We start from the raw sequence: 72,089 nt of genomic DNA on the forward strand, positions 1-72,089 counted from the left end.
TATATATAAAGATACTTTTGCTCCCTCACCAACATTTTTTTTTTTAATTTAGAGGACTTAATAAATTTAAATGTAGTAACATCATCAAAAACTGCTTCTAAATCTTTAAGTTACTTTGTTGGAAGAAACACGTATTAGGGAAGGAGTGAGTTTCAGTGGAAATCTTAAACTTTGGCAGAAAATAGGAGAGGGTGGGTGGTTATTTCTGTTTCACACGTTGGCAAAATAAAGAAATAGATAAGTATTCTTGCAAAACATATGTAAGTTCGTGGGATTTATTCATCTACAATTTTGAAGATGTTGGTAATTAATGCAGTCAATAATTGGTTAAAGGCCGTCTTATTCTGTAGTTGACTACAACCAACCACATATTTATTAGGTATTTATCAGTTCCTATCTGCTTGAAGAGTCAAGGCTAGCATGTCTGAAACAACACTAAAAGGACAAGGCAGTAGCTGATTAGGCCTAAATTACATCATCCTTGAAATACTATGCACTCTTGGAAATCTCATCTCTTGTGACTTTATCTAGTAACTATGTAGGTCACTGTTTCTCAGGCTTGAGTAATGCGGGAATGGACATTTTCTTAACATGGAATGAAAATATTCTTTTCATTTTACCTAACCATGTGCCAGTCTAAAAATAGGCTTAATTGTTTAGCCCTATGAGTCTTAATCAACTATACAAAAATTTGCAAGTTAAATACAGAAAAGCTATGCAATCAACAAAACTTAAATTAATTTAGTGCCTTGAATGATGTTTTATGGAAACAAAAGTCACCACGCAAGCCTGGAACATGGCTCTGCCTGCTAAGACGCATGCAGGTTCGTGTGTGTTCAGCAGGCCTTTCTGTGTGAGTCATGCAATGACTCAGCTCTCATCACTTCTTTCAAAGTACTGTGAAACTATCCTTTATGCATTTCCAGTGGGATCTGTTTTCCTGTGATTTGCACAAACATATCATGTATGTATTCACTCTGCTTGTGATAGTTTCTCAATATTCAGCAACAATTAATACAGTACTGTGGATGGTTAATCTGAACTACAAATAAAAAGGTGAGAAATAAGCCCATGGGAGATATTTGATACAAGGAAGCCATCTAGACGGTTCCAAATTTTCTTTCATCGCTTTTTAAAGACTGTCATGGACTCAAAGACCTGAAATCCTCATTAAAAACAGAGGGCATTTGGGGTGGACACAGCTGTGCCTCCCAGCCCCCCTGCAAGGAAGCATGTGTAGCCCCACCTCTCAGTGAACAGTCTCAACTCTCAGTTCCTTTAGGGCTTGCTTAGCTGCAAGGAGCTGCCCATTTTAAGAGCTTATTCTTGCCCAAGTGCCCACATTCAGTGGCCGATTGCAGCAGCAGTATTAAAACCTGGTTCTTTCGATAAGCACGGCTCTGATGTACCCAAAGTGCTCCAGACTCCCTGTGTGGGCTGCAGACTGAGACCTCATCTCAGCTGCCTACATTGCAACTCAAGCCCTCCCTCCCGGGCCTCTTTCCCTCCTTCTCTTCCTACTAAATATCCTGCACGACAAACTCTGAGAGTTTGCCTCCAAAGAACCCAGTCAACAAGAACTTCCAACAATCCCTCCGAGGACCCCCAGGGGAAAGAGAATGCCTCTCTGTAGCCCTGATCCTCCTTGAAGCTTCTATATTCACAAAAGTTCGCTTCTGACTGTAAATTCCTGCCAACACTTCAAATTCAACAGGTCCAAATCTGATGCATAACCTATCTCTTAGGCTCATGTCTGAAAACAATTTGTGTGCTTTTTTCCCTTTGTTATCTTTTATTTAATGGCGCTACCCATTGCAGTCCCATGGCATGCAGAGCTGGGAGGTAATTCTGATTCCTCACACACCTTGCTCTGTGCATCTAGTCTATTATTCATACTTCTTAACTTGGAGGAGACTGCTCATTTCTCCAGGGATCTACTTCGTGCTGAACAAGGAACCTTATGGAAATTATAATAGACAGCTTCTCTTTGCTCTTGAGATATCTATTCTTTTTAATAGCTTTAGTTTCCCGTCCGTTCAATTCTAAGAAATAAAAGGTGAAAAAAAAAAAAACAACAAAAACAAAAAAACAACCTTTAAATGACACACAAAATCGCAAGTCACTGTCACCTACTTATTTTGAAACACAATAGGCTGGCTCATATATTAAATAAAAGAATGGTGCTTTGAGGGGATAGTAGCAGATGCTAAAAGCTAAGCTCTTGCCTCTTCAATTAGCTTTAGTGTAGAACAGTCCTTAGAACAAAACATTTATTTTGTCCTAGTTTAATAGGAATACATTCAATTGCATTTTTTTCTTTACCTTTTATATTGCACTAAAGAATAAAGAAAACCAAGTCTTGATAAATGCCAAAGTGATAATTTTAAAATATAAATAACATATGAATATTATGATATAGTTTAGAAGTCTGAGAAAAATACATGTTTTTTTAAAGCAGTCAACTCACTGAAAGATACTGATATTTAAAACTGGAAGCCGTGTTGTCATTTGCAAATGAGAATCTGAGAGATTTGTGAGGGAGAAATTGTCAGGAAAGCAGTAGAACATTTCATGCCCATGGGTGCAGTCTTGCGAATTTGTGACAGCCATTGTGAATCCGAAAACCATGACCACAGCACCAAGGGGAAGCATGACACAGGCCATAATCTTATCTGAGTGTGTCCTTGGTTCTTCAGACAGCTTCAGATAACAGGCTGATGGAATGATAAAAATTAAGGGAGCCGCACAGAGCACACCCTGTATGTTGAAAACAAGAAACAAGGTCATATTACCTGGTGGAAGCATTCTTTGGACAGTTTCGCAAACATTTACAAAATATTTTTTATTGTATATGTTACAAATCTGATAGGTCCCATTCAAACAAAGGAAACAAAAGAATTCCAAGAAAGTCTTAGAAATAGGCTTTCCTTCATTAATAGACTATTTTCAAATGATGAGTTAAACAGTATAAATATACATTAGACTTAAGAAAAGGATAATTACAAAATAATATTAAATATAGAGCAGCAAGATTGACTCCTGGCAAACTACTGAAATTTCCCATATTTTTAGTTACATCTTTTACCTTATATTCTTCATGTAAAATTACTGTGTAGCTACTATGTCCTTCAACTCCAAGTGGTCTCATTTGCCATTTGTATACAGTGGAGACTTTTGGAATATTGTATGAAGAATATTGTTTTTCCTCTTTACCTGAGCTTGCATGGAAGGAATGTCTGTCTGTGAGAAAGGGAAACTATAACCCTAAGGGCACTTCACATGAAATAGTATTTCTAAATCCTCTTTCAAGTAAAACTAAACACAATAATTGCCCTAGAAAATTAACAGCAGAGCTAAAGGATTGTAACTTTTCCATCCTCCCCCACATTAGCCAGGGATAAATCCAGCCTAAGGGGGAATGTCAGATTGAAAATAATAAGTAGTAGAGTTATCTATAATGAAAATACCAAGAGTTACTGGCTTCAGAAGAAAAGAGAACTTCCCCTTGAATAGGCCTAATTTGCACTAGAAATTTTGTAAGTTATGCATCAAAAGTGGATACATTCTAAGTAACACATTTTTCTAATTATGTTAAATTTTAATTATAGTGAAAATGAAATAAGGTAAAGCATAATATTAAAATAATTTAAAATTCTGACATTCTCTTAATAAAATGTATTAAAAATGAATTTCATTGTGTATGTTAGAAGCTTATGTCATTATACTACAGTATACAAATAGACAGTAAAACAGTCACAACAATGAACTAAATATGTCATTTCACAGTTACTTTTTTAATAAGAGCAGTGAAAATCTACTTACTTAACAGAAATCCGAAATACAATTGTATTAGTATTCGACTAATGCCATGTAGTCCTCATGTTGTGCATCAGAGCTCTGGACCTGTTCACCCTGCATATCTGCCTCTCTGTAGTCTGTGATTTTCATTTGTCTGTTTCCTCCCTACCCCACTTCATCTTCCCATTGCTCTGAAACCTGGAATCTCAGTTTTAGTTATTTTGGAAATTTGATTTTTAAAACCAATTCTGTATATAAGACCATACAATATAATCTTTCTGTGTTTGGCTTATTTCACATAGATTAATGTCCTCCATATCCATCCACGTTGGAACAATTGACAAGATCTTCTATTATAAGGCTGAATAATATTCTATTACATTTGAGGGTACTTTAAAAATGGAATGAAATTGAATGAATATGTTCATGACATTTTTGAAGTGTATATGTATATATATGTATATATGTATATGTATATATATATATGTATATATATATATATGGCATATTGTCTTTATCCACTTGTCTGTCAATGAGCACTTCAGTTGCTTCCATGTCTTGGCTATTGTGAATAATGCTGCAATGAACATGAGAGTGAAGATTTTTTTTAAAGCTTTTATTTAATGAATATAAATTTCCAAAGTACAGCTTATGGATTACAATGGCTTCCCCCCCGCCCCCACAATATACTCCCTCCCACCCGCAACCCTCCCCTTTCCCGCTCTCTCTCTCCTAGTGAAGATATTTTTACAACACGGTGATTTTGTTTCCTTTGGGTATATACCCAGGATAGGGATTTCTGGGTCATTTGGTAGTTTTACTTTAATTTTATTAGGACAATCCATATGGTTTGCCATAATGCTTGTACCCATTTGCATTCCCACCAACATTATCTTTGGGTTCCCTTTTTTCCAGACTCCCATCAACATTTGTTACCTCTCATCTTTTTATAATAGCCAGGAATAGATGAAATGATGTTTCCTAATGATGATGATTAGTGATATGGAGAATCTTCCGATATATATATCCCTGCTGGCCACTTTTACATATTCTTTGAACAACTGTATGTTTAGGTCCACAGCCCATTTTTTTTTTAAAGATTTATTTGTTTGAGAGGCAGAGTTACAAAGAAAGAGGGAGAGACAAAGAGATTTTCATCACTTGTTCACTCCCCAAATGGCTGCGATGGCCTGGGTTTGGCCAGGCCAAAGCCAGGAGGTAGAAATTTCATCTAGGTTTCTCACATAGGTTCAGGGTTTCAAACACATTTGGGCCATCTTCTGCTGCTTTCTCAGGAGCATTAGCAGGGTGCTGGATTGGAAGTGGAGCAGCTGGGATTCGAACCAATGTCCATGTGGGATGCCAGCATTGCAGTCGAGAGCTTAACCTACTATGCCATAACGCTGGTCCCCACAGCCCATTTCAAAATTGGGTTATTTTTCTGCAATTGAGTTGTAAGAGTTCTTTATAAATTTTGGATATTAAGTCTTAGTCAGATGTGTGATTCACAAATCTTTTTTTGTAGTAGGTAGGTTGCCTTTTCATTTTGTTGATCGTTTCCTTGACTGTGCAGAGGGGTTTTCATTTATTATAGTCCAATTTATTAATTTTTGCTTTTGTAGCCTGAGATTTTGGTGTGATATAAAAAATTGGCAAGGCTTACCAAGGAAGTTTACCTTTATATTCTTTTCTAGGAGTTTCATGGTTTCAGATCTTACATTTAGCTCATTTATCTATTTTGAAACTTTTTTTTTTGAGCATGGTGTAACGAAAGGGTTCCATTTCATTATTTTCAATGTGGAAACACATATTTTCCAGCAATATTTACTAAAAAGTCTATCCTTTTGTGTCCTTTTAGTTGACCCTATATGCTTGGGACTTGTTTCTGCACTCTGCATTGTGTTTCATTGGTTTATGCTTCTTTTATGCCTGTACTGTGCTATTTTGATTACTATAGCTTTGTAATATAATTTTATAAAGCAGGAAGTGTGATGCCTCCAACTTTCTTTTGTTTCTCAGTATTCCTTTGGATTTTCACTTTTTTTGGTTCCATACCAATTTTAGGATTGTTTTTCATATTTCTTTGAAGACTCTGACTGAAATTTTGATAGGGATTGGGTTGAATCTGTGTTTGCTTTAGATAGTGTGGGCATCTTAACAATATTAAGCCTTCTGATCTGCAAACACAGGATCTCTTTCCATTTGTGTCTTCAATTTTATTCATCAGTGTTTCATAATTTTAAGTGAACAGAACTTTCAGTTCATTGGTTACATTTATATCTAAGTATTTTATTTTCTTATGCTATTGTTAATGGGATTGTTTTCTTGATTTACTTTTTGGCTAGCTTGATATTTATTCATGGAAATTCTATAGGATTTTGTATGTTGATTTTGACACATTACTGAATTAATTTACTCTAACAGTGTCATTTTTTGCCAAATCTTGGGGGTTATCTACATGTAGGATTATTTCATTTGCCAGTAGAGAGAACTCTACTTCTTCCTTTCTGATTTAGACGCCTCTTCTTTCTCTTCTCTTCTCTTCTCTTCTCTTCTCTTCTCTTCTCTTCTCTTCTCTTTCCTCTTCTCCTCTTATCTTTCCTTCCTTCCTTCTCTCTCTCTCTCTCTCTCTCTCTCACACACACACACACACACACACACATCAAGTTACTTTTGCTAGCAATTCTGTACTCTGTTGAAAAGAAGTGGCTATAGTGGAGTGGCTATAGTGGGTATCACTGCCTTGTACTGCATCTCAGTGGAAAGCTTTCAGTTGTCCACTGATTATGATGTTAGCTATGTGTTTTTTATGAATGTTGAGGAACATCCTTCTGTGAAAAAAATGTAAGTTTTTTTTTTTTTTCTAATTGAGAAGCAGAAACACAGAGAGAGGACTCTTATCTACTGGTTCACTTCTCAGATGCCCACATCTTCCCCTGGCTAGGGGGGAAACCAAGAACCCGGAACCAAATCCAAGTTTCCCTTGTGGGTAGCAGGAACACAATTAGTTGAGCCATCACTGCTGCCTCCCAGGGTCTGCATTAGCAAGGAAGTAGAGGACCCAAATACTTTGATTTGGGATGCAGATGTCTTACCTGGAGTCTCAACTACCAGGCTAAATATCCACTCCATTAACTGTTTTCATTAAGAAAGAATGCTAAACTTTGTGAATATGTTTTCTGGATTAATTGAGAGGACCACGTGCTCTTTATCTTGTACTCTGTTAATATGATGTATCACAAGTTTTATGCTCTTAAACCATACACATAAGCTTTTTAAACATAGAGTTAGAGGTGAGCATTTGGCACAGCAGTTAAGATGTGAGTTGGGACATCCACATCCCATACCAGGGTGCCTAGGTTTGAGTCCTAACTCACTTCCATTGCAGCTTACTTTTCCTCCCTCCCTTCCTTCCTTCCTTCCTTCCTTCCTTCCTTCCTTCCTTCCTTCCCTCCCTCCCTTCCTCCCTTCCTCCCTTCCTTCCTCAGGTTCGTTCCTCAAATGGCCATAACAACCAGAACTGGCCTAGGTTGAAGCCTAGGTTTGAGTCCTAACTCACTTCCATTGCAGCTTACTTTTCCTCCCTCCCTCCCTCCTTCTTTCTTTCTTTCTTTCTTTCTTTCTTTCTTTCTTTCTTTCTTTCTTTCTTTCTTTCTCTCTCTCTCTCTCTCTCTCTCTCTCTCTCTCTCTCCCTCCCCCCTTCCCTTCCCTTCCCTTCCCTTTCCCCTTTCCCCTTTCCCCTTTCCCCTTTCCCCTTTCCCCTTCCTTCCTTCCTTCTTTCCTTCCTCCCTCCCTTCCTCAGGTTGGTTCCTCAAATGGCCATAACAACCAGAACTGGTCTAGGTTGAAGCCAGGAGCCTGGAAACTCCATCCTGAGTGGCAGGGGCCCAAGTACTTGGAAATCTTCTGTTGCCTTTTCAGGTGCATTAGCAGGAAGCTGGATCAGAAGCAGAGCAGCCAGGACTCAAACATATATATGGGATACTGGCATTGCAGGTAAAACCACTGCATAAGAATGCCGGCCCCTGCTGCCTTCTGTTAACATGCACCCTGGGAAGAAGCAGGTGATGGTTCAAATAATTGGGTCTCTGCCCCCAGTTTGGTAGATCAAGGCTGAACTCCTGACTTCTAGCTTGATCCTGGCCTATCCCTAGCTGTTGTGGGCATTTAGAGAGTGAACCAGCCATTGGGAGATTCACCTCTCTTTTTCTCACATACTCTCTCTCTCTGCCTTTCAAATAAACAAATAAAAACTTAAAAAAATAAACATAGTCAATAGCAATTGTGACAGAGATTTATAATTAAATGCAAATTTTCCATAAAATATGTTTTCTATGTTTTAAAAAGTTATTATTACATAAATTTTTAAAGGTACATGAAAGCAGAAATAACTGTATAATGAAATCCTACATGCTGATCCCCTATGGCTTAGAAATTTTTTGACACATTACTTTGGTAGATTTTCCCTGGGAAAAATTATAGACAACTGAATTTTTATTACATAAGATAAAAGATTACACTTGTAAAATAATTATTTTTTCAATATTACTATTTAATAAATTTCAAGTACCATCTCCATAACTAAAATATTACAACTATAATTCCCATAATATAACTTATGTTTTATAAAAGTAAAAAATCCATAGAAATGGCAATTAAAGGTCACCTACTCTGAAATCAGCTGACCAGGTGCCATCCAAAAGTATGGGGAAGAATGGTAGGGAATACACTGAGTGGTAAGATTTTCCACAGTAAGAAATATAAGATAGAGAAAATTCTAAGACAAACCAGAATATATTGCCATTCATAGCACCTGAATACAAATGAATACCTATAAAAGTACACACAAACAAGAAAATATTACTTATCATATAGCTGAAATTGAATGTATTATGGATAACACTCTATTAGACTCTCTCATGATACTTGGAATTAACAATGTATTTTATGTTACAGAAAATACTGTAGAACTCAGTCAATGTTTAAAAGAAAAAAATATCCTCTGATTGCTTTGCAATAAGAATTTATGAAAAAAAACAAAAAAGTAATTCAGATACAAATAAATATATATATATATATATATATATATATATATTTGAGCTTGTACTTTCTTCACTGTGCAGGAATAAATATATGAGGCTCATTCATCTGGAGCTGCAGAATGTGAAGGTGCTATCAGGATGACAGTTGCTGGGCAGTGCGAAGCAATGGTGTTCTCTTTGTGTTCTAATTCTTAAGACACTAGCAGTGAGAATAACAACATGGCTGACAGTTGTACTGGAAGCGGTCTCGTTGATTATCTTGTCTAGATAGCGGATACTTTCTTGATATTTGAAAGCTCTGCTTTATCTGCAGCTGTTGCTAGGACTCAAGATCATCAGCAAAAGGACAGGGCTGTTTCACCTGATGTATTCTCTATAAATGTGTGCAGCTTATTTGATCTACCTAATGTAGACCTGCTTGAGGGCAAACCGCTGGTTTTGAAGTAATTTTTGAAATTGCTTGACAGGACACGAAACTGTAATTACTTGTTAAGGAAACAATAAAATAAGCTTCCTTTATAAAGGCAGGACAGCACCATCCATTGACAACAACAGTTTTGGTGCCAGGGTGTTTTGCTGCTTGCAGTATGGGAAGAACAGAAGGTGTTGAAGATTTGAATAGAAATCTTTTAAATTATCCAAGGAAGCTGAAAACTAGCAAAATAATGCTTATACATCCTTTAAACTTCTACTCCATAATCAATTTGGATTAATGAAATTTATTCCTATCCCTTAAATGAAACTCTCCCTAGCTCATTATGTCTCTGTCTACTTCAACTATGGAGCGCTCAAGTCCTTGCTTCCTGTCACCCACACTGGGGACCTGAAAGCAGTTCCTAGCTCCAGGCTTCAGCCTGGCTCAGTCCAGTCTATTGAGGGTGGTGAACCATCTGAGGAGTGAACCAATGGAGTAAAGATCTCTCTGTGTCTCTGTCTCTGTCTCTCTCTCTGTCAAATAAACAAACTTTAAAAAGAAAATTGAGGGTGTATTTACTTTGGAAAAATATTTCATTGTTGTCTACTGACATGAAACCAAAAATAAATAAGGAAGCAAAGTTCTAAATGGGTTTTGTTTCTATTGAATCGCTACTATAACACTAAATAATTTATCCTGTATTATTTAATTATACAAAATAACATAATTTCCTTAATTTACCAAGATCTGACTCTAATGCACATCCATTGTTCTACTTAGTTATGATTCAGAAGCTATAGCAAAAGAGTTCCTAAACTAAAAATATGATGAAATATAACAAATGAAAACTGTTAACTGAATTCCTAAAGTACTATAATTATTGACTAAGATAAAAGCTATTAACTAAAAATAATTAAGAAAAAAAGCCTTTAGTTCAAATTTATCTTCTGGTATTAATTTTAATCCATTTTAAAGTTTATTAGTAAATATTGTGGGTTACTCTTCACCCTACTCATAAAGCCATTGCATAGATTTTTAACGTAAAACATGGACAGACAAATGAGCGTAATTATTTTACATAATTTAATACTTAGGAAATCTAAGACTAATGCAATGTTTAAAAATGTAGGCAACTGCAGGGCCAGCACTGTGGCATAGTGGGTAAAGCTGCTGCCTGCAGTGCCAGCATCCCCTATGGGTGCCAGTTCAAGTCCCAGCTGCTCCACTTCTGATCCAGCTCTCTGCTATGACTTGGGAAAGCAGTGGAAGATGGCCCAAGTCCTTGAGCCCCTCACATGTGTGGAAGACCTGGAAGAAGCTCCTGGCTCCTTGCTCCTGGCTTCGGATAGCCCAGCTCTGGCCGTTGTGACCTTTTGGGGAGTAAACCAGTGGATAGAAGAGTTTCTCTTTCCCTCTCTGCCTCTGCCTATCAATAACCCTGTCTTTCAAATAAATAGATAAATATGTTTTTTGAAAAAATGTAGACAATTGGGTTTAAATTTCCATATTGAAATCTTGATTCTGCCATTTACATATAATGTGTCCTCAAACTATTTAATTGCTCTATGCTTATTTCTCTATAAAGTTAATACAGATCAAGGAAGATAATGCATACAAAACACATTTGGCACAGTGTAAGAAACACTTGTTAACTCACATTAGGACCATTAAGTGAACCATAGCATGCAATAGTTACTCTAATGTATTGCAGGTTCCAGGATAAGTTATTGACAGAAATGACACCTGACTCTGTGTATTTGGTATGGTTAAGTATCTACACAAAGTGAGGTGAAGAATGATCTGACCATGCTACTATATGCCCCAAGCAACATTTATTGATGGGAAAAACACATATTCTTAGGTGGTCTGGCAGAACATGTAAATTCTGGATTTCATTAATTCCTACAATATGCTTTAAAACTAGTGTGATTATCTTGGCTAAATTAGATCAATAATAAAATTTAGCACTCTTCCTTGTTTTTATATATGTCTATATAAGTAAGTTCTTAAAAATCTAAGGCTCTATAATCACGCTTTGCTTTTTAAAAATATTGCACATCTGGCCTAGATCTTGCCTTTATATATAATAACTACTCATATAGATTTTTTTCTCTGACTACTGTATAATACCAAGATAATGCCTTAACCACAAACAATTTTAATGTAAGTACAACAGAGAATATTTCATATGATTAAGTACTTACAATTTTTCTGTGTATGCATCAAAGAGATTAGCAATTAAATTTATGGAAAATAATGGTTAAATTTACAAAAATATATCATATGATATATATGTGTATGCTTACTTAACCGAAAGGCATGTTAGTCTATTAAGACATAATAAATGCTCAGGCAGTTGATAAATCTATTTTTCCTTTTAACAAAATCCTACAACATTAAAAAACAAACAAGCAAATAAATAAAGTTGTGACCTAAAAAGAGAAATTTCATAAGAAGAAACACATTGAGAGTCAATATGTTGATCAACTTCGCAGCATAGCTGACTGATTACTACTAGCCAGGCAATAAATTGAGCCATTTGTTCTTAGTCCTGTGCAAAATACCATGGAGGATAGAAATGGTGATTAAATATTCCTATCTGCAAAGAGCTTACAATTTGGTAAGGTCAGTTTATGAACAGTTCAAACAGCACATGATGTGAGATAATAAGTAAGTCAAAGTGCATTAAAGTAGCAGCAATCAATTTAAACAAATCAAAGTTGGTAGAGAAAATGACTCTGGATTGACCTACTAGCGTTGGACTATGCAAAGAGAAGTACTATTTGTGGAAAAGACATTTCCCCAGCCCACTGAGATTTTGGAAAGCAGCCCATTCCTCATTTCCCATTTATTCCCAGTAGTATGTTCCTGACTAGATCTCCAATTGCTTTTGTCTGGAACTTCAAATCAGAAGGGTATCTGCAGTTGATAATGACTAAAGCACTGGCAATAATACTTTCAGCTATGATTCAACACTCAGTGGAATAAGTAAATGATGACTTTGGGTACTATCTGTAAAAATTCTTTCCTGTCTGCAGTATAAGAGTCAGAAATGACAAATGGTGTGTGATTCTAATTAGAAATTCTATAAGGACTGTAGAAGGGCAAAATTAATGACTTTACTGTGATAAATCCACTGCCATTCCTATCTCACCAAATGGCATCGTTATGCTAGTTTGACAAAACAGAATGAAGGAGTCATTAATGTGTCCCTCTAACTCTCTGTTCTTCCAATTGAATCTGTTACCAATTCTGTCATTTTTTTTTAACATATCATTTGGAAGTCCATCCACTTTCCTCTGTCTCCTTCATTGCCTAATGGTAGTTGAACTTAAAGTTCATTTGCCAAAAAGGCACAGATTTTTAATATTTCTTTTGATCATTATATTTCTATTGTGCACACATAGTGATTATTCAGTAAATATATATTCAGCAAATGTATGAAGACTTTGAAGTCTTTTTAAGATCTGGACAGTATCAAAGGGAAAATAATCATCAGAGGAAAGAAAAGCAGATAAGACAAAATATACAAGAAACAATTGATAGGACTTATTCACAGGCCCAAAATAAAACTGCCTTGACCTGAAGGTACACTTAAACAAGTAAGTGGGAAATAACTTTCCATAGAAGGCATGGGGTCAGATTATAAATGCAACAGCATTTATGGTTGCTCTGGCAGGAAAGTGGATTCGTTTGAACAGGGTGCTGACAAATTGAATGCAGGACAGAAATATTTGCTAAATAAAGCAAAAGATCCTGGATTAGTTCAACTATGTGATGATAAGGACCCAAATTGTGGTAGTAGTAGCAGAAACTACAAAAGAAAGGTCTAGCAGGGATACAGAACTTTTTTCTTCCAAGGGTCATTTGTACATTTATAACATCATTCACAGGCCATACAAAACTATCAACTTAAAAGCTAACCTGCTATAGATGTACTGAATTTTAAGTTCCACCTGCAGTTGCCTTGGCAGGGTCAGACCAAATGATTCTGTAGGCCATAGATGGCCCATGGTTCAGACATTCCCCATTGCTAAGAGAAAGAAATATTGTTAAAGAAGAGACTGGGCTATGGTAAGTGAATGTGTAACAGCTATATAACGCTTTCCTTCCATTTTTGATGACTCAGCAAAGAAAATTCCAGTTATATTCGATTTGTAATTATTTCTTAAAATATCTATTATAGCAATGAGATATGCAAGTGTTCTAACCAAGGTTTCTCAACCTCAGCACTATTGACATTGTAGTTCAGATACTACTTTATTGTGCAGGGACTACCCTGTGCACTGTGGAATATTTGGTAGTAGCCTTGGCTTCTACACACAGGAGGCAAATAGAACTACCCACTTGGTTGAAACAACCCAAAAAGTCTTCAGACATTGCTGAACTCCCCTGGGGGAGGAAGAATAAAACTATATTTGAGAACCAGTGCTTTAAAACTACAAAAGCCTACAAAGGGCATAGCATCAACACTAAATATTTACCATTATATGAATATTTTCACTCTACTTCAGAAAGTTGTACTTTTGTAATACACAATTTTTAAAGGGATTTTCAGAATTGAGGGAGTAAATCTTTAAATATATACTTACATTTAGTTCTAAAACGATTCCAAGGCAGTCAATCAGCAATGATACCAGCATGGCTACCATAATGATGACCACTGTTACAGCAATGTGGAAAACTGATGAGAGAGTCCCACCAAAAAACACATTGGCAATTACCTGCCAAAACAAAATATTATTTTGAGAGGGGCTCTCAGAGACATGCAAGAGTTAGTGAGAAAGTATTTCATAATAGCATTTAGGATTGTGTGAAATACTACCAAAAAGACTATTACTCAAATCTTATCACTATGAATGTTCTTTTTCCTAAGTATTTACAATAGATACACATATCAACAGACAGATATGCTTTGTTGAGTTATCAGATACCTTGGATCATATTACATTCTGACTATATGGCATCCCAGGGTCTGAATGCATACATTTCTCAAGTATTAGAAAGCTCTTGGGAAGTCACCACAACCTTTTTCTTTGTACCCAACAAACTGCAGATGCTATTAAAATTATTTGAAAGGCTTTTAAGGAAGAAGTTACCACCTTTCCTTTAATCATACTAGATGTGCAATATCCTTTACTAACACGAAATTAATTCTATACAAACAAAATCAATTTTTTTTACCTTAAATGGTAAAAATGTACTTAAATGTACATTTTTTTCTTGTGTTTCTGCAATAAAAAGTGCAGGAAGGTTTATCACCATTTACCATTAGTACTCAATCAGGAAATCAATGAACAGTTAACTGTTTCATGTATCTCACACTGTGATATGATTTGCAAATAGAAAATGTCTAGGAGATGAAGATTTCTATTCTCAGGAATTGACACCCTAATCAGAGAAACGCAATCAATTCAAAGAGAGAGAGATCAGCTTATGACAGGACGAAAAGGGACCAGAAAGAATGTAGAACTAGAAGGATCTTTAATTATTTAGGTCTGCCTCCCTTACAGTAATCTCCTTTATAGCATTCCTGAAACGTGTTTGACCAATCTTGCCTTGAGGTGGGACTTAAAAAACAGATAAGATCTGAATCAGAATTACAGCATGAGGCAATAGAGGGAAAAAGAACTAAGAAGGAAGAACAAGAATAGTATCTATGGAAGGAAAAGGAGACAGTCTGGATAGTGTGGTAACGCTGTGTAAAAGAATAGTGAGGCAGGAGCTGGAAATAGTAGGATTGAGATAGACGCTGGGACATGCTAAAGAAGTTAGCTTTCTAAGCTGTGTTACCCAGGTGGACAACACTCCCCATATATTAGATACTGCTGTGATCCACTAATAATTCAATGAGGATACTAATAACTATAAGTAATTATAACTTGTTTATTATTTCTAATAGATATCTCTAATAGGTATGATTATGAGAGTGAAAAGTCACTTCATGAAGCAGGCTAGTGAGGGATATTTGTTAGTGGTAGACAGCCTTTTGACACCCTCATATGTGACTCGCTACTTTATCTTTGAATAAAAACAATATTGACTATGTTTATGTCAACTGCATATTTGTGTGTGTGTATGTATGTGTGTGTGGAAAGAAGCAAAAGAGCAGAGAAGTGAATGGGTGAGGCAGATACAACACTGCTCCACTCAGTATTGCTACCGTGGTAGAGCTCTTGATGAGTTCCGTCTTCCTGTCGTGGCAGACACAAAGGAAACTCTAGTTCCAAGTATTACAGACAGAAGTTGGCGCAGGTGAAGTGACTCAGACGGCCCATAGGCAATTTACCAGAAACCACATGAGAATGTACCATCTGTTCTTGCTGATCTAGAGATCCCTTTTGAACCTAAAGTACTAGGCAGAAGTTAAAACCATTTCCTGCCTCTGAAGGGTTCTTAAATAAAAAAAATAATAATCTTCCTACAATACTCTTAGTTCAGTCTACATCTCCCTACAGTCAGGACAAAGTCTTGTACATCTGTTAAGCCAGCGGCTCTCATACGTCCGTGAGCCAGCAGAAGTGCTGACTGTAAAGGACTCACATGGAGCTGAACATTTCCCTGTGCAGTTCCTTTTCCTCCATGCTGGCAGAAGGTAAGCATGGGCCTGCCTTGAAGAGCCCACGGTTTCGTACTGCATTTCATGCTCACTAGATGTTTCACTTCACACATTAGCCTCATTCACTTGGTGCACTGTGTAAACAGCCCAAGGAATAGATCCTGAGACTAAGCCCTTTTCAGCGTGTTTCCTGAAAGAACCACTGTGAAGCAGGATCCTGTTTTACTGCTAACGGGTACGGAGGATTTTCAGCTGATGGTATAAGAGAATCTTGACAAGCCATGTTATCCAATTTTGTACAGAAAGAAGGTAACTCACTTTCAGCTAATCTTTCTCCACAAATCCAGCTGGACTATATAACACAATTTGAAATTGACCTTATAAAGAAAATATATCTACATATATAATAAACTATAGATTTATATCATTAATTATATTATTTTGTTATATACAAGTATTAATGTAATTTTAAAATTATATTTATGTAAATTATATAAATGATATAGAGAAATGAATAAATTATATAAATGAAATATATATAAATTATATAAATGAAATAGAACAAAAATAAAGGTATAAATTTTATTTTGATTCTTGATGGAATACAAGATATTTTCACTTAAAAAAATAAAAAAAAATTATAGTCTGACCTTTAATGAATATTGACTTATAAAACAGCAAAAAGGCAATTTTTCAAAACAGATCTTAAGCCCAGATTCTTAATTTCTTTTTAAAATCTTCAGCATCCTTAGTTTGGCTCTGTTGATGGCTGACATTCACTCAGGAATGCAGTTGTATAAATATGTGTGCTTATGCTAGTATAAACCACAAAATATAATTTCCAAATCCAACTTTTGAAAAATAATCTTGTAACACGAATATAAACTCATCTTTAAGCTGACATTTTATAGTTAAAAGGAAAATTTCATGAATCGTATCACTTTTAATGTATTTACACACTTGTAGAATTCAATTTTTATAAATCTTGCTATGTTAAACTTAGTAGAGCAAATACTTATGTAAAGTATGGCTTACCTCTCTAGTCACAAAGCATTCAATTGGGTATGTCAAAATGACAGTGACACCATAACAAAACCTTCCAAATGTTACCAAGTCATCACTTCTGCAATAATTTTCAAATAAGTCTCCTAGAGAACAACATAAAATAAATTTCTTTACTAGATATTGGATGCTTGGGATAACTGTCTAATTAATGAGCTGTTATATATTTATCATACAAGTGAAGCACCACAAACTTCCTTTCATTTAATTTAGAAAACAGATACCAGATCCAAATATAAATTCTTGCTTTCAATAACTATGTAGCTATTCACTGGTACTAAAACCAATGAATGTTCCACTTGAAGATAAATTCATCATTAATCATTTTTTGTATTTTCATTGTTTGTGCTTGGTAGGTTTGTCTCAAATTTGTGCCAGCTTCTGAAAAATACTTCACCCACTATCTTCTTACATCAGAATCAACTCCTTACGTTATTGTATACTGGCTTTGTAAATTTGCTTCTGGTCTTTGTTTCTGTGACTTCATTAGTAGAAAAAAAAGTCTGTTAAAATAAACAGATTTCCTTTTGAAATACTATTCTTAGATCAAGAACAATCCGGAAAGGAAGAGTTGACCAGTACATCTGGGAGCTAGATTTCCTGTATATCATGCTATAGGGGCTAATTCATGGACCACACCAAGGAATTCTAAACATACATTGTCTTTGATGTCATCTGGGAGTGCAAGTGTAGAGGCACTGTTTGAGAACTGTGAATATACTGCTAATTCCCAGAAAGAATGTTAACCAACTAAATAATGGACTATGTAAATTGGACAATTCTTATCCAGATATTGTATTTCTGATGTCTATGAAGAAACACAGGAATCTAATGAGGGCACAGAGTTCAAATAAGTAAAAACATCATGGATGAAACAGTATCTGAGCCTGTTTATTTCCTGAATGTAACATGCTTAAATTTTAAAATTGCAGTCACTGTTTTTCAATAAAACTGAATAGAAAATTAGATCAAAGGTACACTACTACAGTTTATGAAGAAACAAAACAATACCTTTGTACTTTTCTTCATTAAAAAGCTAAATATCTTAAATGACCTTCATCATTTCCCCTCCTCCAATCAATGAGAACAAATTTACACTACATTTTTGGCATGAAGAGATTAAACTTCAAAGCAGTAGAGACAGAGAGCTGCCTCAAAGTTGGTTGGAAAGCTTCTACCCTGAGAGAAAAAAAGGACAGAAGAGCCCCATTCATGAACCTCCACTAAAATGAACCTTGCATATTTTCAAAAATCACTGGCATTGTGTAGAAAAATCTAGAATTCCTACTGCCTTTTAAACTGGAATTTACTGTAACAGGGAAGAAAACAAACGCCTGGCTTGCACAACCAGGATCAGATCTGCATAACGAGAAATGACCTGCAAACACAATGTCAGCTTATTCCATCTTGAATCTGAGTGTTTATTAGGAATGATGAAAAACATCACCATGAAACACCTACCTGTCAACTTTGCTATATAAAGCTTTAATTATATCTGAGCAATTACCACTGATAAAAACACCAAGAAGGTGAGACAGGCAAAAAACATGGTTTATATCTACAGAAAAAGCATTTAAGACCATGGTCCTTATGGACTAGAGCCTGTAGGACATTCATCTTGGCAAGCTATGTTGCAATAGTGATATGAGGCAAAGTTTTCAAACACAATTCTTATCATACCACTCAGGGTCACTTTGTTACTGTCCTCTCATGGCACACAGTTGTATTATCTTTTTGACTGCCGTGGGTTTATGTTAACCATTATTTTGTGAATTCATCTTTCATCATTTTTGCAGAAATAACTGGCTACAATCACAGTGAACTGTGAACTCTACTCAAAACGAGGCAGGCATCCTCCCAAGAGCACCCCAGTGTCACAGAAAACTAAGCCAAGAGGAGCTGAAGGCTAAGAGATGGCTTTCAGTGGGTTGTGGTTAAACAAATAGAAAAAGCAGAACCAGGAGGGAAAGGAAATTTGTTTTCTAATTTGTTGCCAGCCAGCGTGAGCCAGTTACTTTACCTCTTCAAGTTTTGAACAGGCGGAAAACTAGTTATTCCACTTACTTTCAGAGGGTGGTTTGAAGGTCAAGTAGGGTACTAGGTTTGCAAACCCTGTGAAATATATGAATCATAGCATTTACACAGCTGTCAGACTACCCTATGACTACACAGATGACTGAATGCAATGTTAAAGGAAGTAGAAGAGGGGACTCCCAGTCGCTGAACCCAGGAGGGTACAAGGAAAGATGTTACATTTGAGGGAGAGACCCATAGGGCTGGTTTTGTGGGACAGATGTTTTGTGATTAAGGCAAGAATGGGGCAGGTAAGTGGAAATGAAATGACTTACAAGTAACAAGCTGGAAATCAGAAGAAAGGAATGGCCTAAAATCAAAGTAATGAAAGCGTCCAGATAATTTGCTAAGAAAATGGCCAGGCAACTTGTCTGAGCTAATTATCCAGGTGGGCTGGGGAGTTAAGAGTCTCCAGAGATAAAAGAAAGAAAAAAATAGTTTTAATGGAGAGAAAGAATAATAATGATAATGTAGTAGGGGTCTTTCCTGTAAGGGCATAAAGTTGGAGAAAAAAAAAAAAGTACAACCTGTACTGCTGAGTGACTCAGAGCCGCTCGGGAGAACCAGAACCAAGCAGGTTGTTTGAAGATGGGGAGGCGATTGGTACCTTTGCAAGTGAAGCTGAATGGAGGAAAAGGGAGCAAAGCTAGAATTTGCGTGCTCAGATGTGGAAGCATAGAAGGAGAGAATATGGACCACGTAACTGACGTTAGCAGTTTAAGATGGAAAAAATGAGTACACACAGCAGAGGGGCAGGAGCGTAGAGGAGAGAATGGGTGGACGTGTGATCCTTTGAAATACAATACTGGGCACACTTATAGCAAAAATGAGCAGAATATTGAATATACTTATATCAATTCGCATGAACACCAAAATATGATGTGATTGAGTTCCCCCATTACCTTGAGTGAAGCCAGTAAATGTTAAGTATCCACACGTAGCAAAGAGCATACAGATAAATACAGAAACCAAGACAGACACATGGATGATGCGGGACCACTTAGCTACTGTGGGTTCTTCCAAAGAACCATAAACTAAGAAACAGTTATGATGGCAAATAAATGCTGTAAGAACAAAAAAAAAGAGGGGCAAACAATCATTGTTAAAGCAAGGACCAGCATTTTATTTTATAGTCCTGAAAATTAAGAGATGCATGTTACTTTAGAACGTCAATTAACTTGAGTTTCAACATATTAATTTACTAATGTATCAGAAAACAATTTTTCTAGAAGTTTTAGGGATGAGAACTTTAATCATATATTTATGTCATTCTCTTTTTTTTTTTTTTTAATTTCTTAAAGGTCTTCCTTTGGTTCACCCCCCAAATGGCTGCCACGACACGCCAATGGCTGCACTGATCCGTAGCCAGGAGCCAGGTACTTCCTCCTGGTCTCCCATGTGGGTGCAGGGCCCAAGGACCTGGGCCATCCTCTACTGCCTTCCCGGGGCACAACAGAGAGCTGGACTGGAAGAGGAGAAACCAGGACAGAATACAGCACCCCAACCGGGACTAGAACACCGGGTGCCGGCGCCGCAGGCGGAGGATTAGCCTAGTGAGCTGCAGCGCCAGCCTATGTCACTCTTGATATAAGTCAGATCTATCCAATCTTCTCTCACAATTTCTTCTTCCGAATGACACTTCCCATCATAAGGAAAATAAAAGCAACACCATAATTTTTGGTACACAACTTGTTTTACCATCTGAGACACAGAGTAACTTTAGACATCTGGTTAATCCATAATACTTTGTGTGCAAGGCTTTTAAAAAGACTAAAACACTTGCAAGGCTTCCAACTTAAGAAATAAGATGCATGTAATGAGCTCTCTACATGAGAAACAGATTTCTCCAAGTCAAAGCAAATTTCAGTGATGAGTGAGAAAACTTTTGAGCCTAATTTTATACTGTACAGACTAGTTCACATGCTGCTAATAGAAAGTCTAAAACTTAGGACATCTGCTATCGAACCATAAATTTTCAAACTGTACTCACCAAAAGACATAACCCCAATGGCTTGAATGGCATTGGGCTTTGCAAATACCCAGGCATCTTCTGTTTTGGGTCTAGAAGAGAATTCATTTATTTGATAAATTATTAAACAAATATAAGCAAAACAGAATATGACATAGCATTACAAATATAAATTGAGTACCTTTAAGCTAGGAATTAATAAGGGTCCCCTTAATCTTATTTAATCATAAAACTACTTCCTGAGAACATATATGCTATTCTTTAACCCCAGTCCTCTGAAATGCATATCTAATACTTATTCAGGTTCTATTTTTGTATATGTAAAATATCCATTGACTATGCAATTTTGTGAATTTATTATTTGCTAATTAATTTCACAGGAAACATTTATTACCCATTCACCAGGTGAGGTACTCAATGGAGGTGCAACAACTAATAATGCCCAAATGCTGCCCATTACTCCCCTCATCCGTGTTTTTCCACATTCTACCTTCCCAAGGAAAGTGTAGTTGGCACTACAGTTCACCTGGCGGAGGAAGACATGAACTCACACAGAGGAGGTCCTGACTATGTTGTGGGAACTCTGTTGCATCACCTCACTCAATTTTCACAACATCCAAGTGTTGTTATCACCATTTAATGCATGAGGAAAGCCCAACTCTGAGTAATAATATAATGTACTAAGCCTCCTCTGATAAAGTTGAGATTTATCATCTTGGTCTTTTCATTCCAATAACCTTTCCATGCTTGATTGTCATTGGTCTCGAATTCCCATCTGTGTACACACTTCTCAGAGTTTTGGAAAATAACACTTTAATTGGCTTTAAAAAATCCAATCCTAACAGAATTAAACTATTCAGTATTGGCAGGGATTAGAATACCCCCTTAACACACCCATGAGTAAGGATGAACAGCACAGGCTCCAAAATCAGGTAGCCTGTGTTTTTTTCTGGCCTTTTCACTTGTTAGCTACATGATCTTAGGCAACTTATTTGCCCTGAGTTTCAACTTCTACATCTAAAAATGAAGATAACAGTAGAATCTAATCCACTGAGTTATTATGCAAATTAAATAAGAAAAATATGTAAACTTTCTGGAAGAGAGTCTATCACATAGCACATGTTCAATAAAAAGCTGTTATTTTAGCAGTATTATTAAAATCTGCTGTTATTTAATGAAAGGAAGCAAAAGGTTTAGAAGTATTTGCAACAGCTGTAGAAAGGAAAGGCATGAGTGAATACAGAAAGACTGCATGAAGACAGAAGGTACAGTAGGGTCTTAGAAAAGCATGAGGATATTGACATGTTCCAAATAGAAGGGATGGGGGGGGTGGGTTTGGAAGATGAAAACCAATCCATTTCATCATGTTTGTTTCTCAGCCTCTTTGTAAAAAATATATGTACCCCCACAAACACATAGAGCCATTACGTCATCTTTCTTTCCATATATGAAATGAACAGTTACAGACACAAAGGAACTTTACAGACAGGCTGGCTTGCAAGGAAGGCCTCTGTTGTGTGATTTATTCCTATTCCTAGGGTTTTGAGTGGGAACTGCTGCCACCTGCTGCCTCCACTACTCTTACTGCAGTTGATGTGAAAAGCTACAACATAACCTGTTATATTCCAATGCGAATGTGAAAACCTATATATTTGTCTATGATCCCTAGAAAATTATTTAGATCAAGCAGCACTGGCAGTTGTGGAAACTTGAAGATTGCCTACCTTTCTAATGTGTTTTAAATTATGTGCGTTTTTGCACATGAGAAATACTCATTTCTTCCCCTCAGTATAGATTGTGACAGTGTCTTACTTTTTAAATCCTTTCTCAATTATTAAATTGTAGGATTTTTATTTTATTTTTCTTCTTCTATATGAGTTGTTCTCTGGTCCACATGGTTTCTCGAGTGTATTCCTGGAGTGTGAAAGAATACCTAGAGATGATTTTGGATTTTCTCTGTTCATCTTAATGATGGTAATTTTATAAGGTAGAAAACACCAGAAAAGATGGTGAACATAGGAAACACATGTGTCCAAATCTACGGAAAGAGAAAGGAAGAGATACTGAAACTTATTTTCTTTTTGTAAAATAGCCTAGGAAGAACTTTCAGAAATGACCAGTTCCACAGAGAAAAAAAAGAAAATTTGGTGGTGTATTTTGAGGTTACTGAAACCTTGACAATGAACTTACATGAAAAAGAAAAATGAAGATACAGACCCTTCTGACTTTAGACAATAAGTGCGCAAATATAAAATGAAACACTATCAACTGCAGTGAAGTAATTTAAAAGATGGAAAGTCATGACTAAAGAATATTTCCAATAAATGTTAAAGTAGTTTAATGACATTAAAATCTATTAATATTGACATAATTTAACACATTAACAGATTAGTGGAGAAAAATGCTTGACTATTATAAAAGATTGGAAACTATATGCTAAACATACTAAGCAAGCTACTCCATAAAAGGGAATTGCCCTGCCCTGAAAAGGAATATCTATTAAAACCTACAGCAAATGACATGTTAATGAGTGAAGTTGGAAATACTATAATTAAAGGCTGAAATCAGGTAAAGATGTTCTATACTTCTGTTTCCAAAGTATAAAAGAATGGTACTTCAAAAATTTTGTGGAAAAATGAGTTAAAAGATGTTCATCTCGGTCCAAAAATTGTTGAACATCTGCACATTTTTTTCATAATACATACTTTCCTGAACTTTTTGAAAATCCCTTGCATTCATGGATTTCAATTTTTTTCACAACAAACTTAATTCCAATTTTTCAGGAACTTTTTGAGGTACCCACATATCTTTGACATTCCTATTTAATTCAATAAAGCATATAAGATGTATTATCACTAAAAAGAGCTAAATTATTTGTACACAATTCAGTACAAAGATAATTCAGGCAAACCTATTGATAAGCTAGTGGAGATAGTAAGTGCATTCATCCAGTTAGCTTACTGGACAAAAGTTCGATACCCAATAACTCAAAGGGATTTACTTACACAAGTGATAGGCAGTTAAAATGTTTTTAAAATGGCATGAAAAAAAAAACCACTAAATATAATAAAAGATATATATGATCTTAATTTTATGTCATATTATTAAAAGACACAAAGGGAGAGACATTCCCTGTCTATATACATGAATGGGAAGATTCTATATTATGTAATGTCAGCTATCCCCACTTTAAAATTTAAATTCAAAGCATAAAATATTATATTTGAAGAGGAATGATCTGAAACATTCAAGAAAACAAAACCATAAAGGTAAAGATTGATAAATGATAAAAAATGAAAGGTACATAGAAAATATCTATATAATAAAATCAAAATAAAAAATAAGATAGAATTGGGATATGAGATTGAGCATGCATATAATCAACAAAGGGTTATTATCGTTATTATCCAGTGAATATTAAACGATCTTGCACAATAATAAGAAAAGTAAAATTTAATGAACAATGGAAAGTGGATGGCAACAATTGATAGAAGAGGAATAGCTAATCAATAAGTACGAAACTGCTCATGCTTTTTAGTAATTTGAGAGATTTAAATGAAAAACACAAAATTATTTCACACCTAATTCAACAAAATCAATAAAGATAGATTTCTAGAAAAGGACAATAAGAAATCATTCACAGGGGAATTATAGGTAGTAAAACATTTTGGAGAAGAATTTGATAGTAACTAATAAAGATCAAGTTCAACAGGCTTGTTAGTGAATGAGTACATCTGTAGATACTTAGGCTAGAGAAATGCACATGTGCACATGGTAGAATGTATCAAAGGTGTTCACTACTGCATTGTTTATATTAATCATATGTTGAAAACAACCTCATTGTCAGGCCACAGAGTTGATACATAAATTAAAAGGAAAAATATGCTATAATAATACAGCTGTAAGCCATAGAACAATTAACTGTTAAATATTAATGTGTTAGAATAAAAATACATGAATAAAATACTGATGGAGAACAGCAAGTTACAGTAGAAAATGTAACTTTTTTGACATAGCAATAATTTACAATAGTTTATAAACATTGCTCAATACTACATTTTGCTGTCAACAAAAAAATGCTTAGTAAAAGTATAAAGGCATGAACAGGATGATTCAAGCTGACTTAAACATAATAATTCCCTTTGGGATAATAAAACAGTTTTTGAATATGATAGTTATTAATCAAATTGGAAGTAAACATAAAAAAAATTTCAAAAAGTGAAGTAAAATTTTCTTCTTTGGGATTTTTATTTAATTATGCAATGTTTTCTACATAAAACCTCTCTCATATCTGAGCCTAATTTTTAGCCTTGAATTTTCCTAAACAGTCTAGAACTGAAACTGGATCTTTCTTGCTTTCTAATCACTTAATTTATTCAGTTTTTAATAAATATTTGTTGACCACAATGTAACTCACTGTAATATTCACTGAACATACAGCATAGAAAAAGACAGAGGTCAATGATGTTAATGTAAATTCCATATCATAGTCTAGAATGCCTATGTAACAGTATTTTTTTTAGACAACATTTTCACTTTATTTTTTCATCTGAAAATCAGAAATTTGTGTGAAAATATGCCTTCAAGTCATGCTGAGTTGTGTAAACTGATATGTAACTTTCAAGAACACATATCATAGAATGTTAGAGTTAGAAGGGACCTCAAACTATTGCTATCATCCTTCTCCTCTTCGTCCTCATCCTCACTATTGTTACTTTAAAATTTTTCTTTTACTGTGGTAAAAACAGTTAACATGGTATCTAATATCTTAAGGTTTTTAAAAGTCTCAAATTGTTAAATGTAGGGACAATGTTGCATAGTAATCCTTTACAGAAATGTTCTTTATCTGTGCTGTGCCATTTGACTGCCACTAGCCAGTTGATGACGGCTGAGCATTTGAAATCATGAGGAATTAATTTCTAGTTTTGTCTAATTTTAATTTAAACAATCAACAGTGGCTAGTATTGGGTAAAACTGATATAAGAAGAAGTATGTAGATAATTCTTGTTTCAGGAAAGCCTAATTATCTTCTAATGGCTTAAAAGTGTTTAAGAAATTGACTAAAGAGGTTTCATATTTCCTATCGCGCAGTTTACGTTGTAAGTTTCAGCTTACTATTTACCACTTGGACTTTCTTATTTATTATTTCTTTCTTACTTTTCTAAGATTAGAACACAAATGTCCACAGCTGTTCCCTTTATCTGGTCTGCCCAGCTTTTGGTCCTGACCCTGATGCCTCAGCATTCCAAGGCTGTGACCTAAAAAATTGCCTTGGTCTATGCCACAGTACAGATGGTCCCAGGACAAATGTCCACTCCTCTACCACCTCCCCCCACACAGCTGCTCCCTGACCGGGCAGCTATTCTCCAAAGCCTCGTTCTGATCCCTCAGTGCACGACCTGGCATTTCTGGCAGCCTGTGGAATCACACTGATTTTAACCGCAGTCTCCAGCTGTACCTGAGGACTGTCTTTTCCTGACATGTTGCAGATCAGTTAGAGCAGAATGGCAACCATCAAGGAAAATTGTCATCTCGGCTCCCTTTTGACCAGAGCTGCTATGTGGAAGCGGCTGCAGCTTTGATAAGGGCCACCACACCTTAAACTTTCAAAAGAAACAGCCAAATGCAAATTACTTTCCAATTTGTTTTTGTTTTAGATCTCTTGTTGAAGTCTATTTTCCTGAAGAACTGAAACCAATAGCATCTATTGGCATGTGTGTCTGGCGGGTGTACTTGGGAGCTGTGCACCTGATTTTAGCCCACTGAAATCAGTCTCGTCTCTTCTGTGAGTATTGATGTCACGTGCTGATGAACAGAGCACCTACTTAGCCCCATTTCTCCTCCACTCTCTTTTTTCATTCAACGTGAGTATTTGCTAATAATGGTTAACATCATCAAGTGACAAGTAGAACAATAACGGAATTAATTTTTTAATATCAAGGACAATCTTTCTCATGATTATGAAATCCCATATGGAATATAGCATGCTAGAATGGAGAGAAGAATATGGGCTTGGCATCAGATAGACTTGGATTTAAACCTTAACTTTATGATTTACTAGCTGGATGACTTTGACAGATTAATCAATGATACCAGCCCTTTTGTCTTCTGGAGTCCAGAGACAACATTTATAATTCTGTTTTACATATCTGTCACAGGGTTAAATGAGAAAACAAATGAAAAGGTGTATAATGGATAGCCAAAATAGATGAGACCTCCTTCCAGTCTTTCTCCATTTCCCACGTTATCATAAAAGTAACAAGACATGTTTTAATCTGATGTGAGGATCTACAAAGTCACAAAATGAAAACTTCATGTTATTCATAATCTTTTTCTGAGGAATAAAGGACCATGAATGAAGCAAGATAATTTATCTAAAGTAAATAAATGAAAGAATCTGCGCAGGTGGTAGAGTAGAATGCACTAGGAATTTGTCTTCCCACCTAGACAACAATTGTATTGGCAAAATCTGTCTGATGTAACTATATATCACACTGAAGCCTATTGAAGGCTGCAACTCCCAGAGAAAGAAATAGATGGTAAACTGATGTTAATTTTTGTCTATTTCAGCTCTTGGTGCAGTTCAGCAGCCCGGCCCACCACCCCAACCCCATGGCAGATAGCCATGCACGTGTTTCAGGAGGAGCATAGCGCTTGTGAGAACCAGGTTGGGTAAAAAGTGTCATGTTCTCCAGCTCTCAGAGACCTATGCTCATATTGCTGCTTCTGATCCCACAGTTGTAGACATCAAGGTGAGCTGACCCGTATTTGTTGTACCACTCTCCGTTGCTATAACCTGCTATCCTTCTGACTTCCAAGGGATTTAAAAATCCAGCAATGCTCCCTTCTGGTCATATTTCTCTTTTTCCCTTTTGAGAGACAGAATTAAAGACTATGAATTCAGGGTAGGACATTGTGGCTCAGTGGCTTAAGCAGCCTTTTTCAGATACCCACATCCCATATCAGAGTGCCTGGGATGGAGTCTTGCCTCTGCTTCTAATCCAGTTACTTGCTAATGCATACCCTGGAAATTAATAGATGATGTACTAAGTGCTTGGTCTCTTGCAACTCAAATAGAAGACAAGGATAGAGTTCCAGGCTTCTGGCTTCAGCCTGGTCCAACACTAGCTATTGTGGGTATTTGGGGAGTGGGGAGTGATCTAGTGGATGGAAGATGGATGGCTCTCTCTTTCTCTCTCTCTTCCACTTTGCCTTTAAAATAAATAAATAAATAAAAATAAAAACTTTAAAAAAAGAATATGGCATTCAAATATTAACTGTATATGTAAGAAAAATCAGAAAGTCATCATATATGTCCATAGAGAAGGATGAGGTCAGAAAACTCCTAAAGAGACCCTAAGTTTACCGCTTGGGCTGATCCTTAACACAGAGACTGCCTACTACAATATAAATAAATAAATAAGCAAAAGCAATAATAAGAAGCAATCCCCAGAAGATAGTTATAAACTGATTTCCAGCATTACTACATTATTAGATTCAAATATCGAGTCTTCAAGAAAAAAACAAAATAATACAGCATACAAAGAAACAAGACAGTATGGCCCATTCAAAAGGAAAAATAAATCAACCATCCTTGAAAAAGCTCTGATGGCAGGCAAAGACTTTTAAAGCAACATGGAAAGAAAATTTAGGAACAAATTACACTTAAAGTAATATCAAAGGATTTTAAGACAACTATCTTAAAGATGCTTGATGAACTGAAGGAAGATATGGAGAAAGTCAAGAAAATGATTTATGAGCAAAATGGAAATACCAGTGAAGGAGTAAAAATAAAAACCTAAAAAGAAATTCTATACAATAGAAATGACTGATGTAAGAAAAAACATTGAAAAAAAGTGAACAGAGTCAAAGAGGTCCATGAGACACCATTGAGTGGACCAACAAATGCATCGTGGGAGTCCCAGAGAAGACAGAACAAAAAAGGACAGGGAGAAAGTCTAAGACATAATAGCTGATAACTTCCCAAATTTGATAAAAGACATGAATGTAAATTTCCAAGAAACTCAACAAACTCGCAGTAAGAAGAACTCAAAAACATCTATTTCAAGAAACATTATAATTGAATTGCTAAAAGCCAAGAACAATGAAATGATCTTCATAGTAGCAAAAGAGAACTGACTGATCCATCATAATGGATCTTCAGTAAGATTGACAGATTTCTCATCAGAAACACAGGAGGCTAGACACTGTTGTGCTGATATACTCCATCTACTAGTTCACTCCGTAAATGACCACAGCAATCAGGATGGGAGCCCAGAAACAATTTAGTTTCCCATGTGAGTGGCAGAGAGCCAAATAAGGACATGAACATCACCTGCTGCTTCCCAGGGTGTACAATAGCAGACAGCTGGAATTGGAAGCAAAGCTGGGACTTGAACCCAGACACTTGAATATGGAATGCAGGAATCCCAAGCACTATCATAACCACTACACCGAACACTTACCCATAGGAATGTTTTTAACACTACTGGATTGTACACTTAAAGCTGATTGATACAATCTATTTAATGTTAGGTATATTTTACCACAGTGAAAATGAAAAAATGAATGAATGACTAATCTTGATAACAGACATACAGGCAACTTAGTTGATAAAGATGAAAAAGAAGAAATTGTTTATTTCTGCTTTTTATATTCACAGCAAATCTTTGGCATTTAACTTTCTACAAAACTAAGTCTGCCAATTTGGTGTAACTTTCAGCACAATAAAACCATTTTACAGGGTGAGTGCTTAGCCAAGCTAATGCTGGTTAGTATGTCGCAAATCAGAGTGTCTGGGTTAATTACCAGTGGTAGCTCTGGATTCCAGCCTCTTAGTGATGCAGAACCTTTGAGCAGTGGTGGCTCAGATGGTTGGATCTCTGCCATCCAAATGGGAGGACTGAATTGAATTCTCAGCTCCTGGCTCCAGCCCTAGCCCCGCTTCATCCTACACCCACCCATTATGGGAATTTAGGGAGTGAACTAGCAAACAGGAGCTCAATCTGTGTGCCTGTCTCTGCCTTGCAAATAAATACATAAAATCATTTTTATACAATCTCAAGAAATTTGAATTTGCTCACCTCACTGCAGGGTTTATGTTTTTGCCTAGTCATCAGTCTCCCTAACTGAGCTGTAGCTCTGTGTTGATGCCCTAAGTGTTGCCATTGTTGTGTGATTACCAAGGCAAGATAATTAACATAGTTTTCTTCTTTTTTTTTCCTTAGAAAAATAAAACTCTCATTAAACCATGAGATATTTGACATCTCAAATGGAGGGAGAAGCAAATTACTTGGTTATTGAATTGCCAGACAACATCCTAGACAAATCACTTGAAAGAAATTAACCTTTTACATTTAAATTTCTACCTACACACACACATTCACTACTGAAGGATCATTCTTGTTTGTTACAGAAATTTCCAATGATAGAAGAGGCTTTATTCAGTTAGTATTCAAAAGATAAAATGTCTTCATTTTCTATTTAACTACCAGGAAAGATTGTGAAAGAATATTTTATCACCGACATAAGATGCTAAGTGTACTGACATTTAGGTTCCTTTCTTGAGCGCTTAGAAACACCTTCTTATAAAAATCCAGAAGTTTCCTACTTGACCAGGAAAGAGTTTCACTTTCAGGCATTACTTGTAAGTGCTGCATTTTCTTTTTGTAAGGCTAAGCAACCTCACTTGTATAAAATCTTGAGGCTGTGTGTGTGTGTGTGTGTGATTAATATTCTTTGGAAGCAATGGAAAATTGATCTCTCATAATTTTTACCAGAGTGAATTTTCATTGATTACACAATTAGGTACAATACTCAACTGTCAACTTTGGGTGCTAAGAAAAGTAATGTCAGCAAAACAAGAAGAAATCTTATTTTAGCTATTTCCTTCTACAGACATCCCATCTGAAAGTGCTCAGTTAGGTACTAGTACAGATATATCTGATCTTCCTCTTTTTTTCTGAATTTCTGGCACCACTACAAAATAGCAGTGGTTGTGATCTAGCAGAGAAAGAACTAGGTAAACCAGGAACTCGATAATTTTTGAGAAGGAATTCTCTAGACATCTACTATACTTCATAACATAGTATAAGCCACCCACATAAAAATTCAATGACTTCCCTAATGAGGAAAATATATTTTAAATAAAATGCTCTAATTTGTCATTAAACTCTCACGCAAATAATAAGCAAAAGTTAAATGTGGGCATTCAGCTAAGCATGGCCATGTATAGGCTACACACATTAATCTCTCTCTGCTGAGACCCCATTAAAATACTTAAGGGAACTCAAGAGAAAGGTAAATCCATGAGGGAGAAGGCAATGGCAAGAGACATCAGTGAAGAAGACATTCTGTGAAAAGCACAGCAGACGCCTCCCAGGGTAGATGTTACAACCATGGAGAGCAGCTCATGATGAGAAAGAGCTGATCCACTTTGCAAAATCCCCTGTGTGTGCAGGACTCAGAGACATCAGAAAGCTACTGAATGAAGGTGTTCCAGCCAAAGGAGAAGAGTGGGAATTAGGCACAGTTGGCACACCTGCATTTCATATGGGAACACCTGGGTTTGAATCCTGACACTGCTTCCAATTTCAGCTTCCTGCTAATTGTGCACCCTGGGAGGCAGCAGAGATGGCTCAACTGGTTGGATCCCTGCCAGTCATATGAGAGACCATGATCAAGTTCCAGGCTCCTAGCTTCAATCTGGCTCAGCCTCTCCTATTGTGGGCATTTGGGGAATGAATCAGTGGATGAGATGTCTGTCTAACTCTGTCTCTGACACTATGTGTTTTTCTGCTTCTCAAATAAATAAAATTAAAAAATTTTAGAATGGAGAAATTTAAGAAAAATGAACACTCTGTGATCCTGGGTAAAGTACTGGACATGAGAACAAGGTAAGAGAAGTCCTAGGATGACGGTGGTAGAGCAGGAAGTTCTAGGACGATGGTGGTAGAGCAAACTAAGAAATCAATCAAAAGGCTCAGGAGGAGGTCTGTAGCAAAAATGATAAAATTGATTCATCATTCTATATATTTGAGTGTTTGAAAGAGGAGTAACAAACATGATCAAATTTAAGAGCATATCCAGAATGAACAATTACAAGCATGTTATCTAGAAATAAAGATGTAAATGTCAAAAGTTAAGGTTAAAAGATTGAAATTGGGAAGGATTTTGGTAGGACACTGCTCTATTTCATTAGAAGGTATTTTAATATTTAATTTTATAAAATTATTTGGAAGTATTATCTTGACAAAACACATTGAATAAATGCAAATAAAAGCAATATTAAAAAAGAAATAGTATTTTTATGATACCTAACAAAGCTTCAGAAAGATCAGGGCACCATAATTAAGGTTACTATAAAATTCAGATCATTTTTAGCAACAGTGGTTTAGTGTTTTGAAATATTTTAATGCTACCAAAAAAAAAAAAAAGAGAACAGATTTGTAGACATTGCAGCCTTAGCAAATACTAGCAAATACTTTCAAAATGACAACTGTTTTGTTTTCATTATCCTGATAAATCCAAATAGATGCTCACTCATATACTTTTAATAAAATTTTGTTGGGGAGGAGCCAGAGGCAGGGAGGTTTTGGGAAATTAATTAATTTTGCAAAACTGTCTCAGTTTAGGTCTTAGATTCAGGTATTTCATTCCTCCTATATTCACAACAGCCAAGTACCAAGAGAAAGTAGTAGGAACTAAGCCCTATCAAATGTACCTCTGGTCTTCACAGACATGAAAATAAAGATGCAGGTGATTGCTTCTGAACCTAGCAACACTGGACCTCTGAATCAGGAAGATCAGACATCATCATGCCTCTCCAGGTACCTATCCAAACTCTGTTGAGCTAAACACAGGCACCTTCAAAACAAGCCAAGCCAGGCAGAGCTTACATTTTTGTTTTGCGAGTCTTACGTATTAATCTCAGACCAGACACATTTGGGATTAAGGGCTCTGGATGGCACATCAAAGCTCCTCATTTCTGGTCACACAATGCACCAGCTATTAATGACAGGCAGATGTGATCACTTCCCCTCTGCGCCCCAGGATCCGCTGACATCTCTCTGCCACTTCCTCCCCCTCCAGCTTAGCTGTATTCAACTCTGTTCTTTGGACAGTTGTGGCTTAAATGAATATATAAAGTTGCTCAGGAAAATTCTTCTTGGGAATCACTCTATCAAAACTAATCTATTTTTTAAAACACAGAGTTTTGTTTCTAAAAGCTAATTCTGATTTTAAATTAGCATAAAACTTATGCTGATTTTTTTTTACCAATTTACAATTATTTATATGAATCATGTAAAAAGCTAGCACAGCTTAACACCATAAAATACTCCAAGTACTTCTCTTTTGCCGCTTGGAACGCCAAACTTTTTCTTCTTCCTTTCATGTGCTTTTTTCACTGTTGTCTTCAATTCCTCTCTCAACTCTTTAAAAACTGGTGTTAACCATACTTTTGTTGGAGTGAACATGCACAAAATGTGTGGGAGCAGGCAGGATTTCACTTTTGTATTACAATGAATTTGTCAGAATTATGGGTGTTATGGCAGGTGTATTGGCTAAAGTTAAAGACGTAGTTTGGGATGCCCATATCCCAAACTTGAGTGTGTGGGTATAAGTTTGGCTGTACTCCAAATTCCAGCTACCTGCTAATGTGCACACTGTGGGGCATCATTAATGGTTCAAGTGACTTGGTTCCTGGCACCCACAGAGAAGACATGGATTGGGTTCCCAGCTCTAGGCTTCAGCCAGACCCAGCCCTAGTTGTTGCAGACATTTGAGGCATGCACCAGTGGGTACATGATCTCTGTCAGTTTGTGTTTTTCTCTCTCAAATAAAAATAACCAAATAATAATTATGGAAATTTTCAGATTCTCTGTTGTGTTTTCCAACAAAACAAAATTAAGATACAATATGGGCTTATGTTAAGCATAAACGCAATTTCAGATGTGCTTCCCAGATAATTATTTTCCACTGGAGTTCTATGTGGTTGCACTTGTCTTCGCCTTATCTACTGTTGCTATACTATCTTATCCACACACACAACTGCGCCCAAAAGCTGGAGTTGCATTTCCAAATCTCTGGGTGACTCACTGTTTTTCTCTCACTCTCCCTGAAGGACTATATAAAATCAACATATCAAAATATTAAAATCTTACTACGGTTTTCCACATATGCTTATTTGCCTATCCTGGTAAATAACTTTAATGGAGGCAGGGCCCTTCTCTCTATTGAAATAGCACCCTGTTCTACTTCTGTTGTTCTACTGATGTTATCTCTTATGTGTTTATTTGCCCTGTCTTTCCTTCAATAAGCTGGAAGAGAGCTGCATAAAGGGATATGCTATTGGTCTTTATGGCCCAAGAACCTAGAAGAGCAACTGACCCAGTAGGCATTTAATGAATGCTAATTATTCGGACATACTCTTTCATTTTTGCCCTTTGGAAGTGAATTCTAGACTGTCTGGGAGTCTAGTTATCCAAGCTGAAAGCCTTGTCATCATCATCTGTCCCCTGAGAGATTCCTAATCCCTTAGTACCTCATTCAAGTCACCAAATTCTTTGGATTTATCGAGTTAAAATGACTTCAATTTTCCCTTTTCTTCATTTCTACCAGTCTTGTCCTTATACCATTCCAGTTATTTTTTGCCTCGATGCTTGCTCTAGATAGATTCCTTCCAGGTCTTTGCATCCCTATCTGTTCTCATCTCTGCTGCTCGAGTAGTCAAATTAAAATTGAGATTTGGGGGCCACTGTTGTGGCTCAGCAGATTAGGCCACCAATTGTTAACACTGGTGTCCCATATCAGAATGCCAGTTCAAGTCCCTGCTGCTCTGCCTCTGATCCAGTTCCCTGAACATGCCTGGGAAAGGGGTAGAAGATGGGCCCCTGCCACCTATATGGAAGACCCTGGTGGGGTTCCTGCGTCCTGGCTTTGGCCTGGCCTGGCCCTGGCCTTTGCCATTTGGAGAGTGAACCAGTAGATGAACCACTGGAGAGTGAACTTTCTATTTCTCCCTCTCTGTCATTCTGCCTTTGGAATAAATAAAATAAATCTTTGAAAAATAAAAAAAAATACTTAAAACAGAGGCTTGATCTGGCAGCTCTTCTGCTTAAGGCCATTCAATCTTGCAGGTCTGAAGAACAATCTCAAGTTACTTACCACTTCACATAAATGTTAACTTTCATTTTGGTCTCTGCCAAATGCTCTGTACTGATTCCTATCACATTCTTTCCAAACTTCCAGCTGAAAATCACCAAAATTCTAGCTCCTTCCCAAATACAGAAGCTATAAAGCTGGTGGTGATGGGGATGTGGGAGTTAGTGGGTACTGTGGCCTGAATGCTTGTATCTCCTCCAAAATTCATACTGAAACTTAATCTCCAGTGCAATAGGATTAAGAGGTGGGGCCTTTAGCAGGTGATGAGGCCATGAGGCCTAGCTCTCGTGCATGGGAGTACTCCCCTATGAAAGGTCTGGAATGAGTGTGTTTGACTCCTTTTTGCCCTTCAACCCCCTCCACCATGTGAGGATACTGCATTGGCCCTTCTAGAGGAGGCAGAATTCAAGGCACCACTGTGGAAGCAGAGAACAGCCCTCACCAGACGCCAAATGCCAGGACCTTGTTCTTGAGCTTCCCTACCTCCAGAACTGTGAGAAATAAATTTCTGTTTCTTATAAATTACACAGCTTGCAGCATTTTTTTATAGTGGCAAAACAGACTCATCAGTGAGTATGGACAGTACTGTCTTCAGCAGTTTCTCAAACTAGGTAATATGAGATATGATAGCTGTTACAACTATGATAAAAATATATTTGAAGCGTGCCATGAAAGCAAGATAGAGTTTTTGAGAATGTTATCAAGGGAAGAACTTTCCTTTTATATGCTAGTTCCCCCATCAATGGCATTGCATTCCTCCTCTTCAAGTTCTTCCTAATGCTAGAACCTTGAACTCTGCCTTTGCATTCATCACCTTTCTGGGCCTCACACATTTCTGCCAACAGTACCTTCCAGCCTTTTTCTACCACCACCCTTCCGTTTTGACCCAACTAATGACTGTGCATTTTTTTCAAGCAGCAAATCATTGTATTATTCTGAAATATTACCTGCCTACACAGTCTGGGCTAAGGTTGCTTAATGTGTTTCCATGGCACTTGCCCATTCTATTATATGTTGTATTAAGACCTTATTTCACATATCTACTCCACAAACTCTAGGGATCTGAGGTCAGGAACTGTGCCTTCTTCATCTTTGCATAGCCAACACTTAAAGAGTGCTGGCATCAGTTAGACATTTAGTAAATGTTTACTGGCTCAAAGAACAGGCTATGCTACTTTTGCTTACTGGTTGTGAGTGTGTACCTAGAGCAGTCTGGCTTCTGACTGGAATGAGAGGTGGCAAACCTCAGGAAGGCAACCGTTTGTAAAACGAAGTGATGACGGGTAAAATGAGTACTTAACATTTCCCAGCTCCACTAATGCAATGAAGACAATCCTCTCAGAGCATGTGTTGTCTTGCAGATGGTTTTCCCATTTCATGTCGTCTCTACTCAAACAACAGTTCCATGGGTTGTTTCAAGCTGGCAAACTCTGGCGAAACATACCACAAGCTCTGCAGTCATGTGATGTTTTAGTAAATGAGTTAGCAAAGTTTGCTCCCTTGGAAATAGCCTTAATGAAAGTTTCTTTGACAATTAATATTTTTGTATAAAATTTTCATTGTCTCAAGGCAATTTTTGTTGTCTCATTACTTCAAAATTTTGGTCAGACAATCCCCAAGTTAAACGGACTAACACCAAAGGGCACATGGATTCATACATGTATTCCACTCCAGAGTGCTTTCATACCCATAACCATATTCTGATCCTCTTGTTTAAAGAGGAAAGAATATACCATCTCCTCTACAAGGATCAGCCTTAAGCATATTCTAAATTCCCCTTTTCATATATTATGGAGAACACTTGGTTCCAGCTTCCAACTAAGTCTACAACATAATCAATATTTCTTATGGAAGAAGTATTTTTAGAGCTCTTGCTCTCTCAGGTCACTATTTTTTCATATTACTTTGATTCAATGATGTCTTTTCACAGAGGAGGAATAAAAGAAGATAATGATTTGTCAAATTCACTTTCCTATTATTCTCTTACATTTTATTCTCTCCAATTTGGCTTTCAGCACTACCATTTAATTGAAACTCCCATCACCTGATATGGACGTTTGCAGTTTGTAAGCTACTACTTCTCCTGGCTTTGGCACTACCCTCTTCCCTACCCTCAGTGCAGGTGCTTTAGTTGGGTTGACCCTTTCCATAGCTTCAAGGGTGATCACGTAGCCTGAAGACAAGAAAATGAACATAAGCCTCGATGATACAAGGTCTAGGATCCTCACGGATTCTTACAACGGCCAATCAAAACCTCTGTCTTGGCACAGTGAGGAGAAAGCCTTTCAGAAACTAGAACCAAAACAGAAAAGGAGCCAAGAGATGAAAGAAGAAAAGAAGAACTGTCTAATTCCATCAATTCAACTCCTAAATCCAGCCACACTTCAAAATGGAAATAATCTTGAACTTTACAGTTGAGTCAGTAAATTCTCTTTTGCGTCAATCAGTGCAGTTTTGTGGTTGCTATCATTTGTGACAAAAAAGCAATAATTTATATATAATCAAAAAATTCAGTGACTTATATTTGTCAGTTTAATCATTCCTTTCCTCAAATATGAACTCTTTGCCTTTACCATTTTTTTCCTGATCCCTTCTTTATCCTTCTCTAGTCCTTCTTTACATGTAGCATTAAATTGTAGAATTTCAGGGTTAGAATGGATAAGTGATAAGGGCCTTAATATGTATTGAGATTCTTGGGGAAAGCACATTGTATATGCATAAATGTGTGTTGAAAGAACACCATACTGTTGACGAATGTGCTGCAAAAGAGATGACTGTGAAGGGGGAAAGAGCTGTAAATTTGGACTGCACGTTATTGTTTTTATTTTGAAGGTTAACACATGAATTTTAATGAGATACTGAATAAAGGTTTTCACAGAGATAAAATCTCTGATTCAAGTTAGGAAAAAAAATTGGAAAACGGAAGAACTGTGTTATTGCATTTTTATTCTTGCACACTTTCTGGAAAGCAATTAAATTGCCTTGCTACCTCAGTTTTTAGAAAGCAAAAGGTTAGAAAATACAATAAAACTGAATGCAATTTCCAAAAGGACTGAAAGTCATTGGACTGTGAGATATTTGAAATCATATCAAAAAGCAGAACGTATGGCCCTATGACTTATGAAAAGGAAATTGAATTGTGCTTTATTTTTAAAACACAACCACTAAAAAGGTGTTTCCATAGTAACAAGGTCAATACCAGTAGCCATTACAGCCCTTCCTCTTTTCTGACAGTGAGTTTAAAGATCTTTTTCAAATATCACTTTAAAAGCCTTGTGAAAAAAGCATAGCTTTTCTGATCATTTATTTGAACCAGAAATGAAGAAAATCACACATGAAGTATTGAATTTCTCATGTTTTATGGATTATAATCATTTGTGGTTGCTGTATTTTCAGAAAGAAGGCTGACTAGCTACTATGCCAACCCCTGAGCACTGGACTTGATTAGCCTGGTTGTAATTCAGTACAAACAGAAGTTGTCTGCAGTATTCAAACAGAAATAAAAGGTGGCATAATATTAGAAAAACATACTTCTTTAACATCCAAATATTGGAAGAGTTAAGTAAATAATCTGTTATTAGCAAAATCTCAAAGGCTCAGGTAAAATATTATATCATCACTAGAGGAAGGTCAGGCAGGTATAAAAGCAACACTTTGTTTACAACAGAAATAAATAGCGCTTTGGCCATAAAATCAGTTAATGCAGTTCTACCAGGAAGTTGGACTCCCCTTCCTCTTTCCTTTGTACCAAGACACACACCCTATATGTTAGTCATCAGTAAGCTTTATCTCTTCCATTAAACTCTGAGCCCCTGGAGCACAGAGATATTTTATTTCTCTTTGTATTCATGATAGTGGCGTAGCATGTACAGCCACACGTGTGACTCCAATATCCCATTCTGGTGCTGGTTCTTATCCTGGCAGCTCCACTTCTGACCAAGCTCCCTGCTAAAGGTTTAGAAAAAGCAGCAGAAGATTTCTCAAGTGTTTGTGCCCCTGCCACCCAAGTGGGAGACCCAGATGAAGCTCCTGGCTTTGGCTTGGCTCAACCCTGGATGATATGGCCATCTGGAAAATGAACCAGCAGATGGAAGATATCTCTTGGTCTATTGCTCTCTTTATCTTTCAAATAAATAAATAAATAAATCTCAAAAAATTTTAAAAAATTGTTTTTTTCTGATATACAAAATATTAGCAAAAACTATTTCTTGGATTCTGTTTGATATAATTATTATTTTGTCACTGTTAATTCAGCTTTTGAAAACCAGAACTGAATACAGTACCAACACAGCAGACATTAAATAAATACCACTAGAATTGAATATATGTTTTTGTGCTTTTATGTGTTTCTCCTGGGACTCTAAGTTCTTTGACCATTTTATCAATCTGGAAAAATTCCAATTCATCTTTCAAACTACCCAGATCATATTTTTCCCTCAAGAAAGCCCTTGCTGATCTGGACAGACGGTTGAGCACTCTTTTCTTTGGCATTGCCTCTGTTCTTTTCTCAAGTTTCTACTTGGCAGTTACCACAGCACACTGTCATTTATTTTTCAAAAGATTTTTTTGAGACATAATTGGCATACAAAAAATTGCCCACATACAGTATAACATCTTGATGAATTTGGACATATGCATATACCCTTGCTACTATCACCACACCTGGCAAACCATCATATATTATCATACTTAATATTCACAACACAATTCTATGAGATAAGGTTGTTACCCAGAACCTTAGCACATAAAAACAACTTGTCCACAGCCATATTCTTGCTAAAAAGTAGTGTCAGGATTTTAAACTGCTGGTGGGCTTTCACAACTACATTGAATTCCAAATATTTTTTTCTGTACTATAGACTTACTTTTCATAACCCTTTTCTGTTATTTTTACCCATTAGCACTAAAATCATCTATACGTGCCAATGTTGTATAATTCTTTACGTGTAGCTTCTCTGCTTCATTTTCATTCATTTCTAAAATTTTTTACATTTTGTGTCCGGCTGTTCCACTGCCGATCTAGTGGCCTGAAAATGGCCCGGGAAAAGTAGTGGAAAATAGTCCAAGTGTTTGGGCCTCTGCCACCCACGTGGGAGAGCTGGAAGAAGTTCCTGGCTCCTGGCTTCAGCCTGGCCACCCACAAGCATTGCAGCCATTTGTGGAATGAACCAGCAGATGGAAGATCTCTCTGTGTCTCTCCCTCTTTCTCTGTAACTCTATCCTTCAAATAAATAAGTAAATCTTAAAAATTTAACTGACATAGAAAATAATACATATATATGGGGTGCTACCATGACATTTCAATACATATACATATTCCGCAGTATGCGATCATAATCCCCTTTTCCATATGATCATGAACAACCTGCAGTAGGTGCTGTTTTATGCCTCTCCTTCCCATTTTTTCTCAGGATGCAGCACGATACCTGGATATCGAAGGCACACAAGAAATGTCTACTAACTGAAAGAACAAATGGACATGTGGAAGTGACCCAGGTGCATTTCAAAGCCAGTAATGATATGGACTGAATTGTTTTCCCTCTAAATTCACAAGGTGAAGCCCTCACTCTCACAATGATCACATTGGGAGGTGAGGTCTTTGGGAGATAATTAGAGTTGAATGAGATCCAAGGAGTGATGTCCTCATGATGGCATCAGTGCCCTTAAATGAAGAGACACCAAGGAGATTGTTTTCTCTCTTTGCCACATGAGGGCACAGCAGGAACACTGAAAGCAGTCCCCAACAAGAACACGACCATGCCGGCACCCTGATCGCTGACTCCCAATCTCCCAAACTAGGAGCACAGAAACTTCTGTTGATTAATCCTCTCAGTTTATGATCTTTTATAATGGCAACCTGACCTGACTAATGCAACCATGAATCGAGACTGAGTTATTTGAAGAGAAAAAATTACTATAAACATTGTAGATAGTTATGCTTTAACCTAAATCCTCTAAAAATAGCTGTTTGCTTCTTCAAGGAAAAGACATCACATGCAATTAGACTAGAAATCTCATATTTCCAAATGAAACTGGAGAATGCTTGTACTTTTTTTTTCTATCTTCCTGGTAAACTAAGAAGTTTACCATAAGCTACAACAGTAGAAAATGAAGTAATATTGCAGAGCAGTCACCAATCAACACGAAAACATAAATTACCCCGAAGACTACATTAACAACTAAGCCAGTCACTAGGGCTCCTTTTTGTTTTCATTCATAGGCAGCATTCATTGAAGACCTAGTGTTACTTGTTTGTGCTAATGACAAATTAATTTTATTTGATCTAGTTTAGTATTGAGAAAATACTTAAAATGTCATTAAGCTCACTAAGGTACTATTTATTTATTCAGCAAATATTTATTTTGCATTGCAGAAATATAATTCTGCATTTAAAGCTGTGGCTGATATGACTGCAATATTTTCTTGGGACTATTAGTGTAAGTTACCAAGTACTTACATGGTGAATTTATTCAATAAACAAAGCATGAACACTGTGTAGTTTACATTAGCAGTACATACAGTTTTAAATTTCAAGGAGGAATTATATTTTCAAAATTTGGGGAATCTGGCCGGCGCCGTGGCTCAACAGGTTAATCCTCAGCCTTGCGGCGCCGGCACACCAGGTTCTAGTCCCGGTCGGGGTGCCGGATTCTGTCCTGGTTGCCCCTCTTCCAGGCCAGCTCTCTGCTGTGGCCAGGGAGTGCAGTGGAGGATGGCCCAAGTGCTTGGGCCCTGCACCCCATGGGAGATCAGGAGAAGCACCTGGCTCCTGCCATCGGATCAGCGCGGTGCGCCGGCCGCAGCGCGCCTACCGCGGCGGCCATTGGAGGGTGAACCAGCGGCAAAGGAAGACCTTTCTCTCTGTCTCTCTCTCTCACTGTCCACTCTGCCTGTCAAAAAAAAAAAAAAAATGGGGGAACCAATACCAAGTTGTCAACATTTTACTTGTCCAAATAATAACAGAAATAAATAAATATCACAAACTATGAGCAGTAGCTAACATATAATGGATTATTTAAACACAAGATAGTTTAATATGGGGTAGTTTTCAATGTGACAGCACTTAGTTTAAAAAAGAAAAATAGCATATTCGTTGTCCTCTTTTCCGCCAAAATTGGTGAAACTTTATAAAAAAATAATTCCATCTTTGGGGTACATATCTCTACTATGTTCCTGTTTCTATTTAAAATCCTTTGTTTATTCTAATTCTTAGGGCTGCTTACTAAAAAATATAATCAAATCAGCATTTCAGTGTGGTCTTATCAGCTTTACAGGCTCTAACTGAAGACTACTTATCTGCAATTATCTGCGTTTATTTTCACTCATTTTGTCAAATACTAAAGATGAACAGTGTTTCTGAACTACTACTCTTCATTTTGACCTGTATACTATGCCATATAAATACTTCTGAGAAAGCTGTAAATCAAAGATTGACAAGTGTGACAACAAAAGCTACATGTGTAAAGTTTAAAAACAGCATCAACAGAAACTTACATGTGCGGACCCAATGAAACGACCCTTGTCATCACTATTCCAACAATCAATGTTGTTAAAACTGTAGAAATAAAGGAGATCTGCAAAAGAATAAGTAAAAATATTATCAATTTCAGAGCAATGATTTTATTTAAAATACTAGGACATTTTCCTTTTTACTTGGGTAAACTTATGCATAGATTTCCTTTATCCAATTCTTCAGTTGTTTGTCCTCAATAGATTAGTGTTGATGATCTCAGGCATGTAACTTCTTATCAGATCATAGTCTGGTTCCCTTTTTCTCCCCATAGGTGAGCAAATGTCAAATATGACAATTGGAATCTTGAAACATGGCTTTAAACATTTTTAGTGGCTCTCTTCATAGAATACAAAACTAAGACTTTCAGTTTACAAAACTAAAAGTGAAATTGAGTTTCCTTCAGGCCCTGTTTTAGTGTTAACTTGCACTTTTTTTTTTTCTGTCTACAACTGCTGCTGCTTCTTCTGTCTTTAGCTTACCCTCTCCCTTGCAACACATTTCTGCCCCCCCCCCCCACACTTTTGGGGGTGTGTGCCTCTGCTTTTTCTCTTGCTCTCTAGCTTGATAGTCTGATTTATTTTTCTGCTTGGTTTTGTCCTTTGGACTGTGTGGGTTTGTTTTGCTTTTCCTTTTTCTTCTGTCACTATCAACTGGTTAAAATATAAACCAAGAATATGTGCTCTGTGCACTGATCATGTTAGTCACTGTTTCTATGCTTAATTTTCTAATGGATAAGCACATTTTAGATTTTTTCCTCTGATAAGACAAAAAACAATATAAAATTATAGTATTACAGCATGTGATTATCATCAGCACTGTTTTCTAGGTTGTTAATTTTTAACCAAAAAGAAGTTTTTACTATGATTTCATAGAACTTCCAAGGAACAGAAACATTAAGTAGCATGCCTAAGGCCACACAGCTCCAGAGCAACAGAGACGGAACCCAAACGTAAGCAGCTTGACTTCAGGTCAAGGTTCCCAATTATTCTGTCTGCTTGTTGGGAGACTTCTTTAGGTATCTGAGTATGACACTTTTAAGGGCTTCTTTGGAAAACCATGTATTAATATTAGTGGATTTTGCTTCATGAATACCTCATTTCTGTTCTCAGAACTTACGAGTGACATATATGTCGACATTGAACATGCAAATTAAAAATAGTTCAGTCATTCAGATAATTCACAAAATGTTCCTTTTAATATACTCCTCTTGGTCATCTTGGGGTGACTGTTAGGGATGGAATGCTGTGAAATATTATCTCTGTTGGGAATTCTACCTGGAAGAAGGGACTTCAGAACCGGATAAACACAGCAAACATCACAGAGAAAAGAAAAATTCATCTTGTTGCAACTTTCAAAATAGAATATTGAAGTAGAAGATAAGTAACTTTAGAATTTTTTCATCAGAATGCTTGGCATCCTGTAGACAAAGCACCAATAATGATTTGGGTAAAATACAAGCATCCCTTGAGAGCAAGGGAATAAAATATAGGCATATAAATGTTATTTTATGCAAGTGAATTTATGAGTTGAGTAATTCTTTGGTTCATTTCATTATGAAGAATTCATTATTTACCTTTAGTAGTAAGAATCAGGTACTGAACAAACTCTATAAACAATTTATGTCAATACCCTGACATTTAACATGATTGAGGTAAAAACTGATCCAGTAGCCATTCCAACTGACAAATAAAAAATATTTAAGCTTTGAAGTGATTCATCCTTAGTTAATTTTAAATTGTTTAAACTATCTGCAAAAATAATGTTTTCTCAATAACTTAGATTTGCTTTCAGTTTAAATATTTATATATTTTGAATTTAAGTTGTGCTGTTTGACATCAGTAAGGGTATCCACCTTAAAAAGTAAAAAAAAAAGGAAGGACATGTTGGGGCCAGTGCTGTGGCACAGAGGGTTGACACCCTGGCCTGAAGTGCAGGCATCCCATATGGCTGCTGGCTCAAGACCTGGTTGCTCCACTTCCCATCCAGCTCTCTTCTATGGCCTGGGAAAGCAGTAGAAGATGGCCCAAGTCTTTGGGCCCCTGCACCTGTGTGGGAGACCTGGAAGAAGCTCCTGGCTTCGGATCGGCACAGCTCCAGTCGTTGAGGCCAATTGGGGAGTGAACCATCAGATGGAGGACCTCTCTCTCTGTCTCTCCCTGCCTCTCCTCTCTCTGTGTAACTCTGACTTTCAAATAAATAAATTTTAAAAAAGAACATGTTTAGTTTACATTTATTAACTATTTAACTATCAGCTCCCCCAAACCAGCTAATGATTTAACCAGTTTACTCTGGCATAATCATAAGTAAACTAAAGAAGAACGCTATTGTTAAGAACTTTGCCAAATAGATGGACGATCAACAAAATTAATACACATGGTAACATGCATTTCTATCCCTATTTAAAAGTGTAAACTTACCTTTCCAAGTTTTGCTATATCTCGGTACAAGGACAAAGGCAGAATAAACATAACTGTGGAAAGTGTAATAATGAAGTGGCGACCAATAAACCAGCTTTGAGGATCAACTAAAACAGAGTAAATGTCATTAAGTGCTTATAGGTATAAGTAATATATGGTGACACAACTACATATTGAAGCATTTATTTGAATAATATAAATATTACCTAGATGACAATGATTTTGAGTTAAACTACATAAAACCATGACAAAATATAAATAAATTACAAAAATGTAACAAAAAAGTAACTTATGGGTGCACTTCTACTTTGAATGCTATTGTGATATTTTACATTCACACTGTTGTAACGGTCCATGTGATATTACGATAAGTATATCTTAGTTTTCAGTTTCTACTTTGTAACTGCCTTACCAAGCTGGCTCATAGCTGCTCTAATCTTCCCCTTCCTCTAAGTGACCATAACAAAATTCTCTGACCTACCTTATCTGACCTTTCTCATTACAGAGTGGGCCTGCCCCATTCCCTGGAGAAAGGAAAGCCGCACGGAGAGGCTACGAAGAAACTGAACAGATAGGCCATGATGGGCTTGCCCGCTCACTCTATTAACAATTTTACCTATGCAATGAAGTCTCCATAAAAAAGAAAAAAAGTGAGAGGGAGGGTTAGGGAAATGGTTGACCAATGAATGTTAAGTTACAGTTAGGCAGGAGAAAAAAAGTTCTGGTATTTTATTGCACAGTAGGGTAGGCAGGTAATGATAATATATTGCATACTTTTCTTAAAAATGATTGCAGAATAGATATATTTTTTTTTTTTTTGACAGGCAGAGTTAGACAATGAGAGAGAGAGACAGAGAGAAAGGTCTTCCTTCCGTTGGTTCACACCACAAATGGCCCATACGGCCAGCGCGCTGCGCCGGCCCGATCCAAAACCAGGAGCCAGGTGCTTCCTCGTGGTCTCCCACGCAGGTGCAGGGCCCATGCACTTGGGCCACAGCAGAGAGCAGGACTGGAAGAGGAGCAACCGGGACAGAACTGGCGCCCCAACCGGGACTAGAACCTGGAGTGCCGGTGCCGCAGGAGGAGGATTAGCCCAGTGAGCTGGGCGCTGGCCTGCAGAATAGATTTTGAATGCTTTCTTCATAAAGAAATGATAAATGCTTTTGGAGATAGATATATTCACCCTGATTGAAGTTTATATAACATACACACATATCTAAACATCGCATAGCACCTTATTGATATATACATTTTTATGTATCAGCTAAAAATAAAAATTTTAAAAATATCCAAAAGGATAGAGTTCAGAGAGCTCTGACTAGCTGAGTACGATTTTCCTGGAGGGTGACGTGCCCAGACACGACATGGAAGCCCTGTGCCCCTCCTCTCGTCACTGCTATGCTTCGTAATGCCTCTTACAATAAACTCACATGAGTAACAAGAGTCTCCCTGAGTTCTGTGAGCTGCTCAAGGAAATGAATGTAACACAGGCAGGGATGTTTGGGAACTGTGATTTATAGGTGGGGCCAAAGCACAGATGAAGTGATCTGGGGCTTTTGACAGGCATCTGAAGTGAGAGTGGAGGGGGAAGGTTTGGGGATCAGTCCCTTGACCTGTGTTAACTGCGGCTTTCTGCAGGCAGATGATGTCAGAATTGAATTAGACTGGAGGACACCCAGTTGGTGTTCCCTGCAGATCTCATGCTTGCTTGCTGGTGAACAGATCCCTGTGTGGATGATGGAGTGGGAGCAGAGGAAACACAGTATGTTTTCCAAACACACAGCCTCCTAATCGGTTGCTCTACTTCTGCCTTCCTCTGTTCCCTTAAAGTACAATATGAACCCAGAAATGGCAGAGATCTTTTTCAAAGGTAAAAAACTTATCACTCCCTGTCCATCCCCCACACCCCTGAAATGGCAAATCCTTTTATGCAGAAGTAAGCTACACAAGGACAGAGCATTTTCTGAGAATTTTTTAACTTCTGTGTTTGAAGAGACTTGAACAACAATACTTTAACAAATTTAAAAGTCAATTTAGATAAGAACACTTCATATATTTCTACCCTCTTGTCAAGAAGGAAGTATTTTCCTTGTAGGAAAGTAGGCAGAGTCAACTTTTTTGAAAGGGCAGAAATGACAGAGAGGCTGCCCCAAATGGTATATACATTACAGATTCTTGGCTATCATAATGAGTACATATAAACAATAGATAAGTACAAAATAGAAACCTACTTCAGAAAATTCATGGAAAAACGGAACTAAAGATGTTTATTTAGAGGCAGGAAAAATTGAAAGGGTGTGAATTTGTGGTTTGATAACAAAGTCGCCTTGATTTCAGGTTCCATTGAACCCTGTGAAAAGTACAGATGCCATTTCTAGCCCTCAGTCTTGTTTTGTTTTGTTTGGAATGTCTCTGAAATGAAAGTTTCAAACACTGAGAGGAAAGGTATTGTTGCATCAACATTCTCAACTGTGACAGCAACTACAGAGTTAGGTCACAATGAGATGGAGATTATCTACTCGGACAAGAAGCTCTTCAAAGCAAAATGGAGCCGGCGCCACGGCTCACTAGGCTAATCCTCTGCCTTGCGGCGTCAGCACACCGGGTTCTAGTCCCAGTTGCCCCTCTTCCAGGCCAGCTCTCTGCTGTGGCCAGGGAGTGCAGTGGAGGATGGCCCAAGTGCTTGGGCCCTGCACCCCATGGGAGACCAGGAGAAGCACCTGGCTCCTGCCATCAGAACAGCGCGGTGCGCCAGCCACAGTGCCCCTACCGCGGCGGCCATTGGAGGGTGAACCAACGGCAAAAAGGAAGACCTTTCTCTCTCTCTCTCTCTCACTATCCACTCTGCCTGTCAAAAAAAAAAAAAAAAAAAAAAAGCAAAATGGAGGGGCAGTGGTTATGATGCCGTGATTTAAGCTGCCACGTGGGACATCTGCATTCCATAACAGATTGCCTGATTTGAGTCCTGGATGCTCTGCAGTGTTCCCACGAGTGCACAGGGGATCCTACTGATAGAGACAGTGGGTGACAGTGGGAGATGGTCCAAGTGTTTGGGTTCCTGTTACCCACATGGGAAACTTGGATGGAGTTCCTGGCTCCTGGCTTGGCCTGCCCTTACATTGGCTATCGCCAATGGCATTTGGGGGAGTGAACAAGTTGATGAAAAATTCTCTCTCTCTCTCTCCATCTCCCTCTGTCATTGTGTCTTCAAAATAGTTGCAGGCCGGCGCTGTGGCTTAACAGGCTAATCCTCTGCCTTGCGGTGCTGGCACACCAGGTTCTAGTCCCGGTTGGGGCGCCGGATTCTATCCCGGTTGCCCCTCTTCCAGGCCAGCTCTCTGCTATGGCCCGGGAGTGCAGTGGAGGATGGCGAAAGAGCTTGGGCCCTGCACCCGCGTGGGAGACCAGGATAAGCACCTGGTTCCTGGCTTCGGATCAGCGAGATACGCCGGCCGCAGCGGCCACTGGAGGGTGAACCAACGGCAAAAAGGAAGACCTTTCTCTCTGTCTGTCTCTCTCTTTCACTATCCACTCTGCCTGTCAAAAAAAAAAAAGTTTCAAAATCTTTTTTAAAAAAGCAAAATGATGCACAATCTCTGAAGTATTCTAATAGCTATGACACAGGGAAAGTTGAACAGGAGTGAGGTTGCAGTGCATTTGAAAATAGCAACTTGAGAATGTTTATAGCAGCTTTTGTCCCTCAACTGGAACACAGATACACTGTTGTACATCCACAAGATGTGAAACTTCTCAGCAATAAAAAAAGAGCAAACTCTGAATACACCCACAGACACCGATGAGTCTCAAATACATCTGCTAAGTGAAAGAAGCCAGATTCAAAAAGCTGCACACTATATGATGCCACTTACATAGCATTCTGGAAATAGCACGACTATAAGGGAAGAAATCAGATTAGTGGTTCCCACAGGCTGTAGATGAGGGAGGGTTTGACTACAAAGTGAAATGGGGAAAATTTGAGGGAATAATGGGATTGTTCTGTATTTTGATTGTGGCTGTGGTTATACTACTACATGCATTTTTAAAACTCATAGGATACATATTTGAAAAGATTACTTTTACTGTATTAAATGATACCACAATAAAGTAACACAGAAAGTAGTTTGCTTATGTAAGAAATAATGTAGTATAAATAGTACATGAAAAAATGTGACTACAGAGAGCTAGTGATACGAACCATAGGGAATTTGAAACAAAATTGCTATGTGTTTGAACAACTGAGCTATAGATAATTTATATATAAAAGTAGATAATTACTTTGTATTGAGGTATTGCAAGAGATGTGAAGCAACCCAATTCTTCTACTTTAAAATATTCTTTATTTGTAAATTATTATGAACCACATTTGTTACAGATAACCAAGGGCTAGTGTTGTGGTACAGCAGGTTAAGCTGCCGTTTGGGACACCAGCATCCCATATTAGAGTGCTGGCTCAAATGATCCAGCTTCCTGCTAATGTGCCTGGGAAGGCAGAGGAAGATGGCCCAAGTGCCTGGGCCCCTGCTGCTCATGTGGTTCAGCCCCAGCCATTGCAGCCATTTGCAACAAGTGGATGGAAGGTCTCTCTCTTTCTCTTTCTCTGATTCTCTCTCTCTCTCTGTCACTCTATCTTTCAAATAATTAAATAAGTAGTTTTAAAAACTATAATTATATAAAATAAATATATTTAGGGGCCGGTGCTGTGTAGTGGGTAAAGCCACCATCTGCAGTGCTAGCATTCCATATGGGCTCCGGTTCAAGTCTAGTCGCTCCTCTTCCCATCCAGTTCTGTGCTGTGGCCTGGGAAAGCAGTGGTAAATGGCCCTAGTGCTGGGTCTCTGCACCCGCATGGGAGACCCGGAAGAAGCTCCACTCTCCTGGCTTTGGATCGACCTACCTCCAGCCATTGTGGCCAATTGGGGATTGAACCATCGGATGGTAGACCTCTCTCTCTCGCGCTCTCTCTGCCTCTCCTTCTCTCTCTGTGTAATTCTGACTTTCAAATAAATAAATAAATCTTTAAAACATATATATATATATAAAATTACTCAAAATTTCTATTTGACTTTTTTTTTTAATTTTTATTTATTTATTTTTTTTGACAGGCAGAGTGGATAGTGAGAGAGAGAGAGACAGAGAGAAAGGTCTTCCTTTTTGCCGTTGATTCACCCTCCAATGACCGCTGCGGCCGGCGCATGGTGCCGATCCGAAGCCAGGAGCCAGGTGCTTATCCTGGTCTCCCATGTGGGTGCAGGGCCCAAGCACTTGGGCCATCCTCCACTGCCTTCCCGGGCCATAGCAGAGAGCTGGCCTGGAAGAGGGGCAACCGGGATAGAATCTGGCGCCCTGACCGGGACTAGAACCCGGTGTGCCGGCGCCGCAAGGCGGAGGATTAGCCTGTTAAGCCATGGTGCCGGCCAAGCTGGCCTGGAAGAGGGGCAACCTCTTCCCCACTTAATGCTGTATAATTGTTCAAACCTGGTAAATGCCACTCTTGGGATCATTGGTTACTATCCTCACTCTGTCTTTTATGACCTTGTCTAAATATGATCAGAGTCGGTAAACTTGGAAGGCTTCCATAGCCTTGGCAACTCATGACAACAGCCTAGGATGGTTACTGGCGCCATAAACTAGAGTGTCAATTTGTTGGGTCAACAACAGGAGCCACTGTGCACTTGTTCCTCATGTGGGATCTCTGTCCTTAATGTGCTGTACATTGTGATTTAATACTATAGTACTCAAACAGTATGTTTCACTTTGTGTTTCTATGTGGGTGCAAACTGTTGAAATCTTTATACTAAATTGATCTTCTGTATATAAAGATAATTGAAAATGAATCTTGATGCAAATGGAAGGGGAGAGGGAGCGGGAGAGGGGAGGGTTGCGGGTGGGAGGGAAGTTATGGGAGGGGGAAGCCATTGTAATCCATAAGCTGTACACTGGAAATTTATATTCATTAAATAAAAGCTAAAAAAAAAATTTCTATTTGACTTACCTCCTGGGATTCTTTGAAAAACTTTGCCCAAAGTATCTCCAGCTATTATGTTGTAGCTTATCATTGCTAAAAACATAATTAAAATAATAGCTATATCAAACCATTACATTTCATCCTGAATATTCTCAAAGCAATGTTATTATTTCCCAAATATTAACACAATCATACTATTTCAAATATACATTACGATTACCAATATGAATAGCCTTAAAATAACTAGACAACAGATTATGATATAGTATCAATTTATATTATAATATTTCAACACTACAAATGATTTTATTCCACAAAATTTTGAATAGTGAGTTTGGGTAAGCATTTAAAACATAATTGATTTTGTTGGTAAAGTTCAGCTTCCAGTGACTTTTTCCGGAACACATGTAGTGCTTTTTAAAAAAACATTATTTATTTATTTGAAAAAGTTACAGAGAGAGAGAGAAAGACAGAGAGAGGGAGATCTTCCATCTGTTGGCTCACTCCTGAAATGGCCATAAAGGCCAGGTGGGTCCGGCTGAAGCCAGGAGCCAGGAGCTTGAGCCAGGTCTCCCATGTGGGTGCAAGGCCCAAGAACTTGGGCCATCTGTTGCTGCTTTTCCAGGGTCATTAGCAGGGAGCTGGATCAGAAGTAGGGGATGCTGGCACTACAGGTGGAGGCTTAACCGTCTACAGCACAGCATTGGCCCCCTTTCATTTACTTTTAATCCCAGCTCATTCTATTTTCTTTCTTTTTTTTTTTTTTTTACCAAATAAAGAAACACCAAAACTAACCCAATGAAAATCACTTTCATTTTTATTTCAAAAAATACTTAGAAAATAAAATCAAAGGAAAAGAAAAGTAGGAAGAACAAGTTTTTAAAGAAGCAAACATTTGGCTTGGAAAATGTTTCAACTGCTGATAGCCTTTCATGACCAATGACTATTACAACCATTTCAATCACAAATGACTAGGTTTATGAGTATAACTGCCAGACGCATCTTTATGAACTTACCAATGAAAGGATACATAAACTGCAGGGCAGAGAGGAGGAGATATCCTGGAAAGCCAAAGGTCTTGTTAACCAAAGACTGGTAGCTGTCTGTTCCAGAGAGGGTGCCCCCTTTTATCAACAGAACGAGGGAAAAGTCTGTGGCAAGCAAAACAATTAAACAGATGTCAGAATATTTTTAATGCAAAGGATTTTCACATTTGATTTAATTACTATTCAGAAAAAAGGGAGATTTAAAGAAGAGCTAAATTTAATTATTATGTTTACCACAATGCCTGGCATGCTATAGAAGACAAAGAGACCAGAACTTGTGATTTAACTTATTTTTTACTATGGTTGTGGAAAAAAATGTATTTGGAGTCAGATAATAATAAGCATGAAACACTCACAAATGTTTTCAGAATGTTCCAAATACACTTCCAAATGCACTACACAAATTAACTCTTGACAACAACCCTAGATGGGTGCTATTATCATCCCCATTTAATAGATAAGAAAAGTGAGGCACAAGTGGCAAAGTAAATTGCTGATCTCCACAGAGTTAGTAACAGAAGTATAAGGTTCCCAGAAAACCTCCCCAGAATCCATGCACTGGATCGAAATTCTGCTTTTGTTGCAAGCAACTGCAGACCTTGGGTAAGTCATTTTAACCTACTGAGTTGTTAATTTCCTCTTCAATAAAAGTGGAACATGAACACCTACCTCATGGGTCAGTAGGACTTAGTGCTATGGCTACACTATGCTCAGTGCCTAGCCAATCTGAGGATATGGCCATGATTGTCATTACATGAGAGCTTTCCTGTTTGCTTCAGCAGCCTTGTCTAATTTCCCTCTCTCTACTGATGATTATCAACCCAACACTGGAGTTGGCCTCAATCCCTTGCATATTTTCCTTTTGGATTTCTAAATTTCCATCTGCTTAGAGAGAGTACTATTGCATTTTCTCTGCTAACTCACATTTTTTTCCCCTCTGATAAACACTCAGTAGGGACATCTCCTCCTCCCCCAGAATGTTCCTTTTCCTTTGAGGCTGGGTTCATCGCTGTGTGACCATAATCATGCACAAATTCTTATATGGTACTTTTCATGAGGTATTGCAATTACATGCTTTTTATCTGTCTGACACATTACATTATGAGCTCCAGAAAGGCACAGATAACATTCTTTGGTATATTGTCCAGTAGGCCAATGTTTGACACAAATTGAGGGGACTTCAAAATATTCAAGAAAATGAGATTTAAAGATGTTTATATTGGTGCAAAAACTTTTGAAATACATGAATTATTTTTTTCATAATATGCATTTCCATGAGCTCTCTGAAGACTCTTGCTATGTATTTGTTGAATGAATCCATGTCAACATCACATTGCTAGATGCCATCTTAAATGATCTAATAGACTTTTAGAAATAATCTCCAAGGAAAAAAGATGCTGCATTCTATTTTCTTTGCTTAAAACTCTCAGAAGAGTCGGAGAGTTGAATGTTGCAAGCGAGGATGAACAGGATTTCACAAGACAGGCAAAAGGAATGTGAGTCAGAAGAACCACCATTGGAAACTCAGCCTATTTGTGGGGAATGAAACAGTTCAGAGCGGCCAAACTCGGTCTTCATGAAAGGATTGGTGATGGGGTGTGAAAGATACGAGCAATTGGGAATGAGACTAAAATGCAGAAGATGGCCAAACTAGGAAGGAATTTGGATGCAATGATTTTGTTGTAGTTGTTGCGCTCATTAAAGAGTGTTGGGATGTTTTGATTGGAGGAGTCACAGGATAACAACTCTTACAGAAGCATGACAGACTGATAAGAAAATACACAGATGCTGGTGGCAGGACAGCCAAGTTGTAACTTACTGACTAAGGAAGAGGACCACAGAGGTGTGAGCGAGAGGAGGCAACCAGCTCCACAGGTGTTGGGAGGGTTTAGTGAAAAACTGGTTATTTGTATTTTGTAATAATTCCAAATGTATTGCACTTAAATTTAATAATTTGATATTAATTTAGTCAATACTAATTATGAATGTTTTCATCTGGTTAAGAAATATGGGTCTCAAATATCAATCATTATAATCTTTTTATCTTCCCTTAAATATACTGTATGTAAATTATTAAATAATCTGTGAATCAAATGATGTTCTTTAACAGGGGAGTTTTCTTTTAAATCCTCATTTTTAAAAGAAAAATTTTATTTTAATCATTAATACAAAAATCATAAAGCAAATTTAAAAATTATGTTGCAAATATTAATAAATCTTTCTCATTCTTAAACAGTTCACAAACATGAAAACAGCACTTTTAAAACAAAACTATCTGTTGAAATGAACATATCTCATCAGAGGCCTTACAAAGATAAAAGAGGGGCCAGCATTGCAGTACAGCTGGTTAAGCCACTGCTAGAGACACTCACATCCCATATTAGAGTGTCAGTTCAGGTCTTCACTACTCTGATACAGCTCCTTACCAATGCACTGGGGAAGGCAGCAGATGATGGTCCAAATGTTTGTATCCTTGCCACCAATATGGGAGACCAAGATGGAGTTCCTAGCTCCTGGCTTCAGCCTGGAGCTATTTGGGGCTATTTGGAGAGTGAACCAGCTGATGGGAGGTCTCATTTTCTCTTTCTCTGTCACTCTGCCTTTCATATAAATAAATAAATAAATAAATAAATAAATAAATCTTTTTTAAAGTGCAAAAGAAGGGGCCAGCACTGTGGCAGAGTAAAGCCACCACCTGCAGTGCTGGCATCCCATATGGGTGCCAGTTCCAGTCCCAGGTGCTCCTCTTTCGATCCAGCTCTCTGCTATGGCTTGGGAAAGTAGTGGAATATGGTCCAAGTCCTTGAACCAGGGGAGGGAGCATCCTAACCCACCAATCCCTCCAGAGGAGGGACAGCTATTGTGTTTTGTGCTGGGCTGTACAGGTATCTATGTGATCACAGACAGTGGTCACCACAGCGGCAACACTGTAGATGGTGTCTACTTATGATCACTGCCTGTTCTTTGGTGATCCCAAGGTAGAAGAAAGATGCTGCATTAGGCTTAACGTGAGCTGGTAGGGTAACAGGGCAAGGATGAGGACTGCAGGAAAAGAAATCACTGTGAGATTAAAAAGCTGCATTTAGATAAGGGAGTGGCAAAACATGGGCATAAATGAACATGTACCATGAAAAGTGGGGAGCAGAAGAGAAGACATGAAATACAAGCACCTTATGGCTGCACAGAAAGACAGTGGCAGGCTGGGAGCGTGGGCAGGCAGGGGGCCAGGTGGGGAGGGGTGAAACCTGCTGGTTGAGCAGCAGGATTTTTCAGCTCCACCTGCACAAACACGGCTGAAAAAGTTTGCTCATTCACATGCACCTGCTCACAAAGCCCTGCCACCTGTACTATCACAGCACACTCTTCATTTAGCCTTAATCAACCCTTGCTGTGACTCTCCCATTTACCACTTTCTGCATAAAGTATAAAGGCGCATGAAAAGGATTTAGTCTTGGTAACATATGATGCTCTTCAACTCTTCTAATCTGTTTAAAGGATTAGTAAAAGAAGTAAATCTCCTCAGACATAAATGCTTAAATTCTTTAGGTTTCTTTGATGCACTTTTTAATTAACTTGGAAATTCTATTGCGGAGTGTAAGTAGTCATGATACAATTGAAATCACAGAAATAAGTAATCATATAGTATTTTACCTGTAACATATGAAACCCAGAATAAAAGCAGTATTCCCAAAGGAAACCCAGCTTGCTTCATTGAATAAGGCAGTCCTGGAAAAAAAAAAAAACATAAAATTCCCCATTCCTCACATTAGTAACATATCAAAATACAGTAATTTCTTCCCAAGTTATGTATGTAACAGGTTATGTAAATCTACATATTTACATGGCAGAGTTACAAGCAACACATAACACAATGTTAAAAGGTTAGCATATTGATATGTATTTCAGCATATAAAGTTATTCATACAGTGACATGTCAGGAGAGCAAAGTGAGGGAGTGATGGAACAAGAATTCAAAAGCAGCAAATGAAAAGTAGACACCAGTTCACAGAAATGTTTCCAGAACGTGTAGAGAGCAGATGTGTCCCAGCTCTTCCTTATGTGCTGACAGAAAAGCAGAGGAGAAATTCAGGAGCATGGGAGGGTCCTGGGAATTGGCTCTAGAACACTGCCAGGTGGAGCTGAGCACAACAAATCTTTGCCTCCACTTCCTTTTTTTAAATTATTTTTTATTTTGACAGGTAGAGTTACAGACAGTGAGAGAGAGAGAGAGAGAGAGAGAGAGAGAGAGAGAGAAAGGTCTTCCTTCCGATGGTTCACCCGCTAAATGGCCGCTACGGCCGGCGCTGCACCGAGATCCGAAGCCAGGAGCTGGGTGCCTCTTCCTGATCTCCCATGCGGGTGCAGGGCCCAAGCACTTGGGCCATCCTCCACTGCCCTCCTGGGCCACAGCAGAGAGCCGGACGGAAAGAGGAGCAGCCGGGACTAGAACCCAGCGCCCATATGGGATGCCGGCGCCGCAGGCAGAGGATTAACCAAATGAACCATGGCGCCAGCCCCCAATTTTTTTTTTTTTTTAAGATTTTATTTATTTATTTGACAGGTAGAGTTACAGACAGTGAGAGGGAGAGACAGAAAGAAAGGTCTTCCTTCATTGGTTCACCCCCGAAATGGCCGCAATGGCCAGAGCTGAGCTGATCTGAAGCCAGGAGCGTCTTCTGGTCTCCCATGTGGGTGCAGGGGACCATCTTCTACTGCTTCTCAGGCCATAGCGGAGAACTGGATCAGAAGAGGAGCAGCCGGGACTAGAACCAGCGCCCATATGGGATGCCATCCCTGCAGGCAGAGGATCAGCCTACTGCAACAAGGCCCCGCACCTCCCCCTCCCCCTTGCTTCTACTTCACCTCAAGACCCATCATTTTATTCATCATTGAAAACTAAGGTCTACATATGGAAAAACTCAAAGTCCAGCAGCACATCAGTTGGTGAAAGGGAACTCAGCGGTCCATTTCTAAGTGGGTGATGACTGAGACTAAAATGTCAGGACTTTGTAATAAAATGTTATTTCTCAATGAGTCTTGTAGTTTGCAGGATTTTGCTTTGTCCCTGCCTTTTTAAAAAGTGAATGTTCTCAAATAGTAAAAAAAGAAAAAAACTGAAAAATACTTGGTTTTATTACTGTCATGCAATGCACTTTTAATTCTTTTTTTCACAATTTTTCCATTGTTTCTAATACATAGGAAAAACTCGAACTGTTCATTTCTTTTTCCTTCTGAATGTTCAGCTCCTTTGTTTAAACAATCATATGTATTTTCAATCACACCAGTGTTATTGTATCAATGCTATTTAAATTTAGTGTGTCACAGTAAGTTTGTAATGGCTAATTCAGCATCGTACGAATAGGGAAGGAAATGCTGTATGCACTTAATTTTTCACAAGACTGATAAATTTTGCATTCAACTTTTGTACCTGCAATATTTACAAATATCTGGAGGTCTTATACTTCCATAAGGCCCTATTAATGTATTTCAAGTAACGGTGGACACTTTGGCAAAAAGAAAAATACAAAATTAAGTAACATTATCAATTAACACACAGCCTAAAAAAAAAACTCAGCATCTCCCAGGTGCAGCTCCACCTTAATCTATCTATGTGATGAATGCTCCCAGCTGTGCCGTGTGAGGCACAACCCCCTCTTCACCGTAAGAGGTAGAGGTATGCTATAACTAGAGGGGAAATGACAGCCGCTCAGGGAGAAAGCTACCAACATCCTCACTACCATTTTTTTCCTTAAACATAATGAATGCAAGCTGCACATTTATTCTAAATTTGGAGTATTCACTTTAAATTAAAAGCAAAACACTCACCTATTATACCGGATCCTATAATGGAGTTGACAACATTGAAAACAGCAGCAGACTGGTAGGTTTTCCCTTTGTTCTCCTGATTGGAAACCAGGGTTTCTCTATCATCTACATCTCCCTATTTTAATAGATGAAAGGGAGATTGAACAGACATTACTCAATCAAAAGTTAGAAAATGTCAGACAACTCCGGATACCAACACGCTATTTGTAGCAATAAGTATTCTCAATAAGGTAATAGAATTAGGAGGAAGAAAATAGCAAAAAACAGCAGTAACAGCTCTTAGTTCAACAGAACTTTCGAAGCAAACTCTGTCCTAGAATGGCCACATTACACTCGCTCAACTACTGCATGGAGCCCCAGACACAGGATCTGTTAGGGAAGTCGACGATGTGATTTAGTGAAATTAAAGAAGTTATAGTGAAAAGTGCCTGCCAATTAAAAAAAAAAAATCAAGGCAAAACTTTCTTCCCTCCCGGGGAACCTTCCGCGGTGCTAAACCCAGACGCCGGGTGAAGACAGCTGAGCTCCTGAGCTCTTCGCCAAGGGGAGGAATACCAGCGAGGAACGGGCCTCAGAGACGCCCCCGTGGCGTTTTACCTGCGGCAGGATGACGGGCTGCTGCCCCTGGTAGCCCATGGCTGCGTGGCGTTCCGGGGCAGGTGGAAGTTTCTGGGGCTGCGCGCCCAGCTCTGCCTGGGCAGCCTCCGCCACCCCCTCGCCCGCGCTGAACGCCTGCGGCCCGGGAGTTGGCGGGACCGGGTTCCTCCCGCAGCCCCCCGACCCCTCCCTGGGCTGCACAGGCTGCAGCCGGGGGATCACTGAGCTGTCGAAGCCCAGGGCTCCTGCCCACCCAGAGTCTGCCCAGCCAGATGCACTCTCCTCCGGATGCCGACCTGGGCAGCCCTCCCTCTCCTTTTTTTTACCCCCGCCCCCACTTCCCTTCCCCCAGAACAGGGAGAGCGATGGTTTCCGAAGCTGCCAAGTACAACTTGTTCCATCCACAGCGCGCTGTCCAAGCTGTTCAGAGTTAGGAGGGCCTCGCTGCAGCGCACTGCTAAGCTGGCTGCTCTTTGCCCGGGTCAGAGCCCAAGGAAGAACGCGGGAGCCCCTTGGCGCATCTGCCCTAATAGCGCATCCTTCCTCTTACAGTTTTGCCGTGGCAGAGATGACCAGCGAGAAGTTAGGGCTTTTCTGTTACACGGAAATTGGAGGAGTCGTAAGAGAATAAACAGAATAAGACCCTCAAATAATCTCCCTGGGATTTTAGCAAATTTGGTTACGGAGCATGCTTCGGTCAAAGTTTCCTGGTAACGTTTCAGAGTTGGGTAGTTGTTGGATTCGGGTCATCAGTGTTGGAAGGGAGAAGACGGATGTGAGGGGCTGGGAAATGGAAAGCCCCCGAGGATGCGAAGACTGTGAAACAGTCATCTGCTCCCTTAGACTGCGGTCAGGAAAACTGAGGTCCAGGGTGAACTCAGAGAGAAAGTACAGGTGAAATAGTTTCAGGGTCAATGAGAGTGGTGATGTGACCGCGGTACTTACCCGCTGATCAATAGGTTCTTTTTCATTGGCATTTCTTTTAAAACATGGAAAAATTGGAGAGTTACAAAATAATTACCACATAACGCTCTACTATCAAATTAATGTTAACCTTTTATTGTATTTTCTTTAAATTGTGAAAATTGGGGCCGGGACTGGGGCGCAGCGAGTTAACGCCCTGGCCTGAGGTGCCGGCATCCCATATGGGCAACGGTTTGAGACCCGGCTGCTCCACTTCCAATCCAGCTCTCTGCTATGGCCTGTGAAAGCAGTAGAAGATGGCCCAAGTCCTTGGGCCCCTGCATTCGCATGGGTGACCTGTAAGAAGCTCCTGGCTTCGGATTGGCGCAGCTCCGGCGTTGTGGCCATCTAGGGAGTGAACCAGCGGATGGAAGATCTCTCTCTCTCTCTCTCTCTCTCTCTCTCTACTTCTCTCTGTAACTCTGTCTTTCAAATAAAAAATAAATTTTTAAAAAAATAAATAAGTTGTGAAAATTAATATTTAATTTCACAATAGAAACTCAATTTCTCTGCCGTATTCCTTCCCCCCTCCTATCACCTCTGGAGTCACTCAATTCATGAACTGAGGGTGTGAGATGTAGAGAACAGGGTGTTTCATGTTCACCAATAGTGTATATTATGAAGAAAGTATACCTAGGTTTCAAAAATTGTTTGCACCAAGATAAACTTATCTTTTAATGCCATTTTCCCATGAACGTTTAAAAAAAAAAAAAACCCTTTTTATTTATTTGTAAGGCAGAAACAGGTAGACAGAGAGGGACAGACAAAGACAGCTCCCATCCACCGGCTGGGATTGGTTGGGGACAGAGCTGGGAGCTGGGGACTCAATGTATGTTCTCTACTTGGATAGAAGGAGCCCAATTACTTGAGCCATTACCAGTGCCTTCCAGAGTCTGTTTAACAGAGAAACTGGAATCAGGAGCTGAAACTCACATCCAGGAGCTCCAATAAGGGCCATGGGTGACCTATCTGGAGTCATAACTGCTCGGCTGAACTCCCTCCCAACCGTGAACTGATTGAGGTACGCTTAGATAACAATGTGACCTTGTTTTCAAGATTTACAAAGATGATTCCATGTTGTACATTTTATTTTCCCACTGACATTTTTGGTTATTCATTACACACTGTTATCAAGATGCATGATTATATGCACATACAGTTCATTAATTTTATCTGCCTCACAATTCAATTAGCTACCCACTCACTAGAGACATTCAAATATAAAACTAAAAAACATTATATTCTTCTACTAGCACTGTTGGGTGGTTGGTCGTGAGCAACCTCAACGCCACTAAATATTACTAAATTGCTCTACAAATTGACAGTACCAGTTACACTGGCCCCAGCAGTGACAGAATTCCTGTTTTCTTTATTGTAAACAACACCAGGATTTAGTTTCCTTTTTAAAATTTTGTTGTTCTTGTGGGTTTAAATGGTGTATGATTATAATACAAATTTGCCTTTTCTGCCAAGACACTCTGGAAAAAAAAAAAAAAAAAAGAGGACCTAAATGAAAGATCTCTGTGAGTGAGATCCCAGTAGAAAGAACGGGCCATCAAAGAAGGAGGTACCTTTCTCTGAAGGGAGGAGTGAACCTCCACTTTGACTATGACCTTTTCTAAATAAGATCGAAGTCGGTGAACTCAGAAGGCTTCCATAGCCTTGGCAACTCATGACAAGAGCCTAGGGAGATTACTGATGTCATAAACAAGAGTGTCAATTTGTTAATTCAACAACAGGAGTCACTGTGCACTTACTCCCCATGTAGGATCTCTGTCCTTAATGTGTTGTTCAATGTGAATTAACGCTATAACTACTACTCAAACAGTATTTTACACTTTATGTTCTGTGTGGGTGCAAACTGTTGAAATCTTTACTTAATATATACTAAATTGATCTTCTGTATATAAAGATAATTGAAAATGAATCTTGATATGAATGGAATGGGAGAGGGAGCAGGAGTTGGGAGGGTTGCGGATGGGAGGGAAGTTATGGGGGGAAAAAGCCATTGTAATCCATAAGCTGTACTTTGGAAATTTATATTTACTAAATAAAAGTTTTAAAAAATTTGCCTTTTCCTAATTTATATTGATGTGGACATCTTGTATATATTAATTAAATATTTGCGCTGTATTCTTTGGGAATTGGATTTTACAGACTTTACACTTTTTTTTTTTTTTTTTTACTTTTTATGTCAATTGTTAGTCCTTGTTGAAAAATTAATATATTAGGGCCAGCGCCACGTTTCACTAGGCTAATCCTCCTGCCTGCAGCACCGGCACTCCGGGTTCTAGTCCCAGTTGGGGTGCCAGATTCTGTTCCGGTTGCTCCTCTTCCAGTACAGCTCTCTGCTGTGGCCCAGGAGGGCAGTGGAGGATGGCCTAAGTCCTTGGGCCCTGCACCCGCATGGGAGACCAGGAGAAGCACCTGGCTTCTGGCTTCAGATCGGCGCAGTGCGCCGGCTGTGGTGGCCATTTGGGGGGTGAACCAACGGAAAAGGGAAGACCTTTCTCTCTGTCTCTCTCTCTCTTACTGTCTAACTCTGCCTGTAAAAAAAATTAATAAATTACTTGTATATTTGGGGAATCTACCCTATATGAGTCAATTTTTTTTATACACGTCTTCTAACTTCTTGTGAATTGTGGGGCTCCTTTTTAATGAAGTGTCATTCAGAATCTTGAATCAGAAAAGTAGAAATAAAATTTTCATTATTTTCAGGGACTAGTGTTGTGGTATAACTGGTAAATCCACCACCTGTGATGCCTGCATTCCATATGGAGTCTGGTCCAAATCCTGGCTGCTCTATTTCCCCTCCAGCTCTTTGCAGATGGCCTGGGAAAGCAGTAGAAGATGGCCCAAGTGTTTGGGCTTCTGCCACTCATGTGGGAGACCCGGAAGAAGCTCCTGACTCCTGGCTTTAGCCTGATCCTGGCCTGGCCATTTCAGTCATTTGGGAGTGCCAGAGGATTGAAGACCTCTCTTTCCCTCTCTGTCTTTCCCTCTTTCTCTCTCTCTCTCTGTAGCTCTGGATTTAAATAAATAAATAAATAAATAAATCTTTAAAAAAAAACACTTTCATTATTTTAGATGATAAAATAGTTTAACAAGGAAATCCGAAAGAATACAAGAGAAAATAATACAAGATATAATATAAGAGTTTAGGAATCTGACTATATATATATAAGATCTGAATAAAATATATTAATTTCTTTGCAGCAACAACAAACAACTAGATATTACAGTTTAAAATAATATAGTAATGTCAGAAAATATTAAATACTTGTGAATAAATTCAACCAAATATAAAAATGCATACAATCTCTTCTGAGAAAATTATGACCATCAAGAGACTTTAAAGACTATATAAATAAATGGTAGAGATATACCATATTTATGAATAAGAGAAATAAATATTCTAAAGATCTCCATTCTGCCCAAGTTAATCTATTGAGTAGATACAATTAACTTCACCTATTGACCCCAATACACTGGGACTGTGTTTTGACAAAACTTGTGAAACTTCCCTTTATAGATGACAAAAAAGGAAAGTGAAAAGGGGACAAATTATGTAATTATATTTCTACTCTCCGTGGTAACTTTAACATTTCTTTCTATATATTATGTGTATGTATAGATGTTGTTTTATTTTGATGTGTGTAGTTTGTGGTGATTTTAAAATATGTCCACAAATTCTTAAATACTCCTTTTAAGAGGTGAGGTTTAATTTTCCTTCCCGTGAGTGTGGGCTACACTTAGTGATTGTCTTCTAATGAATAGCACGTTATGGAACTGTAATGTCTGATACTAAGCCATATGGATCATTGTGGTTTCTGCCTTCTTTTCAAATCACTGACTCTGGAAGGAGCCAGCTGGCGTGTAGTGGGCAAATTCAACCTCCTTATGCAGAAGCCACACGGTGCTGTGCCAAGGCCTCCTGATAATGCCATGTGGGTGAGATGACTACAGCCCTGCCAGCACCCTAACGGCAGCCTCCTGAGAGATCCTGAGCTACAGCCACCCACCCAAATTTCTCCTGAATTCTTGATACACCAGAAATGTGAGAAAATAAATGTTGACTCTATTTTTTCTAAGACACTAAGTTGAGGTTAGTTGTTACACAGCAAAAGATAATTAAGGTAGGATCTTATGTACATGTTTTTAATGCTTTTTATATAGCTACTTTTTGTGGTAATTTAAGGACATTTTTCCCAATGTAAAAAATAATTGTAGGGGCCGGTGCTGTGGCATAGTGGGCTAAGCCTCTTCCTGTGGCGCCAGCTTCACATATGGGCACTTATTCATGTCCTGGCTGCTCCTCTTCCAATCCAGCTCTCTGCTTATGGCCTGGAAAAGCAGTGGAAGACGGCCCAAGCCCTTTGGCCCCTGTACCATGTGGGAGACCTGGATGAGGCTCCTGGCTCCTGACTACAGCCTGACCCAGCCTCAGCCATTGCAGTCATTTGGGGAGTGAACCAGTAGATAGAAGACCTTTCTCTCTGTCTGTTAACTCTACCTCTCAAATAAATAAATACAATCTTAAAATAATACACCATTTAAAAAATTGTTATTTAGTATAACTTCAGAAGTACAATATTCTCTATGAAAAAGCTCAAAGAAGAAAGAAACACATGCAATCACTACCAACCCTCCCATGCAGGACTAAACACAGTTAACATCTTAGAACCCTACAGTTTAGTCAGATTATACAGTGTTTTGTTTGTTGGGTAAGTGCATATTTACATGAACAAAACCAATTTTATTGAGTCTGTCTTAGACTCAGACAGGGGCCACAGGAACCAGGCTGTCAGTAATATAGAGAGCTTTAATCTGAGCTTTTTATAGGACTGTACAATTATGTAGATAATATACCATACATTTAGGAATATTACTTTTAGTCACTAGGTGGTTATGGTTTGGGGTAGTAGACTTCGAAGAGCATTTAGCTCTCTTAGAAATAATCAGAGGCTCTCTCCTGGCAGACATCTGAGTTTAGGAGGTTCTTTCTAACATATTTTATGTTCAAGTTGGGATGAGAATAGAGATAGAAACTTTCAACCCACGTCCCTGAGAGTCACTTTTTCCTCCGTCTTGAGAAGAAGTCTTTAGAGGGAGCCACTGGTGATTTTTATTTAAAAAAGAAATAGGTGCTTTATATTCTCCACAGTGTCGAGGTGTTTGTTTAGTTGTCATAACAAATACATCAGTAATATGCAGTCTTACACATGATAGACCTTTGTTTCTTTTTAAGGCTTTATTTGTAAAATCACTTTTTGTGATTGACTTATATGAACTATATGTTGTTCCTCAACTCATATTTTATTCTCCTGGTGCTATAGTTATTGTTTTGATGTTTTCTTCTTGTAATTATTTGTAGAGTCACCACAGTGACATTTCTGGTTAGAAGTCAGGGTGAATGGGGCACTGAGGAATGAGCTAAAAATTGACTGGCATAAATCTAAACTCTGTTTTACCTTAGGTAGTCTTTGTTTCTGCTTCATTTTCCCCTGTAATAGTGAGTAACATCTTTTTCATTCTCAAAAGCATCCCTGTTTTAATGATAGATTATAATATTATGCAACAAAGAGACCTATTGGATAAAACCATCACCTCATATATGGCATACTACTTCACAATTTTCTCTCATGGTATCCAAGCGAAAAAGGATGATAGATCTAAAAATCCTGTGGTTTTTGGTTAATTATTTAGTTAGTATAGCAGATTTTGAGTTTAGGCTCTGGAGTCAGAAAAAGAAATCAAAGCTCAAATCCCTATTTCCTCACATTCTGAAGTGTTAGTGGTTAAGACTTTAACAAACCTTTTTGGGGAACACAGCTCAACTCATTACACTATTTTAAAGTGATTTAGTTAACTTTTGGCACTAGTGAGCTCTCAATAATTGTTTGATAATGCTATATCCAAACAGAAAAGAATGCTTTGTCAGGCCAAAATTGCATATGGTAGAGGGACTTTTGGTTACTGTAGCAGAGACTGATATTTGGTGCTATTTTCCCCTGCTCCACCATGAGACTGTTTTTGTCTAGACTGTGGCCACCTAGAAAGATGACTGAAATTCACATTCTCACATGCAAACTGGTAATGATCATGTGGCTAAGTTGGCCCATTAGGATCCAGATGTACTGTGTGCTCTTAAAGCAAAGGATAGCAGTACTTTTACCTCTTTCACTTCTTCTGACTGGGTGAAGTGCAGAGACCTGATGGCTGAAGCTGGAGCTTTATCCTGAATCACCGGAAACTTCATCTTGACAATGGCTGAGTGACAAGGGACGGGTGTGAGTCCTTGGCAGGGAGGCTGGGTCTGGGTGGTTCATGGACATATAAGAAGGAAGTACATTTCAATCTTGCTTAAACTCCTATTATTTTGGAATTCTCTGTAATTCACACAGAAATTTAACCCTTAATCATCACCTTCTCTGGGTGCCAAGACGCTGATTCTAATACTCAAGTAGGAGTCACCCACTCTGGATATTTCCCTATAACAGCAACTGAAGAAATTCATTGACTGCATTCCTCATGGAAGTAACAGGTAGGTTCATTGTATTTTATTAGCCTTCATATTAGTAAAGATACATGGTTTACCACCATATGCCTATACAGTAAATTGTAAGTCCTTGAAGTTTGGTCTTTTCAGTCTTGCCTCACATGTGAACTAGTCAGAAATCCTGCTAGCTTAGCTAACAGAACACCCTCTCTGTCGGTATGGCATGGGCCCTCCTCTGTGTGTCTTGTCCTTAAAGTTCAAGTGTTTGGTCAGCACGGCTCAGCCCAGGTCTTAATTCTTAGTCTTTGGTTGTTCACCTGAGGACAGGTCCAGCACAGCAGCAGCTCTGACTTGATCTTGGTGTGAACTCTCAGCATCTTTCACTCCACTGCCTGTACTCTCAGCATATGTGAAAATGTAATTTTAAAGTCTGTGTGGAAAGAAGTTTTCCATGCATAATCCAAACTGAAATCTGATCCTTCTTGCTTTCAGCTCATAATATGCTCTTTGTAAGTTCATGAGCTGTTTTCCAGGCTGCAGGCTGGAGGTGTGTGCTGGTTATGGCTTAGTCATTTTGTGCCCAGTATAATTTGAATAAAGAGATACCAGAAAATAGATAAGCAAATTGAGATTTATCTTCCAATTTTGCCAAGTTTTATTAATCATTAGTACACATGCTTAAGACACACGCTCAATTGTAGAGTTGAAGAATTGAAATTATGTACTTGTTAACATTTCTTAGCCAAAGTGAACTACGAAAGTTACACTAGAATAAATAAGAGCTCATTTATCCATTTTGATCTTTTTACTCTTTCTGTTTCAATAAATTTCCATTTGCAATGTTTCAGCTTTAGTTAGTATCAGTTTAGTTAGTCTAGGGTAAATGATATTACATACCTATAACATGATCTGGCTAGGCCATCAATCTTGTCAAAATAGTACTATTGACAATATCAGCCAGAGAAATTGAAAAGTGAAGCAGAGAGTGGAGTGAAATCTTGGCTGTGGAAGTATTAGAGGGATTTGTGACTGTGTACCCTTTTTCACTGGGCAATGCCTTTTTGTGCATGATGTTTTCCAGAAATACTCTAGAAATACTCCCTGTCTCAAAGAATGGCAAGGGGGCTAAAATTAGGAAGTGGGAGGAAGGGGGCCAACAAGGATTTTATGACTAGAGCCATAAGATTATCCGTAGTATAGAAATATGAGCCTAAAACATTCCCCAAATCTCTGAATTTGATATATCCTTTTCTGGTCTTGGGTCATTTTGTTTGCTCCTTCAGTACAATATTCAACCATTTACTGTGTGTTTTAGATTAAGTGCAATTGTGTCTGTGGGAATGGGAAGCTCCTTGAGGGGATGGGCCACATTATGTTGTTGTTGACAATGATGTTTCATCTGAATCTGGCATCATAATTCATAGAATTACTACTCTTCATTAAAAATGTACCAAATGGAAGATACAACGTCAATAAGTATTTACAACTAAAAAGCTTTACTGGGACAAGAAGTTTCATGTGAATATCAATAAGAGGACATACAAAAATGGAATTATAGTGCCCATTTACCTCTAGGGACTGAGAGACAAAGGAAGGCCTGAATCATTTCCATTTATTATTACAACCAGAGCACTAAAAAATAAATTTTAGAAAAGGGTGGCATAATATTTTGATACATTTAAGATATTTTTATTTCACAAATAAATGTTTTGTTTTTAACCCCCAAATACAGAGCAATGTGATTCTGTTATTTATACAATAAGGAGAGGATATGTTAAAATGTATTTGCTTCTAATGCATAAAAATGAGGTAGCATTGGGGCCAGCATTGTGGCATAATATGTAAAGATTCTGCCAGTGATGCCCACGCCCTGTGTGGGTGCCAGTTCATGTCCCTACTGCTCTGCTTCTGATGCAGCTCCCTGCTAATGGCCTTGGAAAGCAGGGGAAAATAGTCCAAGTGCTTGGGCTCCTGCCCCTCACATGGGAGATCTAGATGAAGCTCCTGGCTTCTGGCTTTGGCGTGGCCTTGGTCTGGCCATTTTGGCCAACTGGAGAGTGAACCAGTAGATGGAAGATCTCTCTCTCTGTCTCTCTCTCTCTTTTTGTAACTCTGACTTTCAAATAAATAAATCTTCTTTTTAAAAAATGGGATAGCATCAGAGTAACATGTGAGCTTAAGCTTGATTATGATTTATATATCTTAATTTTACCTCATTTATATAGCTATATATGTAATTTCCTTTAGAGTTAAGCGTTCTTCAAGTGTTGCATTTCAAATAAAATGACCCTTCTTGAGTGACTGCGACAAATACCATTATAGAAATATTTAAGAGAAAAATACTAAAAAAACTATAAGGACACACAGACTAAAGTTGAAATTATCTGCTCATGTTTCAAGAGAATTCTCACTCATCTTGTAGAAAAAGAGGAAAGAAAGTACCAGACACCCTTAATCAACCTGACTAGCATAACAGATCTGGAAGCTTATAGATATTGACTAGAAAAACAGCATGGGATCCATTAGATATATTTAAATTTTTCATTTTTGATCATTGATATCTACTAGTAAAGATTTTGTGTATGGCTATCTAGAGGTTCTGAAAATAAGGTATGTTAGCTCTTCACTTTGGAGCCAACCTTCACTAAAGGAAGACTAACTTGATTAGAAAGCATTAAGTGATAGATCATACAAGTGAAATAGATATATTTACTAGAGAAATTTATAGGAAGAATTGATCATAAGAAATTGAGGTGGGTGGTCAGATATATTGAATTCAATATAGGAATTGTAAAATTGAGCCTAACAAAGATGGAATTTAACTTGCAAATATAATACTGACTCTGGATCTGAAAACCTACTACTGGGGCAGATGCTTGGCACAGTAGTTAAGCACCACTTGGGATTCCCACTATTGGCACTATGCTCTGGCTCCAGGTTCCAACTTCTTGCTGATGCAGACCATTGGAGGCAGCAGCCAGTGATGGCTCCAATGTTTGGGTTTCTCCCATCAATGTGGTAGAGCTGGGTTGAGTTCCTGGCTCCAAGCTTTAGACTGACTCAGTCCTGACCATTGTAGGCATTTGAGGATTGAACCAGCAGTTGGCAGACTCACCCTCAATTCAGTCTCCCTGTTTCATAAATTAAAAAAACAGCTACTATATATAAACCCAAGGTAGAAAAATGTGGGTTACCTGAAACTTATTTTAAAAGGTTAATGCCTTTATTAACAAGTTTTAATTGATTCAATTATGTAACTAATCTGAAAAAAAAAAAAGTCTAACACAATCAGGAAAAAATTGCACAGAACTCGGAATGTGATGATCCAAGCCATTGTGTTGATTACATTATGCAGGGCCTTTTGTTTTCAGCTTTGGAAGCCACAATTTAATAATGTTACAGATAAACTGGGACATTTTTAATGGAGCATTATCACAGTGATAAAAAAGATGCCATACCTCATAACACTTTAAGTAAGTGTAGAATGTAAGACAACGGATCGAGGGGTTACTCAGTATAAGGAATGGCTTTATAACTTAGTTACTTACAGATGTACTGGGATTACTTGAGTAGTCAATTCCTATTGTAGACACACAAACCTAGGCATGACCACAGGACAAGGATATTTTATTAAAGAATATTGTAGAGTATCACAAATTGCTACCCATATACCAAAATAAGAGCCAATGCCCTACAGGATACAAAGGGTGCTAAAGGTTCTGCTTTGCTTTCAGGTAACAGAAACTTCCTTGAACTTTCTTAAGAATAAACAGTTTCAGGGTTAGACGAGTTTATGTGTTGAATCTAGAACTACAAAACTTGTGAAGTTCCCAGGTAGCCCTAGAGGCGTCCTCTCTCACTGCATAATGATTTTTTTTTCTCATGAAATCTTGGTATTTCTCTGAAGGTCTACTTTATTATTTTCTTGCAGCTGAATAGCTGGTCATGCAATTCTCCCAGACAAATTCGGGAGAAAGTGAATTTCACAGGGTTAAATAGCTAAATACACTGACTTCATTGAACCAGCCTTTTAAATCACACTCCTCTGAAGAGGCTGCCAGCTATTAAAAAGAGAAATTTAAGCACATTATAATTTTAAAGAGTTTGTACAGATAGTGATTTATGAATCTGAAGACACAGACTACATTTTATTGGTTAAAGTGAAACAATGGCCTTAAAAATCCCTAGTTATGAGTTTGTTGGCATTTTCTTACTGGTGAAGCTTAACTTTCCATTTTTCTAGTCTACTTGGGTTTTGATTTGCCTCAGTAGGCAATCAGGGTACTAAGAGCTGCCTTAGTCTAACTGCCTCCTAATTAGAGATTTTAGCACAGCCGTGGATGAGTACTTCAAGGCTAGTTACCAATCCCTCATAAAGTCGGTGGTCAGACCATTGGACCAGTGAAAAACCACTTGCCACGGGGATGAAGAAAACAGCTTATGTTAAAAGTAGGCCAGGAAACCTGCACCCTAACTGGTATAAACAAGAAGTCTAAATGGCTTAGTTTCCTATCTACTTTGTCATTCCTCCATTCCATCATATAATTTGATTTGACCTTGGTCACCAAAATAAGGTAAGGGAAATATGATATGGGAAATGACAGAAACATGTATTATTTGTGTAAATAAAATATTAAAGATGAAGGAATATTTGGAACTAAAGACAAGTTCTGTTTAGTTTTATTATTATTCCTCATTACTTTTGAGCATATAATATTGTATTTTATTACAGACTTTTCTTCTGTTAACCATGAAAACACCATGGATATATTACTAGACACGAGATAGGAAAGTGCTCAATTTGAAAATATACAATAAAAAAGATATGAAGTATCATGAGTGTTTCATGAATTAAAAATACTGGGTTGGAACAAGTGGCTTAATTCTTAGTGGCTGGTTTCTCTATACTGAAAACCATGTGGGAAAATGAAATGGAATTACGAATGAGGAAGGATACTTTCCTCTTTTATTCTTTTGGTATTTCTATTTTTAAGGCATTTTGTTTTTCATTTCAGTTCATTTTTACTTTAATTTTCTCTTCCTTAGCTGTGTTCCTTTCTAACAACAATCACACAGCTAATCTCTACCAATATGAGTCTCTAATGTTTTCTAAAAAATGTCAGTGTGACCAAAGGGAGCACTTGCCACAGAACCAGTTAGGAACTCAGCCTAATTTCAGAGACATTTTACAACAGTATGAACAAGAATGATAGGAATCCATTTAGATTTGTTGTAAATACTACTACCTTCTTCAACTCAAGTCCAAAAGGACCTCTTAATTCTTTTATGATAAGCATACACTAACATCTTCCTTGTGTGATGTGTTATGATATGGTTCAAAGGCAGCAACTTAATTTCCATGATTTCAATGAAAAGAAAAATATTCAGGGCCAGGGAAACATGATCGTGAATAGTTAAGGGATTCACAATGCTTTGCAAGATCCCATGATCTGGTTCCTCCAGAAGCAAGAATTCCTGATCCTAGCATCAACACTGTGGTGAGCTCAGATCTGGGCAGTTGCACACTATCCCTAGAGAGTTGTATTTGGGGTCCAGAGGATGGTGCAAACATTTAAAAATATTTTTGACATGTTCCCAGCCAGCCAAATGGTAGGGACTCAAAGATCCTAGAAATTCCTTTTTCTTTTTTACTTTTCTTCTTTTTAATCTTTGCCTCTACCAATTTCCTCAGTCTCTCCTCCCTTCTTTTTTCTTCCCAGAGACTAGGTTCCATTTTGCACTGATCAAATGTTCTTCTCTATGTCCTGTCAGGAGAATTAAGTCCTTCTCATTGTGCACAGTAGAACAAGAAAACACTAACTCTTCCTAATACTATTAACCACTACTTACAGCCAAGTACACACTTTCTACTTGCTTCTTTCCTCACCATTTAAATTTTTAACACCTACCCTTATCTACACACAGACTTGGAGATGAAACAACAGCATTTGCATTCTTACAGTCACTCTGGGAAGATTCCAGTTACAACTGACTGATGGACAGGGTGGAAGCTTTAACGTGTTTTAGGAAATCTGACTGGATCTGGAGAGGAGTTGTGTAGGGGAAGTTTGTGGTATTACCTGTTTGTCCAGAAGTTGCATTGGCATAGCAGATATTCTGTAATTAAAACACAACTTTATTTTCCTCTCTACCATCTCCTCTTAAAGTACATTCAGTGAGAG

The 72,089-nt window shown here is 38.0% G+C and overlaps 1 protein-coding gene and 1 non-coding gene across 7 annotated transcripts; both read right to left on the bottom strand.

Moving 5' to 3' along the window:
- Positions 1 to 1,993: 1,993 nt before the first annotated feature.
- Positions 1,994 to 58,836, bottom strand: SLC38A11 (solute carrier family 38 member 11). 6 transcript variants are annotated; one of them, XR_009866698.1, is made up of 13 exons: positions 58,446 to 58,727; positions 57,849 to 57,963; positions 55,674 to 55,748; positions 51,993 to 52,127; positions 51,004 to 51,069; positions 45,012 to 45,118; positions 42,576 to 42,655; positions 20,940 to 21,010; positions 19,852 to 20,013; positions 16,850 to 16,962; positions 13,848 to 13,979; positions 3,086 to 3,240; positions 2,676 to 2,757 (listed from the first exon to the last, which is right to left on the bottom strand). XR_009866698.1 is itself a non-coding variant. In XM_062200028.1 (12 exons), the coding sequence occupies exons 3-12, from the start codon at positions 55,732 to 55,734 to the stop codon at positions 2,464 to 2,466; spliced, it is 1,221 nt and encodes a 406-aa protein (XP_062056012.1). In that variant the 5' UTR covers positions 55,735 to 55,748; positions 57,849 to 57,959; positions 58,784 to 58,836; the 3' UTR covers positions 1,994 to 2,463. The 6 variants fall into 6 exon arrangements, 5 of the variants coding, with proteins under 5 accessions (XP_062056012.1, XP_062056016.1, XP_062056006.1 ...); XM_062200028.1 differs by lacking the exons at positions 3,086 to 3,240; positions 58,446 to 58,727 and adding an exon at positions 58,784 to 58,836 and having other exon boundaries at positions 1,994 to 2,757; positions 57,849 to 57,959; XM_062200032.1 differs by lacking the exon at positions 3,086 to 3,240 and having other exon boundaries at positions 1,994 to 2,757; positions 58,699 to 58,740.
- Positions 26,382 to 26,511, bottom strand: LOC133768624 (small nucleolar RNA SNORA16B/SNORA16A family). Its single transcript, XR_009867035.1, has one exon. It is a non-coding gene; the product is annotated as a small nucleolar RNA SNORA16B/SNORA16A family (small nucleolar RNA).
- Positions 58,837 to 72,089: the final 13,253 nt, after the last annotated feature.

The sequence above is a fragment of the Lepus europaeus genome, chromosome 1 (genome assembly GCF_033115175.1).
Source record: "Lepus europaeus isolate LE1 chromosome 1, mLepTim1.pri, whole genome shotgun sequence".
Taxonomy (NCBI): domain Eukaryota; kingdom Metazoa; phylum Chordata; class Mammalia; order Lagomorpha; family Leporidae; genus Lepus; species Lepus europaeus.

What these genes read in the sequence shown, in the direction of transcription:
- SLC38A11 (XM_062200022.1), bottom strand. Translation starts at nt 58,484, where the DNA reads ATGGGCTACCAGGGGCAGCAGCCCGTCATCCTGCCGCAG. An exon ending in TTTTCAAAGAATCCCAGGAG is followed by an intron (nt 45,119 to 51,003) that starts GTAAGTCAAATA and finishes ACTCTGTTTTAG; the next exon opens with TTGATCCTCAAAGCTGGTTT. An exon ending in ATTTACTGGCTTCACTCAAG is followed by an intron (nt 16,963 to 19,851) that starts GTAATGGGGGAA and finishes GTTGTTCTCTAG; the next exon opens with GAGACTTATTTGAAAATTAT.